The sequence below is a fragment of the Misgurnus anguillicaudatus genome, chromosome 19, assembly GCF_027580225.2.
Source record: "Misgurnus anguillicaudatus chromosome 19, ASM2758022v2, whole genome shotgun sequence".
In the NCBI taxonomy this organism is placed as follows: Eukaryota; Metazoa; Chordata; class Actinopteri; order Cypriniformes; family Cobitidae; genus Misgurnus; species Misgurnus anguillicaudatus.
This window is the reverse complement of record NC_073355.2, coordinates 18,708,404-18,780,492: the sequence shown is the minus strand read 5'-3', so window position 1 is coordinate 18,780,492 and position 72,089 is coordinate 18,708,404. Positions and strand designations below refer to the sequence as shown.

At 35.6% G+C, this 72,089-nt stretch overlaps 1 protein-coding gene and 2 long non-coding RNA genes across 3 annotated transcripts; 2 read left to right on the top strand and 1 right to left on the bottom strand.

Moving 5' to 3' along the window:
- Window positions 1-13,165: 13,165 nt before the first annotated feature.
- On the bottom strand, window positions 13,166-14,746 carry LOC129444251 (uncharacterized). Its single transcript, XR_012358980.1, has 2 exons — window positions 14,578-14,746; window positions 13,166-13,652 (listed from the first exon to the last, which is right to left on the bottom strand). It is a non-coding gene; the product is annotated as an uncharacterized lncRNA (long non-coding RNA).
- A 14,520-nt stretch (window positions 14,747-29,266) lies between these two features.
- Window positions 29,267-30,234, top strand: LOC129432375 (uncharacterized). The gene is made up of 4 exons (XR_012359043.1): window positions 29,267-29,432; window positions 29,711-29,889; window positions 29,990-30,034; window positions 30,125-30,234. It is a non-coding gene; the product is annotated as an uncharacterized lncRNA (long non-coding RNA).
- A 589-nt stretch (window positions 30,235-30,823) lies between these two features.
- On the top strand, window positions 30,824-50,290 carry LOC141349178 (5-hydroxytryptamine receptor 3C-like). Its single transcript, XM_073857898.1, has 6 exons — window positions 30,824-30,858; window positions 33,142-33,314; window positions 33,399-33,559; window positions 35,270-35,519; window positions 50,034-50,174; window positions 50,238-50,290. The coding sequence occupies exons 1-6, from the start codon at window positions 30,824-30,826 to the stop codon at window positions 50,288-50,290; spliced, it is 813 nt and encodes a 270-aa protein (XP_073713999.1).
- Window positions 50,291-72,089: the final 21,799 nt, after the last annotated feature.

Sequence of the window (72,089 nt, the reverse complement as noted above, 5' to 3'; positions counted from 1 at the left end):
GGGTACCAGGATTGTAGAAAACTCTCTTAACAGTTACTCTCACCATTGTTGAGATTTGTATACAAAGTGTTGATGGCTCTCTGAAGCAATAACCACAGCTGACAAATTTCAAGCCATTTTATTCAATACGTGTATGTGTTTTTAGATGAGTATAGAGTGTCACTCTTATACATTTCAGTTCTTTACTCTTATTTCATCATTTCATATCTAAATGCTAGACAGCATAACATAAAAATAAAGCAACCTTAGATGACATCATAGACACTTCCCCTTACTCAAGCAACAAACAAGTTGCAATTGCTACAAGCAAAAACACTGTTGCAATGTTAAAAGAGCAGAGTCAGTTATGTGAAGGTCAAGGGACAAAAGCCCAACTAAAGGGAACACTAATCTCCATAGTGGTGACTTAAAAAGAATCTAAAACAAACACAAACTTTAGATTTAATGTGATTAATGTTGTGGTAAATATCCATTTGACTTACAGTACACGTCACTTCAGAAAGAAGATTTGTCTACTAAATCACATGTGTGGATGCTGGAATAGTTGAACACTTGTATCTTGTTCTGACAGCATTTGTTTAGAAGTTAAACATCATCCATGTTAGAAAATAACTCTGCAAGCAAGTTGTAATTTTAGGTTTCAAACAGAGATGGGGATAGAGAGGCAAAAGTGAAAGATTGCAGCGGGAGTTGTTGCACCCATAATGCAACATGTTATTAAAGGGGTCATATGATGAAAATGTTAGCATTGCCACTTTGTAGGTGTGAGCAAAAACAGGTCATTGAAATTTGGCTTTCATTATGATGTCATAAGGATATCTTATTAGAATAATACCGCCTCCTTAATCTGAACTCTGAAAGAGAGAGAAAAGAAGGACTTGACAGCACAATTGAGTTTGAATTACAACAAACCACCATCATTGTGATCAGTGTTTGCACTTTATCCGCTCATTTGCATTTTAAAAAACACACCCAAAACGACACATTTTTGGACTTGACAGCACAATAGAGTTTCAATTACAATAAACCACCATCATTGTGATCAGTGTTTGCACTTCATCCGCTCATTTGCATTTTAAAAAACACACCCAAAACGACACATTTTTGCTCGAGCCTACGAAGTGGCGGTGCTGACATTTTCATCATATGACCCCTTTAAAAAAACAGATAAACGCCTGTAAAACATAAATACGGAAAATTCCTTCAAATTTACACAGTACTTTGTCCGTTTTTTTACTGATTTTTTTAGAGTGCAGAACAATTCTGTAAAAATACAACTTAAAACCATAAAAACAACACCGTATGCATTAATCATAAAATGGCCCTGATATGTCACTAGACATTAAAGGGGGGGTTTAATGGTATTTCAAGCATTCTGACTTATTAACACAGTTATAGAGTTGTTTCCTCATGCTAAACGTAGGCAAAGTGTCAAAAATGCAGTTGGGCGTGTTTCAGAGTATTTCTGTGCCGAATGCACTTCGCCAGGGTTCGTACAAGTTTCGGCTAATTTTTTTCGATTACGGTTCTAACTGACGTTTCAGGGGTTTTCGATACGTATCACTTCTTTATATGGGCTTCCGCCGGAAAACTTCCCCCGGAAAACCCCGCCCAGCCGTCAGGCACGTAGGAGTTTTCCTTACTCAAACATGTTCTGAGGGCAGAAAGAATGTGATTGGTTCACAAAAACGACCAATCAAAATGCTCGTTACTGGTTTAAGCCCTCAGCGGAGCCTCCAAGGCAGCTTCTGCAGTGAAGCAGTTCGAGCTCACCGTTGATCAGATGAGTAGCGCAGATATGGTAAGGTAGGAATGAGACTGTTTTTGAATTCAGCTCGAAAAGTTTTGAGTATTTAAGTGATGCGTTTTCGCGTGTCCGTGGCACGACTTTCTTTTTCGTGCCAGTTTCACGTATTGGTAACTCAATTGTTTTTCCTATTTTCTTACCATTGTCACTTGGGATTGGGGTTAGAACGACTTTCTGTTACATAAAATGACATCCTCACCCTAACCCAACTCTAACCCCAACTCCAAGCAAGAACAATTTAATTTTCGGACAAATAAATGTATAAACAATGTCATTTTTACCCAAACCCAACTTTATCCTCGCGCGAGAATAGTTTAAAAATGTGACGAAAACCACAAATCTAACCCCAATCCCAATCAACAATGGTTTGAAAAAAGGAAAAACAATTGAATAACCAATACGTGAAACTGGCACGAAAAAGAAAGTCGTGCCACGGACACACGAAAACCCATCAATCAAATGCCCGAAACGTTCCGAGCTGAATTCAAAAACAGTCCCATTCCCACCCCACCACACCTGCGCCACTCATCCGACCAACGGTGAGCTCGAACCGCCCCACCGCAGAAGCCGCCCTGGAGGCCCCGCCGAGGGCCCAAACCAGCAACGAGCATTTTGATTGGTCGTTTTTGTGAACCAATCACATTCTTTCTGCCCTCAGAACATGTTTGAGTAAGGAAAACTCCTATCTACAGCCGTGCGTCAGCGGGAGACGCTAGAGCTTGCTAACAGCTTATCACGCCACTCAGCCTTGTTTAATTTCAAAAGTCAACAATGGCACAACAAGAAGTGTGTTTTTGGATGTAAGGAGAAGACATCCAGCCTTATGGAAACAATGGATATAGTTTATTATCCGGATTAGCAGCGGAGTTTTGCGTGTGTGTTTGATGCGGTGGATTTTCAGAACCGGGTCATGACGAGTTACACGTGGTAAGTAAGACTTCTGTCTTATGTTGGAAATAGGCGCGTGTATATTATATAAATGACACGAACATGTAGTGAATCATAAGTTAAAACAGTGTTGTATAGTGTTGTATGACTCGTACTCGCTCCTCCCGTGTTATAACTCCTTCTGCATTTTTTCGTACGTTATCGGAAAGATTCGGTAAAGCTAATCTTTCTTTTATAAATCTGATTAAACTAAAGACTCTTCAGAGATATAAAGGATGTCATACTACTCCATAGGTACTCCAGATTAATATCAGAAATGCAGAAACAGCGTGTGTTACGTGAGCTTTAAGAAATCATTTTCATTTCAAATACTTATATCACTGACAACAGTGTTCTGGCCAGGATATTGTCATTTAAAAAGTGGAGTTGCAGCCCTCAACTGATGCTGATGTTGTCATTTTGGGTATTGGCCACCAGTTGTGTGATTGCAGTACCTGTTTTAGCCACAAGTTTTGTGATTGCAATACCAGTTTTGGCCACAATCTTACATACTGTTCCTTTAAGTAAAAAATAATCATAAAAATATGGGTAATTTAAGTAATTCTAAACTAGGCAGTGGACCAGCATGCTTTGCATGAGACTGCATTTGGAGAGTAATTTATGTGTTTTTAAGTAAAAAGTAAAAATTGTTAGTGTTTAATGTTCATTTATCTTTGAGATTTAGGAGAGTTTCTGTTTCTTTGAATTTTTGGTAACCATCATTCAGAAGAGTTGTGCTTGTGATGGAAGGTGATGCAATGAAAATCATGTGTTAATTCAGTCAATGAGCAATAACTGTACTAATGCTATTATTAAGGCTAGTCTCTTCTTACTTTCTCGTCATAAAGTGGTATAATAAATATGTAATGAAAACAGGTAACTTCCTTGTCTTAGGTCTATACATGAATATCAGCTGACATCACTCACTTGTCTTCCGCGATTTTGAGTACCTGAAGTGGTCGCAAAGGACTAGAAGCTATGCCTTCAATATGTTGTGAGCATCAAAATTGCTATTTTTACAACACTAAGAAGGTTTGACACAACATGATACTTTGCTCGAAGTATCACCTGTGTCTCTACACGTGAACCCGAGCATTTAGAACATTGTTTGTGTATACAGAGTTTACTAAAAAGAAGGTTTTGAACAACTGACTTTGGTTGTTTTGGTGTCCCCTCGCCGCCATCTTCCCAGTCAATATGTATTAGGGATGCACCGAATCCAGATTTTTTAGGTTCGGCCGAATCCCGAATCCACCGTTTAAGATTCGGCCGAATCCGAAACCGAATACCGAATCCTACTCGCATCCTTATTCCATTAACACAGTAAAGCACATTAATGAAGTAAACAACGTCCACAGCAGTGTATTTTTCATTTTATTTATTTTAACTTTACATTATGCCAGGATGACAAGTTGGAAAACTATTTTGACAATTACCATAAGCATATGCATAATGAAAGCAATGCGTTGCGACACGCTCGTTCTTCCAATAAGCAAGCAGCTCTGCGCTGAAAACTATATTTAACTTTCAGTGAGAAGCTCCGCTCATCAATGTCAGTTTTCACACGACCAATTACAGTGGAGGAGGGGCGGGACATTACCACAGCAACCGACGGGCTCACAGCTGAAGCATCACAGCCACCAAGCGCTCGGCTGAAAAACAGCTGGCATTTAGCGTCCTCAAGGCGTTTTCAGCCGTGTTTAAAAGAGGCTGTTTACACTTGGCATTAACATGTGTTTTCGTCGATCGGATCACAAGTGGACGACGTTATTGCCAGGTGTAAACGGTGTTCAAAACGTTTTGAGCTCGTCCACTTTCGACCACTTTCAACCACATCCAGAGGTGGTCGAAACCACTTTCGATCGGATCGCTTTGGAGTTGCGGAACGCTCATGTGGTTGAATGCGTTCGAACAGCCACACGCGACCGCCTTCTCTCCGCCCATTTATCTAATCTGAGGTATTAAACACAAGTTTTACGTCTTTTTTGACTTCTGGCGTGAACATTCGGTGAACAGCGCTATTTTTAGCCTTTCATTGATAAAACTGAGCGGCTGATCTCCGTGGTTTCGTTTTGAAAGCGTGTGAAAGTTGCGCGATCCTATTTCATCAATTGCGCTGAAAATTCAAAGAAAGCTCTTACATACTCATGTACAAAACACTGTGCAGCATGTTTACTTGCTAAACAAGCAGTGCACTCCGACATAATATTACTTTGCGTCCATATAAACTCATAATTACTCTCGCTCGGGTTTGAATGACAGGCAGAGAGACTCGCCCACCGTCTCACAGACCACCCCCTCATAGTATTCAGCACAGAAGCGGTCGAAAGTGGACAAAAGAGACGGATTTAAATACCAGGTGTAAACGTAATGTGTCTCTCTCGTCCACTTGTGATCCGATCGATGAAAACACATCTTAATACCAAGTGTAAACAGCCTCAAAGTTTTGGTGTGTCCAGCCCCTAAGGCTCACCGAAAGAAAAAGCTCATCTCCACGTCAGCCCCCGATGTGTGTAATCAACGGCCGCGTGACGTCGACCAGCGTAGCGCAAGCCTAGGGTTCGGTTCGGTGGAAAAAAAATCTAGGATTCGGCCGAACCCGAACCCCGTCAAAAAGCCCAGTATTCGGCCGAATCCGAATCCTGGATTCGGTGCATCCCTAATATGTATCGACCTCCGAATGCGACGTAAGGACGGAGGAGAGTAAAGATGGATAGCTCCTAAAGCATAGTTCCATATAAATGCAAGGATAATTCGTTGTTTTGTCGCAAGTAAAAAACAATAATGACCTTCTAATTGAAAAAGAAGCCTCATATGAGATTCATTAATTCGCATTCAGAAATTGGGATTGGGTTCAGATTTGTGGTTTTCCTCAAATTTTTTCAGCTGTTCTCGCGTGAGGATAAAGTTGGGTTTGGCATAAATGCGGATGTCATTTTAAGCATTGGTTTATATGTTTATTTGTCATAATTTTAAACTGTTTTCGCTTGTGGTTGGGTTTAGAGTTGGGTTAGAATGAGGATGTCATTTTCTGTAACAGAAAGTTGTTTAAACCCCAAGCGACAATGGTAAGAAAATAGAAAAAACAATTGTATAACCAATACGTGCCACTGACACGTGAATACACGGAAACATATCACTTAAACGCTCCAAGCATTTCAAGCAGAATTTAAAGGGGACATATTATGAAAATCTGACTTTTCCATGTTTAAGTGCTATAATTGTGTCCCCAGTGCTTCTATCAACCTAGAAAATGTTAAAAAGATCAACCCAATAACTTAGTTTTGGTAAACCATTTTCTGCAAGCATGTGAAAAAATAGGTCATTGTAATTTGGCCCTTATTGTGATGTCAGAATAAGGTAATACCGCCCCCTTTATCTGCACTATCCAACCACAGCACAACCATTTAGTATGGAGAGAAAGAGAGAGATAAAATATTTCACAGCACAATTGAGTTTCAATTGCAACAAACCACCATCATTGTGATCAGTGGTTGCACTTCATCCGCTCATTTGCATTTTAAATGACACACCCAAAACGGCACACTTTTGCTCAGACCTATTTTAGACTTAGTTTACATCTTAAAAAAAATCTCATAATATGTCCCCTTTAAATTCAGTCACATTCCTATCTTACCATATCTACTGGTGAGCTCGAACTGATAGAAGCTGGCGGAAGGCTCGATATCTAGCACCAGTGCTGTGATTGGCTGAAACGCTCAGGGGCGTGGAGTGCCTTCCGGGCAGCGCGAGATAGGACCAACTGCAGAAGCGCAGAACCATACGTCATGACAGTCTGAGACTGACAGCCCCAGCCTGACAGTCTGATGCTGAGTTTACACCAAACTCGTTTTGGGCATCAAAATTACGTCTACCGCGCCTAGTTTGCCGCTTGAACACTTTGAATGCATTCGCGCATGTAGAGCGGAGTAGACGCACGGAAATGCAAGCATTTGACGTGCGTCCCAAGAGACAATGGTAAGAAAACAGGTAAAACAATTGAATTACCAATATGTGAAACTGGCACGAAAAGAAAGTTGTGCCACAGACACGTGAAAGCGCGTAAACACATCACTTAAATGCTCAAAACATTTCGAGCTGAATTCCTATCTTATTCCTATCTTACCATATCTGCGCTACTCACCTGACCAACGGTGAGTTCGAACTGCTTCACTGCAGAAGGTGCCTTGAAGGCTCCGCTGAGGGCTTAAACCAGTAACGAGCATTTTGATTGGTCGTTTTTGTGAACCAATCATTTTCTTTCTGCCCTCAGAACATGTTTGAGTAAGGAAAACTCCTACATGCCAAATGCACACAACAAAATCCCCGGTGTTAAATTAACACCGGCTCGGTGTTTATATGGGTACCACCAGCAGGGTGTTAAAAGTAACACCGAAGCAGTGTTACGCCTGTTTCACACATACTCCGTATGCAGTGCGTTTGCGGTACGTAATTTTTTACGTAGCCATGTTAACAGGTTAGAGCTTTCACACATCATACGTATGCGGTCCGTCCGGTCCGTTGCAGATGCGGTGCGGTGCAGCAGTGCTGCGATCGTTTCGGCAGCGAGTCTATTTTTGCTGTATGGCACGCAAGCTGCACGCGCTGATTTAAAGTGATAGCGCATGTTTTGTGGTCAAAATGAACACGGATTTACACAAAAATGCAGTAATTTCACTCTAAATGGATGTAAATTAAGTTTTTCAGTAGTTTTTTCTGTAATCTTATTTGTTTAATCCCAGTATGAAGTAATTAAGGCAAAACACTTACCACGAGTTAAAAAATGATATGTATAACATGTTAAATATTCTACCGTGTTTATATACATTGCATATACATAAAGTATGCTATTAATTTTACCATTGTTTAATTATACTAACATAGTCTTTTAGTTTTTATTTGTAAAACAACAGTAACCAAATTTATATTGTCTTATAACAATATCCATAACCATGGAATTTTTAGTTAAACTAAGGAAATACAAATCATAATCAACCTGACAAAAACCGTTTTGTCAACCGTTAAAATTATGGTTAATTTTTCTAAAGAGAACTATACAAAATGATCTGTTTGAAAGACGGGGAAGCGCACCTGTCAATCAGCGCTATTATAACAGAGCGAGGCGAGAGACGAACGTGCTCAGTAATATGGAATAATGTGTTGATCTGGAATGATTGTAAGAATACATTTGCTTTAAATATAATGTTTGTCATACAACGTTTTTGGAGATAATAATGATTTTTTTCAATTGTTATTGAGCTTATTTAGACTTGTTGCAGTTATAACAGCGTGTTTTACCTCAGAGTTTGTTTCAGTAATATTGCTGTTTTTCCGGTAATAATAATACAATTTGCATTAATCTTGCTTCCTTGTCTGTTTATTCATGTCATTATGCTGTTATTTTAATTATTTGAGAATATTTCTTGCCATGAGCTTCATTGCCGTTATATAAATACTCTCGTCTATGCAAATATATAAATAGTATAGGAAATGTAGCCTATAATGTAACCATGCTTGTCACCTATATTTTCTCTTCAAAAGTTATAATGCTAATTTATATTTATGATATATGTGGAGATAAATAGACCTTTGATCCTTTCATGTGTCCTGACCATTACACTAGAGATTTTAAACATCCTCTATCAAATAATATCTAAAGTATATTGTTTTGTGAAGAAAAAAAACACAGCATGCTATTATATAGTTTATTGATGAGGCGCTTTTCAACAGAAAGTGTCAATCACATGATTATTTGATACGCAGAGGCAGCGGTTAGCAACGCACTGCAAACGGAGTATGTGTGAAAGCACAACGGATGCTTGACGGATCGCACCGCATACGTACTGCAACACGCACCGCAAACGCACTGCATACGGAGTATGTGTGAAACAGACGTTAGAGTTAATAAAATAATTAAGCAATCATCTGAGTGATTATTTGATTATTGAAGACACCTGGTGATAACGAGCCAAACTACTGACTTCTGTCTACTTTGAAATTGTTTGGTCACCATTATGGTCACCATTAAATACTTGCTGGAGAGTTTATTTTTTGCCTCACGTGCAGATATCATGAATCACCCCATTAATCGCAACAATGGTGACATAATTTATGTTGCAATGCATGATGGGAGTCATGAGTTTAATACTATGGTGGATCCCAGCATGCTTTGCAACATTATGTTTGTCACCATGGTTCCGATTAATGGGGTGATTCATGATATCATGAAATAGTATTTCCAGCAAATATTAAAAAATAAAATTTGAAAAGCTTGATCTGAGGAAAGCTATGTTACTGAAATTCAATAGAGAATTAAAGCTGCAAGCAGCGATGGAAGGGCCCTCGCACGCATGTGCACCGCCACCCTATGGCCTTAGTAAAGCATTGAACCAGGGGGATTTAAATTTTTAGGTGGGTAAATATAGGTGGATATTTAAAGGAGCTTTGATGTGCCACACCTCAAAAATAGTTCTTACGTCACACTTTTATAAATGAGGGGCCTCATTTATAAAAGTGCGACGTAGGAACTGTCCTACATTTAATCTAAGACCATTTCTGAAATGATCGTTAGTGTGATTCAGAGAAAAGGAGCTTACGCACAAAAAAACGTGCGTACGCCTCTTTTCCAGATGTGCCGTTTATAAATCACAAATGATCTTAAAATTGTGCGCAGCTGAATGCTTTTAGAACTCCGCCTTGTAAACGCCCCTAATTTAATTCATTAGCATATAAATATTAAATTTTCAAAGGCCAAATTCTCTGACTGCTACAATGGCAAGAAAACATATTTGTTGTGGTTTGCTTAAGTTTTTAATATTTCTAAATTCTAACATGGAAACTTCATTGACATCACTCAAGTAAAGGCGATTATTAGTGGATCTTTCAATTCACGGGTTTCATTTAAATATAGTTTTACACGTAGGCTAAACATATATTATATATTATATTTGTGTCTTTAAAGTTTTGTTTCAGTTTGCCACACAGTAAAATCCCCAGTGTTGGATTAACACTGCTCGGTGTTTGTGTAATCCACACCAAGATTGGTGTTGGAAAAACACTGGATCAGTGTTGACGTTGATGGGATAGTGAGGTGATTGAGTCATTGGTGGTGAACACCTGCTGGTCATTCCGTGTCAAATCAACTCAATTTTGGAATTGTTCCTGTCTTAAAGGGGCAGTTTCCCGGACAGGGATTAGCTTAATCCAGGACTAGGCCTTAGGTTAATTATGAAATATAACTAGTTTTAACAAACATGCCTTACTAAAAACATTACCTGTGTGCATTTTGAGGCAAAACAAGCGGCACTGATGTATTTTAAGATATGTAAGTGCAAGTTGTTTTTAGTTTGGACAGCTCTTAAAAATGTTTTAGTCTAGGACTAGTCTAATCCCTGTCCGGGAAACCGCCCCATTATGTTTATTTTGTTTACTCTTTTTCTGGAGAAAGTAATACTAAAATGAGGAAGAAAGCCAAATTATTAAATGCAATAGATGAAATCACCATAGTTAAATGAACACTATCATAATCTCTGTTTGAAAACTAAAATTACAACTTGCTTGCCGAGTTACATGGATGATAGGTTGAACTTCTAAAGAACTGCTGTAAATCTGGTTAATAAAGTAAGTCACCTTTGCTCCGATTAGTGTTTCCTTTAGTTGGGTACCTGGGTCTTGAAGTTTGGTGTTAGTTTTCTTCTGCTAATTGTGGCAGTGTGTTTATAAAACACATCTGTTAAAGCAGAGGAAGATCAGAGAAGTGAAGTCTATAACTGTTACTATGTTAATAAGTATGAAAGTATAAGTCTTGGGATTCAATGATATCATAAATAAGTAATCACTAAATATAAGTGTTTAATTTATGTTCTGCCAACCCTGTGAGGCTCCCATGAAATCCAAAAGTGCTGTGAAAGTCCACATACCCTGAAGAGTTAAATATTGTTTACCCAAATCTAATCAATGGTGTAAGTCAGACACACTGAGACATCAACAATCAGCCTATAAAACACAATCATGGTGACAATCAACAACAAAGCTTCATGCCGCAATGCATGCTGGGTACCAGGATTGTAGAAAACTCATTCATAAATCCCATCATGCATTGGAACATGACAAAAATTTAGCAACTTTCTTACCATTAACTGTCACCATTGTTGAGATTTGTATCAGAAATCATGAAGTCTCTCTTAAGCAAAAAACAACAACAAAAAACACTAAAGCATTACGGCAGTCTCATTCAATACAATGTCATTTGCATAGAGCCTTTCTATATGCCTGTTTCTTTATAATTAATTTGTGATCAAATGTTTCATTGATTTGTAGAGTAGAATATAATAAAAATAAACTGAGAATGTCTGGAAGGTTTTCCCCTTACGTGAAGCAATGAACAAGTGGTTTTACTAAAACATTGTTGCTATTGCTAAAAGAGGAGAGTTAGATCAGAGAAGATCAAGGGACAAATGCCTAACTAAAGGAAACATTAATCACAGTAATGGTGACTTCAAATGAACTCATAACAAACACAAAGTTAAGATTTAATGTGATACATTTTGTGATAAATGTCTATTTGACTTGTGAGACATCGCGTCAGAAAGAAGATTGGTCTACTAAATCACGCATGTGGATGCTGGAATAGTTGAGCACTTGTGTTTTGTTCTGGCGGCTGTTTGGAAGTTGGGCTTATCCAATTGGAGAATGGCTCAGCAAGTTATCTTTTTGTTTTCAAACAGAGATGCTGATAGAGAGGCAAGCGTGAAAGCTTTTGGTGGCATACACCCAACAGTATTCATTTATTGCATTTAATAATTTGTCTTTCTTTATCATTTTAGCATTTTCTCCAGAAAACGAGCCATCAAAATAAAAATTTAGAGACAGGATGTCCAAAATGTAATTGAATTGAATGACCAGCAGGTGTTCATCACCAATGTCCCAATCATCACTTCATCATCTCACCAACCCCAACACCGATTCAGAGTTATATTTTTAACACCAGTCTTTTTTAACACCGATCTTGGTGTGGACCACACAAACACCAAATAGTGTTGATTTAACACTGATAGAGTTAATTTAACACTGGGGATTTTCCTGTGCATGCCTCCTGCGCGGCGGTGTTAAAATAAGATATTTTCGACTTTAAAATTCAAAGATCGTATCTTAAACTGTCGGAATATATTCAATATGGATTCATTTGGATTTACAGATGTTTAACATTAAAATCGATGCATGGGAATAATTTGTATACATTTTTGAAATACCCATCACTCTTAAATGTCGCATGTCCCTTGGATACATCGAGGCTTCACAATTTAGTTCCTTTCACGTCGTTTTAATCATTAAATTCGATCGGGTTTACTCTCATTCAATAAAGCACATGTTCTGTAACATTTACATGTGCCTTAAACACTGCGAAACAATTTTGCTATATTTTTAAATATTTTTTGAAAAGATGACGAACTAGAAAATCGTTTTTGAACCTATAGCTTGGGCGCCATCTTTTTGCATTAGAATAGGCCTACATTTTAAAATATCATAGGCCAACATATTTTGTTTTAAAATATATTCTAAAACCTGGTTAAATTATTTTTGAGTAGCCTAGAAGGCCTTCTCCACAGTTTGTTCATTTTCTGTGTGCATCATTGTTGCATGTTTTTACATTTCTATTCTGAATAAACAAACAGCGCAGTTTACATGCTTCGTCCTTGTTGCATTAGCTCATTAAGATACTTCTAAACAGATTTCTGTAATTCAAAAAACTCTGAATTGTAGTTGAGAACGTCACGGCGCACTGTTAAAACATTGTCGGTACACTGTAAAAAAGAATACGCTGAATTTACTAAAAAATATAGTGCATCATTTTTGCGTCCCTCTTTGTAAGCAAGTTTCACATGGATATTTAAGCAATTTTAGCTACAATTTTTTAGTTTGCAATGCTTAAATTTATTGGTTGGTATCACATGGAATTTAAAGCAATTTTAGCTAAAAAATTTAGTCTGTAGAGCTTTAATTTATTGGTTGGTGAGACAAAATATTTTAAGGCATTTTACCACTGTATTTTAAGTTATGTCTACCATTAAAGTCTTGTTTATACCATTACAACTTATCATTTACATCTAATTTATAATACATTAACTATAAGAAGACACAGGACAATAAAAATAAAAGTTTTTTTATTTGTAGAACTTTTTTAAATACAACATCTATTGTTTTGAACATTTTTGATTAAGTTAAAAAAAATCATAGAAACAAGGCTGTAAAAAATAAAACACTGGATTTACTTAAAAATCTGGTGAATTAATTTTGCATCCCTTTTTTAAAGGAAGTTTTACATTAAATTTTAAGCAATTGCATAAATTGCTTAACATTCCATGTGAAACTTCATTTAAAAAGTGGATGCAAACAACATCCACTAAAAAAGGCTGGATTAACTTAAAAATATAGTGCATAATATGTTGCTACAAGGCATAAAAATTCATAAAAAATTAAACAAGACATTTCATAACAATAACATGAATCAGCATGTAATGTCTATTGTTGTATGCCGTATGTTGCTAACAGGGCAAGACATTCATTTGAAAATAAGTAAACAACAAGTAAATGTTGTAACAATAACATTAATTAACATGCTACTAAATTTGTGTTGTACACGTGTGTCTGAGTGTGGTGTATGAATGTGTTTAGAAAATTAATTCAACACTCAGTTTATTTTTTTATGTTAAAATCTTCTGAGACAGTTTTGCACTGTCTAAGTGCAGCAGTATTTTTTAAAGAATTTAAAAGTGTACCCAAGTCTTAAGATCAAGACAATATATTCGGCCAAACAAGGAAATGCACGCTTTGGTGAGACTGGACAATCCTCACAGAACCTGAACACCATTCCAGAACTATTTCAGCCTGAAATGGAGTGTCATCTGGTGCGACCCCTCTGGTGAAAAATTAAAGAGATTAAAGTTACATAAAAATTAAATCTGATTTATAAGATACACATATAACATTGGGGTTGCACTAAAAGCCTGAAATTAATGCTGCTTATTTATTTTATTGCTTTTCTAAACATGCAGTAAATATGTTTTTTGATTAGCTGCATAGTTATTTTGAAGGAAAGCACTGCAACCTCAATGTTGCCACTGTCTCACCATAACAACCATAGTTTAACCATGATACGGTAATCAATCCTGTAAAAAAACAATACTTTCTCTTTCCTATTTCAATTATTATAATAGTGACCATCTATTTCAAACACAAGAAATCTGCATTAAACGTCATTTTATAAAAGAAATATGTACTTATTTCATGTAATGTGCGGAAGCCTTCCCACATCTAGTTTAATTTGCTGTTCTCATAGCGGATAAATAAGGACAAAGATTCCTGTTAGAGAATCAGTCAATGGAGAAGTAATTCCTCAAACTTCTAACCTATTTATTATAATTAAGCAGCCAAGCAATGATAGCCATATACGTTACATTGGTAGTATTATGGAGAGTAATGATGAATTACGTTGTGGTTTGTAAAATAAACAAATAAATGAATAAATCTGTATACATTCACTTCAGTAGTTAAGTTTCAGTTATGTGATTAAAACAGCCATGTAAACATTACACATAACTATTAGTTTAGTTAAGTAAATGAATAGTATATAACATGAACTCAAATAGTTATTAAATGTAGTGCGAAGCACATGGTTGCACGTGAGCATCAACGTGTACAATGCTAACATGGCTAATATACATATCAGATTACTGCGATCGCGTCGCGATCGTCATTTGCATACAAAACACTGGCATAACATCAAACATTCACAATAGCAGGCAGAAGGTGCTAAAGACGTAACAATATGCGTGATTACTCACATATTTCACATGAACGCACAACATGAACGATATCAGAGAGCTCAGCTGTCTGTCACAGCTCTCAGGTCAGTGGCAACTGTTTAATGGTCCGTCGGAAACAAACTATAAAGGCAACGAAGTTCCCTTCCATGAACGGACTTTATGACACGTTACATTTAAATGTAGAATGTAATTTCACTAACCTTAATTCCTGAAGAGGTCTTAACAGTAACACCACCGTTTAAAATGGCTGCTGCGCAGGCTCCCGATCTGCGTCACGTGACTCTTGACTTTGCTCAAAATTGCTTATAGTGTTAACAATTTTTATAAGTAAACCAAAAGCTCAGTATATTTAGTAATGATTATAGCCATAATTCAAGTAATGTGCAAAACTCAAATTAATGAGCAAAATCTTCACATTTATTTTAGCTATATTTGCTAAGGACAGGAATCAATTTTTACTTAAAATTATTAGTAAAATCTGCTTGTATTTTTAAGCTATATTTGCTGAGAATTAAAATCATTTTACAGTGTTAAAAATAATTAGCTCGATTTACTAAAAAATATAGTGCATCATTTTTGCGTCCCTCTTTTTAAGCAAGTTTCACATGTAATTTTAAGCAATTGCTTAATTTTTTTTTTAGCCTAAACTGCTTAAAACTCCATGTAAAGCTTACTTTAAAAATTGCAAATGCTTAAACTGCTTAAAATTCCATGTAAAACTTACTTTAAAAAGTGGGTGCAAAGATTGTGCACTAAATATTATTATTTTTTAGTAAATCCAGCGTATTAGTTTTTTCAGTGTAATGTGTCGGTCGGGCTGGGCTCGGACACAACGTGCAGGGGCTTCGGTTATGGTTTTTTGTGCCCGATCTAAGCTCTAATACAGATGATGTTGATGCTGTAAAAGTTTCGAATATTTATTTATTTTTTATCAAACATATTCAACACTTTTTTTACATTAGCCAGGGGATGAAAGAGTAATAATTAAATTAAAACATGGAAATGCTGACATACATTAATACATTTAGCAGCTTTCTTGTTTATCAGATTATTAATAGATTTTAGGTAGCCTATTGCTTAACTTCTAATAGAAAAATACGGAATAATGGTTTATAATCACCATATTTACATTTATTTATAATAAACGTTGCAAACAAAAGTAACACATTAATCAAATAATATTTCTTATGTAATAAGATATCATAAGAGAAAAAAACTAATTAAATATTTTCCAAAGTCTTAAGAAAAATATATGAATTCTAACAAAAGAGCACAAATCTAACCATTTTTTTTTCTTTTTTGTTCTTTTTTGAATAAGGACAACTCCAAAACAAATGAAAAAATGTTTCTGCATGTTGCCCACAAAAGGTACAAAACAAAAAGTTTCGAATATGCCTACCTGCAGTACTGCAATATTGCCACAAGGAAACGTGCGTACGTCAAGTCGGAACCTGACGTGGAGGTAAGTACTTCCACGTCAAAGACAAGTTTTATAAATCTGAGCATTTGAGTGGATTTGAGCGTACGCACGGTCTTAGATCAAATCTGTGCGTAAAAACGCTTTATAAATGAGGCCCCAGCTTCTGTCAGGATTGTCCAGTCTCACCAAAGCATGCATTTCCTTGTTTGGCCTAATATATTGTCTTGATCTTAGGACTTTAGGTACACCTTTGAATTCTTTCAAAAAAAAAAAAAAAAAAAATACTGCTGCACTTAGTGCACAGCTGTCTCAGAAGATTTTAACATTAAAAAAATAAACTGTTGAGTTAAACTTCTAAACACACCACACTCAGACACACGTGTACAACACAAGTTTAGTAGCATGTTAATTAATGTTATTGTTACAACATTTACTTGTTGTTTATTTATTTTCAAATGAATGTCTAGCCCTCTTAGCAACATAACACGGCATACAACAATAGATATTACATGCTGATTCATGTTATTGTTATGAAATGTCTTGTTTATTTTTTTAAATGAATTTTTATGCCTTATAGCAACATAACATGCGCTAAAAAGGCTGTATTAACTTAAAAATATAGTGCATAATGTTTGCATCCATTTTTTTAAATGAAGTTTCACATGGAATGTTAAGCAATTTATGCAATTCCTTAAATTTTAATGTAAAAATTCCTTCAAAAAGGGATGCAAAAATAATGCATCAGATTTTTAAGTAAATCCAGTGTTTTATTTTTTACAGCCTTGTTTCTATGATTTTTTTTAACTTAATCAAAACTGTTTAAAACAATAGATAGTATTTAAAAAAGTTCTACAAATAAAAAAACTTTTATTATTATTGTCTTGTGTCTTTTCTTATAGTTAATGTATTATAAATTAGATGAAGTGATCAGTACTGTGGTATTTTAAGTTGTAATGGTACAAGACTTTAATGGTAGAAATAACTTAAAGGGGACATATTATGAGATTTTTTTTAAGATGTAAACTAAGTCTAAAATAGGTCTGAGCAAAAGTGTGCCGTTTTGGGTGTGTCATTTAAAATGCTAATGAGCGGATGAAGTGCAACCACTGATCACAATGATGGTAGTTTGTTGCAATTGAAACTCAATTGTGCTGTGAAATATTTTATCTCTCTCTTTCTCTCCATACTAAATGGTTGTGCTGTGGTTGGATAGTGCAGATAAAGGGGGCGGTATTACCTTATTCTGACATCACAATAAGGGCCAAATTACAATGACCTATTTTTTCACATGCTTGCAGAAAATGGTTTACCAAAACTAAGTTATTGGTTTGATCTTTTTAACATTTTCTAGGTTGATAGAAGCACTGGGGACACAATTATAGCACTTAAACATGGAAAAAGTCAGATTTTCATAATATGTCCCCTTTAAAATACAGTGGTAAAATGCCTTAAAATATTGTGTCTGACCAACCAATAAATTTAAGCTCTACAGACTAAATTTTTTTAGCTAAAATTGCTTAAAATTCCATGTGATACCAACCAATATATTTAAGCATTGCAAACTAAAAAAATGTAGCTAAAATTGCTTAAAATTCCATGTGAAACTTGCTTAAAAAGAGGGACGCAAAAATGATGCACTATATTTTTTAGTAAATTCAGCATATTATTTTTTACAGTGTGAGAATGGTTTTCTAACAAAGTTATTGTCCAGTAACTGAATTTGAGTAAGCCATTTTCTGCAAGCATGTGAAAAATTAGGTCGTTCAGATTTCGCCTGTTTTGTGAGGTAGGTAGCAAGGCAAATTACAATTAGACCGCAAAACCAGAAAAAATAATGGATCGACGCATTCCTGCCACAAAAAGGAGAAAGAAGCGAGAGGAGCAGCTCTTTTACAAAGTGTGCCTTCTATCGACAGCTTTTTTAAAAAGGTTGCTAGTTGCTCGTTAGAGAAGGCACCTGTTGCTAATGTTAGCAATGAGGCTGATTGTGAGACCACCAGTCCCGCTTGCGAGCCCGAGCCGCCGGAGAGTCTCTCGCCACCATCTGAAGCAAGCAGTGCTACATGCGACACGGTCCCAGAGGTTAGTGCCAAGAGCTCAACACAACCTGTGGAAATATAAGTGACCCGTCTTTGTGGGGCACAAAAAACGAGCGACTTCTGATAGTGTGTTTGTTGCCCTAAGACCAGGGGCTTCGCTAGACCCCTTTTACTGGGGCAGTTAACTAGTGCAATCCTTTGCAAAGACAATCGCGGCAAAAACGGGTCTATGTGCAATGTAGTTACCCAATTTACGCTTGTAAAAGCGACGAAGCCGTCGCATTGTCGCGTGCACGCACATATCCATGTCCACGCGCGTCTTTGCGTTCATCCACGCACAACCGCATTCAAAAGGTGACGTCACGCGAGTGAGTTTGCTTATGAAAACATGACGAGACTAAAGTACGTTTCTAATAATAATGATAATCTTTTTAATTACTCGATCATTATTGGCTTTTGTAGATGTACATCAGAAATGTTTTGTGCAAAACAGACGAAGGGAAGAAGAAAGGAGAGATGATGAGTTTAAGGGAGGATAGACAAACTACATCCTTACCCTGTCAGGTCTCAAACATTAGAGGAAAAGTCTCAGGAAAACCTCTGTCAAGTCTATAGAATTGCATTGTTGCTGAGAAAATCAACACATGTATGTGTTATACTGTTCTGTATTTTCAAATGAATTTAATATTTAGTTTACTAATATTTAACTCTAGGACACAAACTTGCATAACAGTTAGCAGTAACTATGACTGAAATTATTTAGTATAGCAGTCATAAAATGATAAAATTGGGTAACACTTTATTTTACGACCCGCAAAGTACCGCGTAATTAAACCGAATTTACAGCGTACCTATTTGTAACAACAGAGTACCTCTACAGTACGTACTTGTAGGTATAAAGGAACAATATGTTAAGTTTGGGGTAATAAGGGGGTAAGAATATATGGAAAATTATTCTCTAAGTATTTCATACAGGGTACCTATTGTAATATTACGTGGTATGTATGACTTAGGTCTATGGGTAATATGGTCTATGTGTCTCACCCCATGGCGTCAATATTTGACGACACTTGACCATGCGTCAATATGTTGACGCGGAGGGTAGCCTATACCTTTCGCGTCATTTTTTGACGAACTGGGGACTTCAATACTATTAAGTCCGTTGCATTCTCTTTCCTATTTTCTTACCATTTTCTACCATTTTCGCGTCGGTTTAGGGTTAGATTTACATAATGACATCCCTACCCAAACCTTTTCCCTAACCCCAATGCCAGGCGACAACTGTTTAATTTCGCGTACCTGGTGGTGTTGAGGTCCCCAGTTCGTCAAAAAATTACGCGAAAGGTATACCCTCCGCGTCAACATATTGACGCATGGTCAAGTGTCGTCAAATATTGACGCCATGGGTGTGAGACCGTGTTAAATATGTCTTTTTTTTCATATAGGCTACTTACCTGATGAAGTGTTTTGTATAGCCTACAGTTGATGTCTACAAGCCACGTCGGCAAATATAACACACAATAAAAATAATAGCAACTTGTACCTCTTTGATCTGTATATGTATACAGGAGTTACCAGGTAACTCTTATATTTGCGGGCTGTAAATTAAAGTGGGGCTTATTCCCCGCTTGTACTGTGTATGTACCAGGTAACTCTCATATTTGCGGGCTGTAAACTAAAGTGGTGCTTTGTTCACCTCTTGTTATAAATGTTATAGGGTAAATACCATAAACATACATAATATTGTTATTTTTATTTTAAAACAACTTATTTCAAAACACCTTTAAAACACTATAATTAAGCCAACACTTAATGTTTATTATCACATAACTTTTATTTCAAATAAAAAGTCATGACAATTTTTCGTTGTTTTTGCGGCTTGACTTCCTCTGTTGGTGTTCTTGTCCACTCGGATGTTGAGTTGATTTCGTCTCACAAATGCTGTTCTGCATTACATATAAAAAACATAAATGAAAGCCTTAAGTAAATATTTCTTCACTGTGCCTTGACAGAAACAGAGTTTTCTGAGCCTGTTAATAACTTTAGGCTAACGTATGTGCTAGCTAACCTGCTGCGTTAGCTGGCAACTTTCTTGAAAAAACATTGTTTGAAATGCGATAGTCATGTATTAACAAAACCAGTTACCTTATGCAGCATGCGGATCCTGCTTACATCACTCGCAGCCGTACTCCACAGGTAGAACGTTTTTAAACCTCTTAAAGAAATTTCACCTCAGGATCGCGTTCCAGCAAACCTCCTGCAGACGGCCGCGCGCTTTACACCTGGGCAGTAGCCTACGCATGTAGTCGTCTTTTGCTTTAGCGGGAGCTGATATCTGCTGTTCTTTCATTCTGGTTTGCCATTGCATAAATTATATTTGGCTAAAATACTTGTGTTTACACATGTTGCAAAGTTTTATTCTACCAATGATAATAACACCTATAAAAAATAAACAAATAGCGTGCTGCTTTGTGGTCATTATTGTGTCATTTGAAAAAAGTAAATAAATTGCAAAGCACTTCAGATATGTCCGCAAATGTGAGAGTTTCCTGGTAAATAGGGAATAACTTGCTATTTTAATTGTACTTGCCTTAAAAAAAAAGATAACCACATTAAACCAGCTGGACTTTTGTTATTAAAAGCAAGTAATATAGGCTACTAAAATAAAAGTGATGTGCTGTTATATTTATTTGTCGATGTGGCTCGTAGACATCGACTGTATACAACATTCAGTAGTCAATATGAAAATTCTATAAAATAAAAAAATAAAACATAATTTATCCATAGACTTGACTAAGTCATACATACCACGTAATATTACAATAGGTACCCTGTAGTTATAAAATACTTAAAGTATAAATAATTTATAATTCTCCATATTCTTACCCCCTTAACTTAAAATATTATTCCCTTATACCTACAAGTACGTACTGTAGAGGTACCCTGTTGTTACAAATAGGTTCGCTGTAAATTCGGTTTAATTACGCGGTACTTTGCGGGTCGTAAAATAAAGTGTTACCTAAAATTGCTATCATTGTATAATGTAGAAAATATTTCTCTGCTGTCATTATTTCCAAACATGCTATGCCATTTATGCCTCCAAACATGTTAATAATGTTAGGTATGATGAAGATTACACTTGTATATGTATCTTTCACAGTAACTGTTGCACTGTAGAATAGTGGGTTAAGCAAAAGACATTGTATAAAAGTGTTGCACACTTCTTGCACACAGCAGGCTTTCAAAAAAAGTCGAACTCCGAACAAGTACATTCTAAGGCATAGAATCATACTGTGTATTCCTTTTATATTGTATATTAAAATTTTACTTTTCTGGAGTAAAAGTACGAAAGTACTTTTTACTTAAGTAAAAGTAAAAAAACTAGATTTTTAATGTACTTAAAGATTAAATATAACCAAAAATTTGAAATTATGAAATGTAGTGGAGTAAAAATTAAGATAATATGCTTAGGAATGTATGTTTTCAAAGAAAAACACACTGTTTTAAGCTCTCAATGAAGTCTTTAAGGCATCGCTGCCTGGAAGGCACTCCCTGTGCCCTGAGCGTTTCAGACAATCACAGCACTGGTGTTAGATATAGAGCCTTCTGCCCGCTTCTAGGAGTAGTATGAAGCTGCAGACTCGGAGCCTGCAGCTACAGACCCCCGCCCAGAGACCCGCATTCTTAGACCCCTCGTTTTTCGAGACAGCGCCCCCTGCTGTTTGGAAGATCGCATAACACCCTTATCCAAATGGCGTTGAAAACAATAGGATGCAATATTACGGTCTCGTTTTATTTAAAGTTATCCAAATAAATATTTGAGTTCCCTGCCTAATGCATGTGCCAAAAAACTCTCTGTTTTCTCCGACTAACAAATTACCCAGTTGTCTGCAGTATTTTTTGAGCGTGGGTGTAATTGAAAGAACTATTAAACTATATTCAGAAAAATATTATGTGATATTATATAATGGTCTTATTAACATTATATCACGCTAACATTACAAAACCTGTTTTTTGATATTTTGAATGTGAAGCAAAACTTAAATAAGAATAGACAAAACACCAATAATAAACAATAATAAACAATGCTGTACTTTATTGAACAATTCCTTGACTTCACTACAATAAAAGATGAATGCCATTGTCAAAAATATTGTGTAATAACAAATACCATTTTTTTGCAAATGCAAATTACAAGCATACCTAGAGTGATAAGAAGGGTCACGGAGGAACACCTCCTCAGCTTCCTGCCAGGATAATGCCTGCATTATAGGCCATGAATAATACATCAATTAATTAATATAAAAACATTGCATATATGACAACAATAGAAACAATCCAATTGACAAACATGTTTGGGCCTACTTCAGATAAAGAAAACTACAAATAAACTCCACTTCATTCTTGAAGTTCAGTTGAATTTTAGATTTATAAAGCAGAGCTTTGAGGTATTGAAAAAGAATAGCACACTGCTGCTTACTGTCCATGGCACACATGGCTTTAAGGGGAACCACTTTGATGGTAATCAAAATCACTGCAGCATTTGTGAAATTTTGGAATTTCTGAAAGTGAATTCCCCCTTTGAATTGTATATCCACCTTTAAAAAAGAGAGAAAGAGTCAAACTCAAATTCAAATTTTAAGACCACCCCAGGAACCCAAACAAAAGGTCAAATGACACATTCTAGCTGACATGTTAATACCATGGGCTGGTTAATAAATAGTGTAGGCATAGTAAATTTGATCATTAGTCAATTGTATGAGTTGTAAATAGCTGGCAACAAATTTATATCACAGTTAAATTGATATTGATTCATTTTAATACTTACTTTTTAAGAACTCATTTAAGTGGTCTACATAAATTATATAAAATAAAATAATTACTCCTGCACTAATTAAATAAATTTATAGTTTTAGGAGAAAAGGTAATTAAAAAAATATCAAACGGTAAATCTGATTAAACAATTAATGATGACATTCTTTGATATTAACACACTTTGGGGTGGTTTCCCGAACAGGGATTAGTTTAAGACAGGATTACTAGTCACTACACTCTAAAAAAACAAACGGTGCTATATAGCACCAAAACAATTGCTTTGGATCGTAACGATAGAAGAACCATTTTAGTGCCATATAGCACCGGTGAAGAACCAGTGAAGCACCAGTGAAGCACCAGTGAAGCACCAGTGTAGAACCATATAGGGGCCATATAGCACCACATATGGTTCTACATAGCACTATATGGTTCTACACAGGTGCTTCACTGGTGCTTCACTGGTGCTTCACTGGTTCTTCACCGGTGCTATATGGCACTAAAAATGGTTCTTCTATCGTTACGATCCAAAGCAACTGTTTTGGTGCTATATAGCACCGTTTGTTTTTTAGAGTGTACCCTGCTTAAAAAAACAGCTTCAAACCAGCATGGACCAGCATGGGAATTATGCTGGTCTATGCTGCTTTAGCAGGTGGTCACCAGCATAGCAGCACCAAAACACAACATATGCTGGTCTTGCTGGTATGCTGGTTTTTTCAGCAGGGTAGGCCTTAGTTTAATTAGAAAATATAACTAGTTTGATCAAACATGCCTTATTAAAAACATTAGTCTACTTGTTTACATTTTGAGGCCAAGCAATAGCCACTGATGTATTTTAAGACATGTCAGTGCAAGTTGTTTTCAGTTTGGGCAGCTCTTATATTTATTTTAGTTAATCCCTGTCCGGGAAACCGCCCCTTAATGTATTTAATTGGTCTACTTTAATGTCAACTAATTGTAATCGAATTTTTACAATGGCTTGTCTACAAAAAGTCTAAGGTTAAAAGCTAACGTATCTAGCTATAAATATTTTTGGGGGAAAATAGGCGAAAAACATACATTATCTGCTCAAATTTTGTTACAATCTATCTTTACAAATATTTAATGTACTATTGTATCGATGGGCTAAAGTAGTTTGATTAAAAAAACTATTCGAAAGAGTATGATTCGCTTAATTAAATTGACGATACTCACGTTTCTTGTCAAGCTGTCTCGAAAAACGAGGGCTCTGAGAATGTGGGTCTCTGGGTGGGGTCTGTAGCTGCAGGCTCCGAGTCTGCTTCATAATATTGGCTTCTAGCAGTTTGAGCTCACAGTTGGTCAGGTGAGTAGCGCAGATATGGTAAGATAGGAATGTGACTGTATTTGAATTCAGCTCGAAATGTTTTGAGCGTTTAAGTGACGTGTTTCCACATGTCTGTAGCACGACTTTCTTTTTCATGCCAGTTTCACATATTGGTTACTCAATTGTTTTTCCTACCATTGCTGCTTGGGATTAGGGTTAGAACAATTTCCTGTTACAGAAAATTACATCCTCACCCTAACCCAACTCCAAACCCAACCACAAGAGAAAACAGTTTAAAATCCTGACAAATAAACCAATGCTTAAAGTGACACCCACATTTATGCCAAACCCAACTTTATCCTCGCGCGAAAACAGCTGAAAAAAATCAGAGGAAAACCACAAATCTAACCCCAATCCTAAACGACAATGGTTTAAAAAAGGAAAAACAATTGCGTAAAAAATTGCGAAAGCTTTCTGTGAGGGTTAGGTTTTTCAGTTGGGGCGAAGAAAAACAGTTTGTACAGTACATAAGTCATTATGAGAAGTCCTTGTGCATGCATATGTTTATCTGTCTCTATTATTCGAATGTAATCTACCCAGGTGCTCATAACCACATTTACTAGAAATGCCACTGGCACAGAGAGAGCAATTAAGTGTTCTCACGGAAATACACAGATGAAGAAAACCACAGCCACATGATCATGTTGGCGACTGAATAATCTCTTTATAATAATGTCCTAGCTGAGCACACACAACACCTGTACAGCACAGACTCCCACGTGATATTACATCAAATATGGATTTTATTGATGGTAGATTACACTGTAAAAATAATTTTCTGCCTTAATTTTTTTGTTTAATCAGTCATTTTAACTTACTATTATTTGTCTTGACTAATAAATAACTTTAAATAAGTTGTCATGACTTATCAAATATAGAGGAAATATCAAATTCATTTTATAAGTTGTAAAAACTCATCTCTAATGAAGATAAATAATAGTAAGTTGAACAAAAATTTAGGGCAGCAAAGAATTTTTTTACTTTCAACATATACACTGTAAAAATGATTATGTGCATTAGTAAATTTAACAAAACAAAAGAGTAAATTCTATTTAAAAAAATAAAAATAACACAAAACGAAAGTAATATAAGTAATTCTAAATAAACACATTATTGAGGAAATCCAACTTAATTTTATAATGTAAAATCTACTTAAATTTGTAAGAAGGAAATTAACTTAATAATTTCAGTGTTTCCTTTAGTTGGGTAGTTTGACTCTTTGGTTTTATACTATGGTTTTTGTCCTTGGTGATGGTGTTTGTTAAAACAAGTTATTATTGCACACAACATTTGTTATCATCACAACTTACTTGTGTCTCACAACATCACTGAAAAGTGTTCATTAGCAACGTTGATGGTCAGAAGTGGGGATATAATATAACTTTAACTAACAAAACATACAACATTAAAAATTTTGTTATGGAGCTTCAATCAATGTGCATAACGCTGCCTATTGTAGCAGGAAAAACACCCTCATGGCTGTAGTCAAACATGTAAGGTCCAGACTTTATGACACAGATGCAGACATCAAGAATCAGCTCATGAATCACAACGATGGTGAGTTTTCTCAATGTTGCAGTGCAATGCACTAGCGTATTATAAAAACTAATGAGTCCAGAGAGTGTCACCACTGTTGTGATATATAGGGTCATTCTTGATGTCTGCATATGTGACACACAAAAGCAGACTTTTAATTCTATATAAGTGTTTCTCAGTGGCGGTAAGAACCTAAAAAATAAGTTTGACGTGACACCTCAAATTAACTGAGAAATTGAAGCAAAACTACACGGTTGACAAAATTAATTTATTGACATTACATATGTGGTATTACAGTTTTTTTTATTCACTTTGGTACTATTTTCACAAGTAAGGTGTGCATTTTCAAAACTCTTAGTACAAAAATCCAAACTGATCACACTTGTAACGCAGCTAGTCATTCTTTCAAAACTTGATGTAATGATTTCAGTAAGTTGCACATGTTTTCAGTCCACATAATCATTGTTTCAAATATAAGATTATTGTAATATGTAATGAGAACATTTGGTTTAATCACCGAAACACAACGGTGTGATCTTCTTTCAGTTTAATACTTTTAACAATCAGTTCATCCTACAGCAAACAATGCAAGATACATGTTTCAAATCAGCCTTAAAAGTGCTGAAATTAATATGCTACAGTACTATAAAATACATATTATAAAACGGGCAGTTCTGGTTCTTCATTCTGATTGGTTGAAACGCGTTCTAAGCCGTGATAAAATACACCGGTAACCTCACGGTTCAGACCACATTACATAAGTATCACTGCGCCACTGTTACTGCGTACTGATTTATGAGAATAAACACAAAAGTCTTTAATCATATTTTTAATTTGTCTACAATTGCACAATTAATGGCGATATCCAAATAAATGTCAATAAATACTGTTGAGTCATCTCGTCAATAAAGAGAAAACGTTGTCTGAGGAGTTTATAACTGAAGTTCATACGCCCGCTATTATCCACTGGGTGGCGATCTTTCCCAACTTAAACACTGACGCATTCACTGAAAACACCGTGTAGTACTGTTCATGTCTGATTTCTTACTAAAGTTCTTCACAAAAATGGAATTATCTCCGCTTTAAGCTGAAAATTTGAGAGGTGATAACTGATAAGAGAACAAATTAAGGTAGGATGAAACTTTTTGTTGTTGTTGTTGTTTGAAAGCGGATGGTCTGTTCTTTCATTTTATATTTATGTTTATTTAAAGAAGATAATTTTTCTGTAAGGCATTAAACTAAAACCGGGTGGCAACTTAAAAAAAAACGCTGACGGGGAAAGAGTTCAGCATGCTTACAAGCATATTTGATCATCACTTCAACAGCACAATATAAATGTTAATGTATAAATTAGATGAATGGTGATTTATAAAATAAACACCACCGTCTTTAATCATATTTTCATTGTATCTTTGCTGCGTCTCTGTTGTTTGTGAACTGCGCTCTGTTTCAGTCACACTTGATTCTGAGGAACTACTTTGTTTGGCGGAAGAGTAATATTTATACTAATATAATTACAACTTATTTGTGTTTTATTTTATAAAATCCCACTAACTTTATGCATATGAAGTAACCGTTTTATAAACGCAATAAACCCCTCGAAGCGTTGGGTTACCAGTGCATTTTACAACAGCTAAGGGGGTTTAGGCACTCCGCTTCGCGTCGTGCCTAACAACGCCCCTTAGCTGTCATAAAATGCACTGGCAACCCACTGCCTCTTGGGGTTTATTGCTTTATTACACAGTTTAACATTAGGCACTACACTTACATTACTTACATAATCTATAATTTCCAAAATATCCATCCTATATGTAATCAAGTGAAGGATCAATGAAGACATCTTCTACAATCATTTGAGCAAATTACAGTAGTTTTTATTTTTCAGATTTAATTGTAACATAGCTATACTTTCTATAATGGAACTGAATGAGTACATAACATTTAGTTCACACATTACATTACATTACAGTAATTTGGATCAAGCCTGTCTTGATCATTTGGCCGTAGATTTTCGTCCACCTCTTTGACCTCTCTGGTTGTGCTCATGCCCACCTCTCTGACGGATCACTTGTCCACAACATCTTCTTATTCCTTGCTGTCTGTCCTGCTTCATGTTGAAATAAATTGCCACCCCACTTTTACAGTAAACTGTATCTACTGTAATGACCAACTTTGGTTACCACTATGTAAAATCAATTAGCAAGAAAGAGTATTGTATCATGTGTGGTTACACATAATTTATATGTTCGTACAAACACACATTTTATTTCTGTAGTTCTCAAAATCCATATACCGTATATTGCTGAAATGAAAATATATAGTTTTACCAAATGGTTCAGTGATTAACCATTAAGATCAGTTGGATTTAGTGCTGGTCAAATGTATTTACGCAAATGAGATGAGAAGCATATCAAAAGTATTGTGAGCATTGCATTGTGAAAAACAATTACTTAAAATGAAATGTATTTCTTTGATGACACAAAGATTAAGTGTGGTGAAAAAGTGAATGTATAATTTTGTGAGTTGTATTAAGTCAATTGAAAATGTGATTAAATGTTTGAAAAAACTGACTATTTGATGATCTGCCTTGAGTTTTTCTTCTAACAGTTGTGAAGTTTTACCACATGATTGTGAAAATCGTACCAAAGCGAATACTTTTTGCTATAGTTTTGTTCATAACAAATTTTTTGCAATAAATAACATGTTTTAGCAAACACTCTTACAAAGATAAAACACTACAATGAAAGGTCAAAGGGTCAAACTACCCAACTAAAGGAATCACTGATCGTCATTATGGTGACAAAACATTTTCAATAAAACGTCAGCATATAAATCTGTTAATTAAAAAGAGAGAAAGAGAGAGCATTTAAGGTGGAACTTTATCTATGAGCAGTGCTATATTTTTGAACACTTATTCATATATAAAGATTACATTATTTTATCAGCTTAACAAATTTTTTCTACAAAAATACATGTGATGTTTATGTGTTTTGACTCAGAACTCATAGACCAAATCTTTATAAAATGTTTTTGTATTGATTTTCCGAACCCCTTTTGGACGTCTACCTGACGTCCAAGAGGGGTCATTGTCAGACATCCAGATATTGTACCAGATTTGCACGTTGTACAGACATACAGATAAGGGCCTGGACCAACCGACCCAATAAAGACATGATCCGCACATCGGGCAGACGTCTCATGTTTGCTGGGAAAAGGATTATATTTTTATTGTATGTACACAAATTAATACAAATATCTTAAAATATTTATCATTCTTGGCATATGCTGCCCCGGGTCTTATTTAATAAACCTATAAATTAGCCTGTTTACCAAAACATTTCAAAAGTCTTCATATTGTAGCCTATTGTTAAGTTTTCTTAATATTTATTTATGCTCCAGTGCTTGTTCCACTCATTATTTCATCATCAGCTGAAACTACAAAACATCTACATAAGACAATAAAACCTGAGCATGCATTGCCCCAAATGTGTGTTTATATTTTAAATTTATTAATTTGTTTATTAATTTAAATTTATATTAAGAAAGATAACAGCAAGCAGCAGGTGGAGCGTGTTTGTCACTCACAGTGTATAAATATGAGCAAATGACAATAATACCAAAAAGTGAATCTTCATCCTCCACCAAAAGTATCTCAGACAGGTTTTTATTAAACTACTGGTCATGTACCTTCACTGGGTAACCTTTTCTCTTGCATTAGTCTGTAAGTATATTTTATGAATATATTTATCATTTGTGTTATGTATTGTGTTTTTATAATAATTTTCTCAAATAAAACACATTCAGTTAAAAGCACCACACAAATTTAAGGATACTTTAATAGAAATGTATATTATGTTTAGTTTTAAAACTAGTAGTAAGGTGTACATCTCTGTGTGGCAGACCAAAAGTATGTAAAAAGTAAACTTTTAACAGAAAATAAAAACTGCTTGGTTTTACTGTTGGTGAATATAATTGAGCTGTGAAGTGTTATGTTTGCAGGTTGGATGTCTCCTGGTGGTGAATCATGCGGTACTGATGATTCTGGCTCAGCTTATCGTGGACTTTTTAATTTGCTCAGCTCGAGGGAAGACAATTTGTTAAATAACACGCGACCCTTAACTGCAGTTACAGTCACCAAAGTTTATGTGGACTTGTATGTGACCTCCATCACAGATGTGGTATGAGTCCAGCATGATTTACTCTCTTTATATGGGTCATTACAGTATGAATCTGAGATGTCAAACAGTTGTGGTTCATCACATTTGCTTTTATCCACAGAATGAAAAAGCTCAGAGCATCTCAACACAAGTAAAAATATTCACTGTAAGTGGTCTAAAACTCTTTTGTTAATTTTTTACTTAAAACGTATACAAATTATATATTGTTACATTACAAGTTAAAACACTTTCGCAGTTTTGGAAAACAAGGAGACAATTGTGGGACCCTGCAGATTATTGTAATATTGAAACAATTACAATTCAAAAAGATTTTTTTTGGACTCCAGACATTGCCATCATGGAAAGGTAAGAACTTTTTAAAACTTTATTTTTTGGCCCTTTCCCGCTATAATAGGGATAGTTACAGTGGTCTAGATGTACACTATGAAATTTACAAAGCAAAGCACAGCCAAGTTTGCATAACCTTAAAAAAATCAATATGTAAATGCATTGCTACACTGTATATTCTAACAAGCTCAGTTTACATAAAAAAAACCGAATGAAAGCGATTGCCCTTATTTTTCCAAAGCAAACTTAAAAGGTAAATTAAGGTTAACTTACTAATCAGCTATTAGTAAGTGAAACAAATGTTTCCTGAGTAAATATACTAATATATATCATTCATAATATTATTTTAAGTTAATATAACAAGGCCAGAGTTTCTTTGACTCACAAAAGTGCTAGAGAGATCATATTATGAGATTTTTTTAATGTGTAAAATATGCCTTTGGTGTCCCCAAAAAGCATACTGTACGTTAAGTTTTAGCTCATACCACACAGATAATTTAATAGAACATGTCAAAGTTGCCACTTTGGTGCAAGCAAAAATGTGCAGTTTTTGGTCTATCTTTAATAATGTAAATGAACTAATGAAATGCAAACACTGACCGCAATGATGGTGACTTTAAATAAAACAGCCAACACCTCTAAGTAAGTAAGTAGTAGTAAATGTAGTTTTAGGTTTCAGATGGTGATAGAGAGGATAAAGTAACATATTGCATTACAAGAGCATTCTTTTTTTATTTTGACAACTCTTTTTCTAGAGAAAATCATGAAGAAAGACAGAAAATTAAATGAAATAAATCCCTAGAGTTAAATGAAAACTATCATCATTGCTGTTTGAAAACTAAAACTACAACTTGCTTGCAGAGTTACGTGAATGATAAGTTAACAACCAAAATAAAGCCTTTTAATAAGATTTTGTGGATTAACAAATTTTTCTTTTACATGCTATGTTACTAGTTTACTTCTAACTTTCTTTATTAGTGATGTTACGTTCGTGAACGAATCGTTCTTTTTGAACGAATCTTTTAGGTGAACGGATCGTTCTCGTTCACGCCATCCATTCACTCATATTTCTCGTTCACTGAAATTTCCCTCCCTTCTTGAGGAGCACGGACAAATGAAGCGCAGCTTTCTTTCTGCCTTCAAAGAGTGACAAAAGTACAAGCCAATGGCAATCGAATATGAGCTGTGGCTGAGCATATGATTGGCTAAACGTACTGAATGAATACGCCCTTCACTGACCGAGCCGCTGTTTTGAGTCTGAACGAACGAGAGAGAGATCGCGTTCTTAAAAAAAACTGAATGACTGGTACAAGTTACAACCTAATAAATGAGAGGGATCTTACAAAAAAGCGAGTGCAATGTAAACAATCCTGTGAAAGAATCATGTGGTTTTGTTTTAGTAAGTTATAGTAACCATATTTAGGCGGGCTATTTACCTTAATACAGATGATTATCAAGGTAATTACTGTAGAAAAATTTGGTATTTCTGTTTAATATAGTTTTACTACAACTATCTTGGTCACTCTGGTTACTGTAGTAAAAATAAATGTGTGGCAGCTGGTGTTCTCTTACCCTGAGCCAATCGTCTATATAAGTTTGAGCTGCTGAACGAATCCACCCTTTAACTGAACGTTAGTCAGTCATCTGCGTCTGAACGAAGTCTTGAACGACATGACTGAAACTATATGATTCGTGAATGAGGATCTGATGACTGACTGAACCAGAGGAGGCATGCCAATCACTCACAGCACGGGAGTCTTTATTTACAACAAATCCATATTAGATGTACTATAAATGTACGTAGCTTGATAAAATGATGCTTAGAATTTCACAATTTGAGCTTTAATAAAAACTAATGAGTTTTTGCAAAAAGTCTTTCATTGTCTTATAACACATAATGACACACATCTTCGCCACCTATTGGCGTATTTATGTAAAATTAAGAAATGGTCACTGAACGAATCAGTGAACGAATCTGAACGAATCATTTTGGTGAACGAACTGAAAATGAACGAGTCACCTAAATGAACGAAAATTTCCATCACTATTCTATACAAAAAAAAATGTGTTTTTAAAAAGACAGGAACCAAGAATAAAGAGTCAAACTGTCCAACTAAAGGAAACGCTGATCACAATAAGGGTGACCAAACATTTTCAATAAAACATCAACATCTTAAACTCTAATTAAAAAAAAAAAAAAATCAGACAAATGGTGACAGTTGACAGAAATAAGAACAGCCTGTTTGGTAATAAGAGAGATTTAATGTCTTTTGAGTTGATTTTATCTAAAGCAGTGGCTGGAAGTCAGTTGTAGTTCTTGTGTTTCTCTTTCCTTCAGTGATTCTGCTCATTATCAGGTGTCTTCAATAATCAAAAAATCATCACTTAAAATATCCAATTGACTCTTACACTGCTTCAATGTTACTTTAACACACTGCAGGTGAAATAAATTAATTCAATTAACACAGCGTGATTGACCTGGTCTCGAGTCGGTCTCGGCTTGGACTCGACTACAACACTACGGCTAACATTCCAATGCCGACCGGCAGCATGAGCATTCTCTGCAGCTTTACACCCAATAGACTGAATGGATTTTTTTTTCATTCTTTTTCTCTTCATATTGTTAGGATTTTACTGTAGAGCCATAACCAGCATCTGAAGGAGGTTATTAATAATGAACAATCTTTGAAATCGTAGACCATAGCTTTAAACCATGGACGCTTGGAGTTGAGGGTAGAATTGAGGTTTGGTTTGGATGTCATTTTATGCAACAAAAACCCCAAACCCAAGCGACAATGGTTAAAAAAAGAGAAACCAATAAATAAAACCACACAAAAAGATGCGTCATATAAAAAATCAGTTCATTATTATAAGAGTTTCTCTTGAATATTTGTTTTCACTTTTTATTTTGTTTTGTTCATTTAGCATCAAAACAGAGATTGGATCAAAGGAGTCTCAATATGTGCAGATAAAGAATGACGGCCTTCTAACCACAGTGGATATTTTATCTGTGACCTCAGTCTGTAAGATGGACTTGTACAGGTTTCCATTTGACACACAAATCTGCAATTTAACACTTCAATCTTTAGGCTATACAGGTAAAACAAACAAATGAATTGTTTAACTTTAAATGAATCAAATTCTAATGCATGTTCAATTGTTTGCTTTCATTATTTTCACAGATGAGGAGCTAAGCTTTCGTGACCTCACTGATTCAAAGTATCTTACCTCTGAATCTCAGGAGAACTTTCAGACCCAGGGAGAGTGGGAACTTCTCAATATAAATGCATCAATAGCTGATTGCAGTACCATGTGGTTCTCACAAAATCGCAAAATATTTCAGGTACAATTCAAAAGGCTATATTGTTTGTGGAAGGGCAACACAGTTTGGAGGGGGCCACTTCTGTCCCAAAATGACTGTGCCTCTGCACACAATGTAAAGACCATATAAAATTGTTGTAAGATACAGCACATTTATTATCACAGAAATGACTGAAATAGCAAAAAATAGGGGTGTGCACATAATGAACAGTATAGTATGGTATAGTATAGTATAGTATAGTATACAGTAGTGTAGGGTAGTGCAGTATAGTATAATATTGTATAGTATAGTAAAGTGCAGTATAGTGTAGACTGTTTCAGCAGCAACAACATAAACAAATGCCTTTAATGGCCCAATCTTAACTTCTGGTTGACTTCTGCAAACATAATCAATAACAGAGTCCCTTTAGAGCAGACTATTTCTGATAACAAGCTAAATAAATAACAAGTAAATGACTTTAACTCATTGAGCTAACGTTACGGTGTAAAATTAATGTATACAATGTTAACTACAGATCGGCTATCTTTATCTGTATTTGTTCCAGAGGTCAGTTTAGCCACTAGTAAACAAACAGAGCCTGGAAGTTAACCTCCAGCCAGACACGACAAGGTGCATGCATGCGATTAAAACGTTTATAGTGTGGAACAGTACATAATGGTTCATATGTATTTAGATGGCCATAGGCTACATTTTTACTACACTGTAAAACCCGACAAGTTCAGAGTACTCAAAAATTTTGTTGAAACTGATTACATAATTTTTTTTAAGTAAACCAACATCAAAAATTTTAAGTAAATATAACTTAAAAAATTTCAGTTAACCCAAACTTAAAAGTTTATGCTTCGTTTTATTAAATCTTTAAGTACAATATACATAAAACTACTGTTTATTATAAGGACTGTTTTACCATATATATTTTTTGTATACCGTACTTAAAACCTCTTTTTACCAATACATTTTGTTCACAAGTCACAGAAACAGATCATGTGACTCATGAAAATTTAAGACAAGTGAAGTGAAAGTATATTGAGACTGAACTCAGTGCAGACTTTCACACAGTCATAGTTTATATGATAAACCAACATATATCCAACCTACATCCTAAGCACAGGCACTACACTTCTGAACAATGGTAACCACAAAACTAAAAAATAGCAAACTCTTCTAAATCTCCAACATAAATAAATGTTTAACACTACTGAGTCTCTCTCTTTACTAAAAAACACATAAAATAGCACTTAATTTCAAAAAATGCTCTCGTATTGCAGGCTCATGCAAAGCATGCTGGGAACTGGAACCTCCTCAACCAATCGTGTTGATTTAACTTTAAACTGAAGTAAATTTGCAGTGCCAGACTCTTTCTTAGCTTACCTGGCAATTTGAACTCATCACAACTACCAAAAGTTTGTAATTATTTGCAGTGTTTAGTACAGTGAGGCAGTGGTATTGAAATTACTCCGTTTGGAAGTAATAAATAAATTTTTTGAGTTCTTTGACTCATTTTATTTGAGTTTGTGGAACTTAAAATGGCGAACTTGTTGAAAACACATAAAAATTTTAAGTCCAATACACTTTTTCACAGTTTTGAGTTCAGTTCACTCATTTTAAATGAGCACATTATACTGTTTGGGTTTACAGTGTATCAACTTGCATGATAATAACTAGTTGGGCAGTTTCAGCATTGCAGAATAGACAGACAGATAGACAGGCTGTGACATCATACATTTTTAGGTTTTGCTGTATTGTTCATGCAATATTCTTATATTGCAGATCACCATCAAAAGGAGACCTTTGCTGTATATCATCAACTTAATTTTTCCAGTATTTTGTTTTCTTATTCTGGATGTGGCCTCCTTCTTCATAAATGCATCTGTAGCAGACAAGCTGGGCTTTAAAGTGACTTTGCTGCTGTCCATTTCTGTGTTACTGCTGATTCTTAATGACAAGCTGCCATCTACTGCCAGTGAAATGCCACTGATTGGTAAGTCTACATGAGTGGTAACATAAAAAGCTTTGATTTGAATGTACTAGTGATGCTATGCCACTTTACCACACTTCAAACACGCCTGCATGGCATTTCTTTAAATATTAGAATTTGATGATCTTGAAAGTGACGTATTTGCCAATGTATGGTAACCCATACTTGGAATGTGCATTTAACCCATCCAGTTAATAGTGAACACATGCACTGGAAGTCATGAACACATATACACCCGGAGCAGTGGGCAGCTATCACAAGTTTTCAAACAGCTCCACAAACTGCTCTGCTAAGCTCTGCTAAGTTTTAAAGGGCCCATGGCATTAAGATGTTAGTATTGCCACTTTGAAGGTGTGAGCAAAAATGTGTCATTTTGGGAGTGTCCTTTAAAATGCAAATGAGCCGATGAAATGCAAACACTGATCACAAATATGGTGGTTTGTTGTAATTGAAACTCAATTGTTCTGTCAAGTCCTTCTTTTCTCTCTCTTTCTCTCTGCACTAAATGGCAGTGCTGTGGTTGGATAGTGCAGATAAAGGGGGCAGTATTATTGTAATTCGCCTTGCTACCTACCTCATAAAACAGCAATGCATCGATTAATGTAACGATTCCTTTTTCCAGTCTGATTCGATTTCGATTCGATTCTCGGTTATTTCCCCATTAATTGACTAATAGCAATTTATACATATTGATTTACATATCTGAATGAAAAAAACATGAATTCCTTAACATTGCATTATATGTTTATTGCTCTTACAATTCCAAAATAGACTATACAAGTGCAGAGTAATGCATTCTTAGTCAGAGGTAGCATTCAATAAAACCTTGAAAACACATAGACCTAGCTGACTGAAAAAAGTGCATTGTGTAATTCTACTTGCAGATGAAAATAACAACAACTTAATGTCTAGCATTCAATAAATAAATAAAAAGGGTCACCCAAAATACTTGTTCAATATTCTTTTAAATTCACCCTAAAGTGAAACTTTAAGAAGCTTCTTGATAAAATGACACAAGTATGGTTTTGGTATCCACCTCAGCCTACAGGCTATGCCCATTGATTAAATAAAAACAAATAAGTTAAGCTAATCAAATCCTATGTGTGTAACATAATGTCACTTGCGGAGTCACGGCATGACAGTGAACACAGTTACATGTCACATTAGGGACTATTAAGGGCGCCAAAATTCTGTTTAAAACCAGAATAGTCCTGGCTGGCATATAACTGTGGCACTGACCCATCGACAACAATCAATGAAGACATAACGTAAAGTTACAACCGTTTCACACCGCAGGCGTGAGCAGACAAAGAGCTGGTCGGAAGCCATAATACTCTGAGTGTGTTTCCAGTATGGTGCAGCGCATACCAAACACAACAAAAAGGGTTGGGTCTTTTCTTCCTGAAGGAGCACTTGCAAGTTCACCAACTGATCCTAAAGGAAGTACTACATACACCTGGGGGGTAGAAAAGATATTTCTCCAATCCCCCAGTCAGGGCACCATAACGGCAATGGAATCTGTCCGAAGAAGCAGCAGGTCAACCTGAGGTTTACTGAATATCTCCCAAATGCACTGAACCATGTCAGGGTGAAGTCTCCACTCCCCGTGGGTCATGTCCTGTCATAAGAGCACATAGCTGCACGATTAAGATTGCCCGGGATACATGTGGTGCGTATAGACTAAAGTCTCTGCTGACTTCACAACAGGAGGTGTCAGGTGAGTTGCGACATCCACCATGAGCGTATGCCACCCTGGTGGTTAATGAACGCTATTAGAGTTCTCAATGGGTCAGGTTGGCCCAAAATATAAGCAAATGACCCGGGTCGGACCTCAAGCTCAATCTTCCCTTAGTGAATTTTTTTTTATTAATCATTGCTGCTGTTCACCGTAAAAAAAAGTATGGCTGCTGCATGCAACATGCATCATGGAGAGGGGCGGGGACGGTTTGTTGTTGTGTCGAGCTCACGCTGCGGTTCAAGTTCAAAATAGATGCGGCATCCAACAAGAGCAAAAAGCTAAATTGATGAAAAGCTTGTAGGCTACTGTGTGTGTCGGAATTCCCGGAGCTTTGTAATACAAGTTTACGTTCCTACGGAGACATCGGAGGGCCGCAGGTGAATTCACCATCGCTACTACAGGAGTGGGAAAATCAGAGGTCTGGAAAGTGTTTGCGGTGATACTACCCACTGAGCAAGGCATCTCAAAAAGACGTAATTTCGACGTCCCGTGAGGAGCCAGAATGAACGTTTTTATGACGTCTTTTTATGACGTGTTCTGAACATCCAATATTGATGTCAAGGGGACCTCCACGCAAAGTAAAACTATTAAAAATGTTGCTATTTTAGACATCAGATGTGTATATATAATCTTTATATATGAATATATGTTCAAAAATATTGCTTATAGATAATTCCCAAATATACCAGTTCCACCTTAACTATCTGGGTCTGCAACCTCGCTCTCTCATGCTCTCTCTCTCTCTCTCTCTCTCTCTCTCTCTCTCTCTCTCTCTCTCTCTCTCTCTCTCTCTCTATCGTTCACTTCCGGTGTGACTGAGTGCGAGTGGACGGAGTGGTGTGAGTACGAGTGGCGTCCTGTGTGAGTCAATCTTTTCTATTCTTTCTCTCTTTGGTGTCTTGGTTAAGTGTTTGCGACTTTTTATTACTTTTTTCGCACTTGGCTTTTGGACCGCGTGCTGTCCGCTCGTTTGGGGAAGCATGTCGGTCCCACAAGCACAGGTGTTGGGCACACTTACAGCACGCAGCATGCTATCCAGACGCTGCTCAAGCTTTTCGAATTTAACTTAAAAAGACTCTTTAAAAATTAAAACTAAGCTACACAAACTAAAGGAAAAGAAAAATGCCGCCGAAAATGAAAGTTGATGAAATGGAGGAAATAAAGAAATCATTGAGTTTTATGTCGGAAGAGTTGAGCAAAGTCTCTAAACAACAAACAAAACTCATGGAGCTAATGGACGAAGTGAAACTCCTTAAAACAATAATAAAAGAAAAGGATGAACGGATTATGAATCTGGAAAGGAAAGTTGACGATTTGGAACAATACACCCGTATGGAGGATATAATCATAACCGGATTGGAGACACGACATCGAACGTATGCCAGAGCGGCAGCGAGTGTTGATAAAGGTGAGGACGCACCGGCTCATGAACTACAATCATTAGAACAACAAATAATACAGTTTTTCAACAATCTCAACATGCCGATTAAAAGTAATGACATCGCTGCTTGCCATACGTTTCCTAAAAGGGAAAATGGAAAGGCGAATATTGTAGTTCGCTTCATTAATCGCAAAAGCAAATTGGAATTGCTCAAGGAAGCAAAAAAATTGTCTGGAACCGGAGTTTACATAAATGAACATTTGACTAAAAAGAATGCTGATATAGCACGACAAGCGCGTATTCTCCGACGACAAAATAAAATACAGGCAACTTGGACAAGAAATTGTAAAGTTATGATTCGTCAAATTGGTCCTCCAGAATCTGCAAAAGTCATATGGACTTGGATCCGTACAGGAATTAAATCTCAAAACGGTGTACTATGTGAATCTCTGATAATCAATTGCCGAATGTGATAATGAAAGTTTACTCAACATGACTGAAGTGTTAAAAAACTCTACTCCAACTTCAGATGATGGAAATGACACGGAATACGATCAATCCGGAACATCTAACTGCGATGCGATGAAAGAAACACGCAGTATAAACATGAAGTGTTTTGAGTTTACTGATTATAAGAATTACGACATGGAGAATGAAATTGATCCAGAGAATCATTTTTACACAAACAATTGCCACTGTGAGTATTACACGAATGAACAATTCAAATCTACTATAAAAATGCATAATGCTTTATCAATAATACACTTCAACAGTCGAAGCTTGTATACCAACTTTGGGGAAATTAAGGACTACTTAAAACAATTTCCTAATTTTCATATTATTGCTTTCTCAGAGACTTGGTTAAATGTAAATAGAGAATGTGACACTAAACTTGAGGGGTATGATTTATACAATGTGAATAGAACTAACAAAAAGGAGGTGGGGTAGCTTTATATGTATGTAGTGAGTTTAATAGTAAAATAGTAAAAAATATGACAAAAAAAATAGACAATATTATGGAATGTGTAACAGTGGAAATAATGGTTAAAAAATTGCAAACGATCCGGGTAAGCTGTATATATAGGGCTCCAGGGTCATGTATTGATACGTTTAACAGTAAAATTGTGGAAATGTTTGATATGTCAAAGGTAACCTTTGTTTGTGGTGATTTTAACATTGATTTATTGAATGCGTCTAAATTACAAACACATAGAAACTTTATGGATACTATGTTTAGTTTAGGTTTTTTTCCCACTATTATAAAACCAACAAGAATTACATCCAATAGTTCAACATTAATTGACAATATTTTTACAAATGTAGTTGATAGTAGAATAGAAAGTGGTCTCCTTATAAATTATATAAGTGGTCATTTACCTGTCTTCAGTACACTTCAACACTTTTTTCAGAATCAAAAAGTTAAGAAACAAGGGGAATATAATTTTAAACGACTTAGAACCACAGCTTCCATAAAAGCCTTTAAACATGAACTAAGTGTACAGACCTGGAATGAAGTCTACTCAATTAATGATCCAAATGAATCTTATGAAATTTTTTTGTCTATTTTTACCCATTTACTCAACAAACATTGTCCTATGCGCATACAAAAACAGTCAAAGTATGAAGCTAAACCCTGGATCACTAAAGGACTCCAAAATGCATGTAACAAGAAAAATCTTCTATATAATTTTTTTTTAGAAAAAAGAACAAAGGAAGCTGAACTTAAATATAAACAATATAAAAATAAGTTAGTGAATATATTAAGGAAAACTAAAAAGGACTATTATAATAATTTATTAGAGAAACATAGAAGTAACATTAAAGAGACTTGGAAGGTACTAAATAGTGCAATTAAAGGAAATACTAAGAAAAGTGAATATCCTAGGTACTTCATAAATCAATTGAAAACTATAATCAATCCAATCGATATTGCTAATGAATTTAATAATTATTTTGTAAATGTAGGAGCCAATTTAGCAAACAATATAGTGCAACCAGAATCAAAGGCAGGTGTGGAAGTTGACATAATTAAATCAAATACAAGCTCAATATTTCTAAAATCAGTAGATGAAAATGAAATAATAAATATAATAAATAAATTCAAAAATAAAAAATCAACTGATTTTAACGATATAGATATGGTAATAGTTAAGGAAGTTATAACATTTGTCGTTAAACCATTAACCTATATTTTCAATTTATCTCTCTAAACTGGAGTTTTTCCGGACAATATGAAAATAGCTAAAGTTATCCCTATTTACAAAAATGGTGACAGTCATTTACTTTCAAATTATAGACCAATTTCTCTTCTTTCACAGTTTTCAAAAATATTAGAAAAACTATTTGAAATGAGATTAGATACACTGCAAAATCCGGGGAGTTAAATTAACACTGCTCAGTGTTTATATAGGTCCACTCTCCAGAGTGTTAAGAGTTGAAATCTGCAGTCTGTGACTTTCTCCTCTCTATCACCATCTCTGTTTGAAGCCTAGAATTGCATTTTACATCTTGCTTGTGGAGTTATTTTCTTGACTTGGGTTTGGATGTTGGCTGTTTCATTTGGAGTCGCCATTGTTGTGATCAGTGGTTGTTTTAGTTGGACTTGACTCTTAACTGTTAGCTTATTGTTTTTTTCTAACTGCTATATTGTAGTAGAAAAAGCAATTGTGGAATTGAATATTGATAGTTAATATACATTGTCAAACATAAACATTTAAACGAACAGATTTTTTAAATTCGTTTTTCCTCACTCATCAAAAGCATCTTTTTCTGTTAAAAATGAAATACTACAGTTTAAGGTCCAGAACTCTCATAGCAGCTTGTTATTCTGAAGGATTTTGATAGTGTGCACATTAGCATTAACCACTGCACAATGTAGATGCACAGACATCAAGAATCAGAGTATGAATCTCAACAATGGTGACAAAGAAAATGGTAAAAAAAGGTCATTATTTATTCATGCCCCAGTGCATTCTGGGAGTCCTGGATGAGATTTGTAATTTGTTGATACCCAGCATGCATTGCAGCATGAAGCTTTTCATTCTATTGTCACCATCATTGTGATTCATACTCTGATTCTTGATATTTGTGTGTCTACATAACACAACGACTAATTCTAAGTGCCAGTGTTCAAAAATTGTTCAGAATGAAAAACTGCTATGAGATAGCTGGATCTCGTACTACAGTGTCATTATTTACAGAAATAAATACTTCTAGGAAGAAATCACTAAAGAAATCATTTTTAAATAGAGTGCTATTTGAAGTATATCCTAACAACCATTATAATCATAGAAATGCACTAGTGTCTTTGCCACAACAAACATGTTTTAAACACATGTAATTATAACAGCCAAAAAAGCTGTAAAGCTAAGACTAAGAATCAAGAGTCCAACTAAAACAACCACTGACCACAATAATGGTGACTTTAAATGAAACAGCCAACATCTAATCCTAATGGTGCATTTACACCAACCGCGCTAGAGGCGTGAAGCGCGAGTGATTTCAATGTTAAGTCAATGTGGAGACGCGTTGACGCACGTCAGGAGGTCCCGCGGCGCGGAATAGGCGTTCGGCGCGGAGCGGAAGACCGCCTCATTCGCGCGTGAAGCTCGTGCGAAAGGCGCAAATTGAGCGTTGTGCGCGGTACGCGCGAATGGTGCTTTTGTGCATTTTGCGGTTCACGCGAATTTGCGGCTGACGCCCGAGTTGAAAAATTTGAACTTTAACCAATCAGGAGCCTGCCTGCTGCTGTGGTGGCAGCCCCGCCCAGAGTCACTCATTCAGGCAGTCACTCGGAGCTATATGACACAAGTTCTTATTTCTATAGGATACAGGAATAAAAAGGACCTCGCTTTGAAGAGTGTCAGTAAGGACTTTGGGCAACCTGGTAAGTTGTAATACACACTTTACTTTTGAGTTAGGTTACGTTTATCGACCCGCGCCGTTTATTTTCCCCCTATAGTAAGGTTACCCAATACAAACTGGTAACTCAACATCATGCACAATCAACATCAGTCATGTTGCAAACAGACACTCGCACAGCAGTTGCCCCTCCCACAAGAAGCGGAGTTTGCCTCGGACGCGCGTCAAATGCTTGCTTTTTCCGCGCGTCTACTCCGCTCTACACGCGCGAATGCATTCAAGTGTTCAAGCTGCAAACTAGGCGCGGTAGACGCGATTTTGACGCCCTAAACGCGTTTGGTGTAAACCCTGCATCAGATAAGAAAATAACTCTACAAGTAAGATCTAAAATGCAATTTCAGTTTTCAAACAGAGATGGTGATAGAGAGTATAAAGTCACAGATTGCAGCTTTTAAATCTCTCCGGTGTTACTTTTTAACACTCTGGAGAGTGGACCTACATAAACACTGAGCAGTGTTAATTTAACTCCCAGGATTTTGCAGTGGCTTTAACACTTTTTTGCAGAGATCTAAGGTTTTCACGTTGGGTCATTTACTCTCTGTAGCTGGACCAGATTTCAAGAATGTGGAGGCAGCATCCAAATACATAGGTGTCAGGTCCATCCGCTTGTTTGAACGGTTTTTAAATAAGATAAAACAATGTTTTACAATTGAGGAGGATCACTTATTGAAAGATTTTTTCTCAGGGGATAGCACTCCTGAAGTAGATGATCCCTTTCCATGTTAAATTGTCCAACCCAGTCTTGATGAGGGTTTAAGTCTGTTGCTAAAGCCATGTGAATCTTTCTTTTTGGATTGTTTTTAAGTCAAGGTAAAAAAAATGTACAGAGCCTGTGTTTATGTTTTTAATAAGAAGTTGTTTGCCGAAAGAGTTGATACACCTTGGCGTTTTTTTAAACTGAGTGATGATGTTAAACCTGAATGGAGGTCACTTTATAAGCCACCATTATCAAAGAGAACAGGTGACATCCAATACGAAAATCTCCATGGCGCAATTGCTGTGATTTTTTTATTTCTTTGTTTAACCCAGAAGTCAGTCCTGCTTGTGCTTTTTGTCAGCAGAGGGAGACTGTATTTCATGCATTTGCACTTTGGTCTAGACTTGAATTTTCATTCATGAACTTAAAGGATTTGTTTGCCAGGTTTAATGAAAGGTTTTGTATTGAGACTTTTATTTTGGGTTTTAAATATTGTCGGGCGAATCGTTTTAAGTGTCAATTGTTGAATTTTTTAGGGGGCAAGCAAAAATGGCCATTTACATCTCCAGGAAAAATAAAATAGAACAAGGGGTTCTGGATGATGTCAACGCATGTTTTGTGTCCTTCGTAAAGTCTAGAGTTTTGAAAGATTTTAGATTTTATAAAATCATGGAAGATCTTTCCACTTTTGAATCGATGGTGTATTTATGATGCTTTGTGTGCAGTATGTGAGGGTGAATTGTGTTTTTCTTTATGACTTTGTTGGTGAATTTTGTGGTGATCCAACTTTGTTGAAGTTATTTTTTTTCTTCTTATTTTTTGTTTATTTGGTTGGGGAGAGTAATTAAATATTAATTGTTAATAAAGTTTTTTTTCAAATTCAATTCTCTCTCTCTCTCTCTCTCTCTCTCTCTCTCTCTCTCTCTCTCTCACTCTCTATATCTATCTCTCTCTCTCTCTCTCTCTCTCTCTATCGGTCAAAAATTAAAAGTGAAGTGACGTGAACTTCACTATTCCTCGCTCGCTTCCTCTCGCTGGATAATTGTTACATGTACATTCTCTAAAACAATGTCATCACCGTTACACAAAGTTGTTTTAACAAAGCATTGTTTTGAAGGACCATACTGGCTAAACAAACCAAATTTACTTTATTTTTTGTAATTTCTACCGCTCATTTTTGAGAATTTACATTTTTATTGAACATGTTTTGTCACCATCATGATGATCAGTGTTTCCTTTAGTTGGGTAGTTTGACTCTTTGATTTATGTTGTAGTGTGTGTGCTTGATAATAGTGTTTATTAAAACACATTATTATTGCACTAAGTGTTTGTTAACAGCGCAACTTACTTGTGATTCATAACATTGCTGATGTTTAATTAATTACGTTGATGATCAGAAGTGGTGGTTGATATAACCGAATTAACAACACAGATAAAACATAAGAAATTTCTTTAAAGTTCTCAGTTCTTTAAAAAAATGTCAGATTTGTTTGGAACTGCAATCAACATACTTCAGTGTTGCCCAGGGACGTCGTTAGGCCTATTTTAGGGGGGCTGAAGCTACCCCAAAATGTTCCTAAGCCCCCCTAAGTGATTATAAGAACAACAGTAAAATTTGATTTATCAAAAACCGTATCCTCATTAATATTTAGACTCAACAAATGTTATATATCCAGCTACAAAAAAACATCTGACAAGTCGGACAGAATACGCTAGATGTCGAACGTCAAGTGACCAAACCGGAAAACGGCGATCGCTTCCGGTTGCCTGTATGGGTCGTTCGCGAACGAGCGGCTCTAAGAGCTGATTCTTTGTAGCGAACGAGCAGAGCCGAATCTTCAGACGCATGCAGGGGAGCCGGCTCTTCTAAGGGAGCCGAGCCAGAAGAGCCGAATCTATGAAAAGAGCCGGACTGCCATCACAAAAATGTAGAGCCAGCGCTTGAGCCGAATCAATGGAAAGAGCCGGACTGCCCATCACTAATACACACGCTCGTACGCACGCTATGGCAAAATAAAGATTGGTAAGTGTCGTGATACGGAGGAGTGAAATTGTAAGTTGTTTTTAATTACCTGCTAGCTGCTTACCTTTAGCTACGTTTTCTTGAGGCAAAGGAATGGAAATATTTTGGTTGCTATGTCATGAAAAACTTTAGTCTTGCACAAGCAAAATACAAGAAATTGTTAACTTAGCAATCTAATCACAACTCTTTATTCTTTGCCAACAATATAGGCTTAATAATCTTTAAAATAAAATATCTCTTAAATAAAATATCTCTAAAAGAGGCATATTCAACAGTATCAGTCCCCATAGAATGTTGTTGTCACTGAAAACTAAATGTTATTATAGGGTCCCTGTTAATGCAATACTGTTGTATCCTTCAATTCATTGAGCAGATGAGATGGATATTAGAAAATATTTTAGGAGAGAGAAAGAGAAGCAGCTGCAGGAGATTGGCAGGCCAGTTGATTCTGAGAGAGCCGGACCCGGTGTGATTGAGGTCAGTAATGGTCTATAGGTCTAAGGATAGTTTTTCTTTTCTTTTCTTGAATTTCTTATAACAATAAGCAACTAGGTCTGAGACTATTTTAATCATATAATGTGATAAATTAAATATTAAATACGTAGATGTTACCTAAAAGTAGGCTAAAGATGAGTAAATGCCCACACTCTCCACAGATACACATGTGAAACAAAAATGAAAGCAGTCATACAGTACATATTATACAGTAATCATTACTCCAAATCTTTTATTCCTTCCGCCATCAGGTTATTGTATTTATACAGTAGCCACTTTAAAAAGGATCCATATCAATAGCTTACCTGGTAAAATACTGCCTTTTTGTTGTTGATTTATATTATACATTGTATTCATTTGGCAGAATAAATCATCTTTAATTAAGAAATGCTCAAACCTGTGTGTTGTCAAATATCACTATGACTTTAAAACTCTAGTCTGATTGAACCTATCCACCATAGCATTCTGTGTGTGGACAACTTAATATAGAAATTAGATATAGTATGCTATTACTTTATCATACAGTTACAAAAGCATACAGATAGCATTTAAGTCATTGCTTATAGAATAACTAATCAGGAGCAAAGTCTGGCCTAAATTCCCCCATGCAGCTTTGATGTGTCTAAAAGCTAACATTACAGTAACTTTTATTTAACAGAGTACCCAGCTAGAAATAAAAAGTTCTAAGAACGTTCCCTGAAAGTTCCCGAATGCTCCCAAAAACATTCTGCCAACGTTAAAAGCGGCTAGTTTTTTTTTAAGTTCTAGGAACGTTTCTGTTGTCTGAACGTTAGAGTAATGTTACATTTTACCATTTTTAAACGTTATGACAATGTCATGTTTTAATGTTCAAACAATGTTTAAAACAACAGCTGTTTATTATATTGACTTGTTTGATTGTTATGTAAATGATAGAGAAACATTGCATTTTATTATTTTATAAAACATTATTTCTGAATGTTCAGTAAATATATTGCTGTAGAAAACTCAATTCACTTACTAGGTTTAGATGTTGATGTTTCATTTTAAGTCACCCTTATTGTGATTCGTGTTTGTTTTAGTTGGTCTCTTGACACTTGACTTTTTGCCTACTAGTTTTTTCCTGGTTGTGTTAACTTTGTGGTAATGCACCACGTTTGTTATGAAAAGTTATTAGTGTATTTCTGTGGTTGTTGGTACATAATGGTAAAGATCATCACCTTGTTCATTTACTAATCAAAAGTTTATTTTCTGCCAATATTGTATATTAGATCCAACTCTTTCACAGCAGTTTGTCATTAAGGAGTTTTAGAAACTTTGGACAAAAAATATCCGCTGTATAGTTGGGATGCCCAAACATCAAGAATCAGACTATGAATCTCAACCATGGTGACAATTAAAATTGTTTAAAAAATCCTTATTTATCCATGCTGCAGTGCATGCTGGGAGTCCTGAATGAGCTTTGTAATTTGTTAATACCCAGCATGCATTGCAGCATGAAGTTTATCATTTAATTGTCACCATGATTGAGATTCATAGTCTGATTCTTGATGTTTGTGCATCCCAGTTATACAGCAGATATTTTTGTCCAAAGTTTCTAAAACTCCTTAATGACAAACTGTTGTGAAAGTGCTGGATCTCGTTTACATTTTTGACAGAGAATGAACTTTTGATTGGTAAATGAATTAGGTGATGATCTTTACCATTATACCAACTGCCACAGAATTACACTGTTAACTTTACATGTTCATGGCAAATGTGGTGCATTAACACAAAGTTAACACAACCAGGAAAAAACTAGCAAGCAAAAAGTCTAGTGTCAAGAGACCAACTAAAACAAACACTAATCACAATAAGGGTGACTTAAAATGAAACAAACATCAACATCTAAACCTAGTAAGTGAATTGAGTTTTCTACAGCAATATATTTACTGCATACAGAAATAATGTTTTATAAAATAATAAAATGCAATGTTTCTCTAACATAACAATTAAACAAGTCAATATAATAAACAGCTGTTGTTTTAAACATTGTTTGAACATTAAAACATGACATTGTCATAACGTTTAAAATGGTAAAATGTAACATTACTCTAACGTTCAGACAACAGAAACGTTTCTAGAACTTAAAAAAAACTAGCCGCTTTTAACGTTGGCAGAATGTTTTTGGGAACATTCGGGAACTTTCAGGGAACGTTCTTAGAACTTTTTATTTCTAGCTGGGTAGAAATGGAAGAGGAGGATATGTCTGTCATGTTTTACTTGTTAACATCTTGGTTTCTTGACTGGATGTTGACATAATTGTAGCTCAGTCAGATGTGAGTGCAAAAATTTTGCAAACACAAGTTACAAATACTCTGTGGGCTGAGCCCCCCCTGTCTTCCAATCCTAGTGACGTCCCTGGTGTTGCCTACTGTAAGTTACTACTGGAAAATTGAACCTCATGGCTGCAATCAAAAATGTAAAGCCTAGAATTTTCTGACACAGATGCAGACATGGGCCGATTCTTGATGTCTGAATATGTGACAATAATATCTGGACTTTTAATTTATATAATTCCCAGTGGTGGTATGAACCTAATAATAAGTTGGATGTGACACCTCAAATCAACTGAGAAATTAAGACAATACTACATGGTTCACAAAATGAATTTACAGACTTTACATATGTGGTATTCCTGTTGATAAACTTTTAGTGAAGTTGTAAGATCCACATGTGAGTTTTGATTATAACACATTTTCTTTGCAATGAATAACACACTTTAGCAAACACTCTTACAAAGACAAACCACTACTACGAAAAGTCAAAGAGAGAGAGAGAGACAGCATTTAAGGTGGAACTTTATCTATGAGCAGTGTTATGTTTTTGAACACTCATTCATATATAAAGATTACATTATTTTATCAGTTTAACAAAATTACAAAATTAAAAATACATGTGATTTTTATGTTTTTTTACTCAGAACTCATAGACCACATTTGTATAAAATGTTTTTGTATTGATTTCCCGAACCCCTTTTGGACGTCTATCTGATGTCCAAGAGGGGTCATAGTCAGACGTCCAGATACTGTACAAGATCTGCACGTTGTATAGACATACAGATAAGGGCCTGGACCAACCGACCTAACATAGACATGGTCTGCACGTCGGGGAGACGTCTCACGTTTGGTGGGTAGCTTCTGGTGGAAATTCTACAAATTATGCGCAATACTCCAAATGCAAGGTGCTGATTAAATATTTAAGGCATATTGATACAGCCTATTTATATATTTAAAATTTATTGTTTCAGTTGTTTGTATTGTTAAAAGGCGTGAACATTTAAGGTTGATTTGAATTTCTGTCTGCTGGTCATGATAATATGTGTATGAGAAGTCGGGCTGCGGACCGGGTTCGGGCAAATTATTAATGTTAAGATCGGGTTCTGGCTTTAAAATCTAGGGTCGGGTCGGGTTGTAATTTTCAGGCCCGTTGAGAACTCTAAAAGTTATTGCTGAACTGCTGTCTAAAAAGACAAGGGCCGTCCAGTGCCCCTACTCTGCATGCATGTTACACACTGCACTCCAGCCCCAAAGGATCTTGCGAAAGGCTAAGAGTGCATTGGTCCCCCGATGTCAAAGGAACACAATGGGTACCTGTGGGCTATGCCCACCTGAGAACAACTTGAGTACAGTCAATGTTAGAGTGATCTTAAGTGCATCAACCTGAGCAGAACAACTACCACCGAGGATGCCCCAGGAGCCTCTGACAGAGTTAAAGTGGGGCAGTTTAATTCACTTGAGGAAGCTGGCGTATTTACGCACACTTTTATGTCTTTGGCTATGCCACAGCTGTAAAGGCTTATTGCGCTATTACAGTTAACGATTATTCAATTGATTGATCGTTAATTTAAAAGATCACCGAATATGGGAAATTGCATAAATTGACATTCCTAATTTAGGCTACCATAAAACTAAAGCAGCTGCTCTCCACCTCTTAAATTTTTGTTTAATTTTACAAGCGTGTTATTCTGAACTATCAGAGAAAACTTTTACATCTACATGTACAAAACGCTGTGCAGCATGTTTACTAACAACACAAGCAGCGATACGATTTCGACACAATATTAGTGTAAGTCAATATAAACCTGTTATTACTCCTGCTCACATTTTCTGTGTATTTTCTGTAATATCTTTTTGAAATGGGATTATGAAGCTCTCCCTGAGACCAGATGCTTGAGAGAAATGTAACTTTAATTTAACTAATTTATTCTTTTTTGCTATAATGGTTTGCTGTTGTTGTCACAGGGATTTACTGCATTGGGGTTTTCTCACTTATTGGCATAAGTATTCTGGAGACCATCTTTGTGAGCATTCTGATTGCTATAGGAAAAGAGACCAAATCAGTAACACCAACAGAAAGCGGAGCAGATTTAACCATTCAACATGGTAAGTATCAACCCAGCAATTAAATATGAGAAACATTGTCTTAAATCTGTCTTATTCTTACAGTAAAACTGAAAAGCCACCATACAGATAAAAGTCATCTGCAACATCAACCTTGATTGTAGTAATCACTACATAACCAGAAAAGACACACCACCTACATTGCCAGAATAGACAACAGAACATAATTGATTCCTTACTTAATAATGTTGCAGATTAAGTATTAAAACATTATACACATTGTCAAGACGTTATTGACATTCTGTGCAACTGTTGATATCTTCTGTTCAGCATACTGTATATTTTTGTGTTCTTATGGGAAATTAAAACTTAATTTTATTTCTGTTGTACTTTTCACAACAGAGCAAAGCAGCTTCACATAAGTTAAAATATTTGAATAGAAAAAATATATTTTTAACCATTTTTTAAACAAATTCATTTATGTATACACATTTCTACATGACCCACAGCATTTATCCAGATCCATGGTTTGTACTTTTTTCCACAGATGGCGTAAAATACTTGCATTACTCTCTAGACACAGTTACCGGTAGAACTGAACGGATGACATGTACGCCCAACATGCTGAAGCAGATCCTCATGGAGTTTTGGGTTTTTACTCAACAACAACAAGAAAAAGTCTCACCGTGCTGGACCTTAGCAGCAAGAATTGTAAATGTGATATTTATTGTTCTTTACATAATCACCATTATTGGGTTTCTGACCTTTCTGGGCAAGGTTTGGTTTCAATTTTAATATAATTTTTTACACAGCAAGAATTGGAGAGTTAACATTTCAGTGTAAAACATTTGAGTTGAATTACACACCTAAAGAGTAAATTGAACATATTTAGAGTAAATTGTTGTTCAGAGTTTGATTGCAACCACTTACCTTAAAGGGGACATATTATGAAAATCTGACTTTTTCCATGTTTAAGTGCTATAATTGTGTCCCCAGTGCTTCTATCAACCTAGAAAATGTTAAAAAGATCAACCCAATAACTTAGTTTTGGTAAACCATTTTCTGCAAGCATGTGAAAAAATAGGTCATTGTAATTTGGCCCTTATTGTGATGTCAGAATAAGGTAATACCGCCCCCTTTATCTGCACTATCCAACCACAGCACAACCATTTAGTATGGAGAGAAAGAGAGAGATAAAATATTTTTTACAGCACAATTGAGTTTCAATTGCAACAAACCACCATCATTGTGATCAGTGGTTGCACTTCATCCGCTCATTTGCATTTTAAATGACACACCCAAAACGGCACACTTTTGCTCAGACCTATTTTAGACTTAGTTTACATCTTTAAAAAAATCTCATAATATGTCCCCTTTAAAAAAAATAGTAAATTTAATGAATACTTTTTTCAGTGTATGTTGAGCTAAAACTTCACATATGCACTCTGGGGACACCAAAGATTTATTTTACACCTTAAAAATCTCATAATGTGACCCCTTTAACACTTTTGTGAGTGTTAAAAATGTTACTGTCTTGAAATACATTTGACTCTGATAGGTGTGGAATTTTATTAACTCTGAAAAAGTGTAGAAATCAACTCTGTGAGAGTTCATTTAACACATGACTTTTTGCTGTGTACAGGGGCCTTCAACTTTTCAGGACATGTTTGTTTAATTTCACCCACAGAGTAAAATTTAAAAATGAATAATCTGTGTGTTTTTTAGTCAAAATAAAGTGTTTAATGTTCATTTATCTTTGATATTTAGAAGAGCTTCTGTTTCTTCTTTGAGTTTTGTGGTTACCATCATTCAGAAGAGTGGTGCGTGTGTATAGACTGTATGTGTGAAAATTATGGCCCTGTCCCAAATGGCGCACTTCATGTGGACTTTTGGTCGCAAGGCCTTAAATTGCGCGTGCTCGCTTAGTCTACGAGTCCATAGGGTGTCCCATCTGTCATTTTTTACGCTTTGTAGTGTGCTCATCAGCGCCCCCTTGATGCAGGCTTCGTGCACTTTACCAACCCAGAAGTCCTTGCGAAGGAGCAATCAGACAACGGAAGGGAGGAGTTCACACTGACGGGAAACTTCTCAATCTATTTCCGGTGTGACACTCGAGTCTGTCCCAAAATACGACTTCGGTGCACCCACGTGGACTCGCATCAAGGGTCCCTAAAGTCTGGACTACGTGATGTCGTCAAAGTGTGGACTCTGTGATATAGTAAATACCTAACAAAAAGAGACAATTTTGTAATTTCCATTAAATAAGATTTAATCAAAGAAGTAAATATAAATATATAATATAATATAATATATAATACATAATATATTATATATTATATATATATATATTTATATAAATGTATAATATTGTTACCAACATTGTAAAATGTGTGTAAAAATACTTTTTTGCAATAACTTAAAAAGTTAAAAATATAGTATTTCCGACCAGAGTCCTGCAACGGGTCGGGTACCCGCGGGTACCCGTGGGTACCCGCATAAAAGTGTCTCCAACGGGTGGATTGTGACATTCCTAAAATTCACGGGCGGGGCCGCGGGCGGATAATTAACTCCGCGCGGGCGGGTAGTAGTGCAAATGAAAATATGTGCAAAATTTGTATGTCTAAGGATGTGCACACCAAACTTTGAAACACGGCTGTTTTTTCAGCCAAGCGCTTTTTAGCTGTGATACTTAAGCTGTGAGCCGGTTGGTTGTTGTGATACTTGTCCCGCCCTTCCTCCACTGTGATTGGACGGCCGTGTGACAACTGACAACTGACATTGACGAGCGGAGCATTTCACCCAAACTTTAATCTCTTTCAACTCTCGACGCTCAGCGCCGAGCGCGGAAAAAACGCTGACCGCCGGCTTAATTACCATTACACGTGGAACATATGACATTTGACCCATCATGTCACCACCACTACAACAGTGCGCGACCAGTTTGTTGATTCTTCTCGTAGCCTAGTTGGAGCGAGCGTTGCAGGACTCTGGCATAAAGTTTTGCTGTTGATAGCCGGAAGCTGAACGTCTTCTCTTAGAAAGCATTTCGAGACGAGACTTAGGAGCACAGCAGGGGTTGTGTAGGTAGGTTGTTCTTTTTCTTGTTTTTTTATTAATATGTCTATTTCTGTATAGTTATCAGATTCCATTTGTGCCGATAGGCTACTTAAATGGCACAAAACAGAGCGCACTTTAGCCTGTTTCATTAGCCTATTCATGACGCTGTTGTGATGTTGAGAGAGGTAACTTACGAGATAAAAAATAAAGCACTTTAATTGGAATGATTTTAGCGTGTGTGATTTATGCGGGTACGGGTCGGGTAACGGGCCAAATATTAACGGGTCCGGGCGGGTGCGGATTTAATTTTGATATTATCACGGGTGATGGGTCGGATCTGGTGCTGAACTTTGCGGGTACGGACGGACACGGGTCTCCAAAAATGGACCCGTGCAGGACTCTGTTTCCGACTGTATTTTCAGTGTATGATTGTCTTATTAGAAATGCACTTATAACTATTATTACGGTAATATCAAGACAATTAAATAGTACTGTAATATTACTGTATTCTGACAATATCTGGAAAATGAGAGAAATTGCTCTTCAGAGTGTTTTGTGTTTTCAGATCATCTGTATAATTGTGGTGTGGTCATTGTCATGTGTTTATCAGTTGTATTTATCTTTGAATGTTTTGAATGCTTGTATTTAATCCCTTCCAGCCATCTATATAATTAAAAACTAATTTGCAAAGTCATTTAATAAATCATTCTTTCTAAAAACCTCCAAATGAATTTGTTTTACTGCAGCAATATTTCATATATTTAAAATTCACTTAAATGAAGTAATACTATTTGTGTCACGATCCTGTATTGTGTTTCACGTGTCTATTGACTTGAACTTTTATTTTGAAGTCTCTGTTATTCTTTTGTTGCAGATTTCATTGATATCTTCCAGTTGTCCTGTCCCCTTATTTGTTGCTATGGACATTAATTGTTTCCACACCCACCTTTAATCAGCTGCATAGGTTACTCATTAGTTTTTTTGAATTGCTAATGTGGCTTTTACACGCGAATGAAGCAAGTGAAAGGGCCCTATTTTAACGTTCTAAGCGCATTGTCTAAAGTGCACGGTCTAATTTAACGACATGAAAAATGGTTTGTGCGCCAAGCCCAAGGCCTAAAATGGTTGTTCCTATTCTCGTAATGAGTAATGGGTGTGTTTTGACGTAACGTGCAATAAACCAATGAGAGTCTTAGCTCTCATGCCCTTTAAAAGCCATTTGCGCTGGCGCCATGCCGATTCCCTATTTAGATTGCGTATTTGTAAACTGAAAAACTAAGCGGAGGAAGAAGACCCCCAGTTTAAGATTGATTTTAAAAAACACGTTGTTTTCATTTGTATTGAATTTTTTTTGGTATTAAAACCTTTAAAAGTAATTTTCTTTCAGTCATGGAAGTAAAATTAGCAGGGCTTTTAAATGCTGTAAATGGATGTATAGCCTACACACTGTAAAAAATAAAAAGTTGACTTAACTTAAATTTTCAAGGCAACTTGCTGCACAGCTTTTTTGAGTTTACTCAACTCTTGGATGATGTAGTTCACCTAACTCAATTTACTGAGTAATGTCAACTTACACAAAAAAGTTGAACCAACTTAAACTGATTAGGTAATAAGCAAATGTCTATGTTTACTCAACTAGTGACTAACTTGGGTAAAGAGTAATTTAGTATATCCAAATTTAACTAATCTACATGTTTTGGACTGAACACAGAAAGGTCTCATAAACAAAGTCTTTTTCTGACTTAAACCAGAGACCTTTTTGCTGTGAGGCAACAATGATGTGCGATAACTCATTGTGCTGCCCTCTGAACACACACTTCTCAATCATGGTAACAATGAACAAACATAATTCTTTAAAAATTACTCTAAATACAACATATAACTAACATTAACAACATAACAACATAAATAAATCCAGCAAACATTAAAACAGTCATCTTTTTTAGTGAATATAAACCAAAGAAGTGAACATGTCGCAATGCATGCTGGGAACCATTCCGACCATTGTTTTTTTTAATTGCTTGTTCAGATTACTCAGTTTGGCAAGTTGGGTGAACGAATTGGACAAAAACTTATACATCTAAGTCCAGTCAACAAAATAATATTTGTTAGCTGAATGATTATGCTCTTTTCATTCAGTGAAAACAAAATAATCAATTGACGCCCTTCAACAAAGAAATCTTTGTTCAAGTTACTTAATGTTCTTTGTTGAATGAACATTTTAAAGTTGGATTTTTTACAGTGCATCAGGGTTCCCCAAATCTTACCCTGAAGGGCCTAGCACTGCAGAGTTTAGCTCAAACTTAACCATCTGTGATTTTCTAGTGATCATGAAGATATTGATCAGCTTGCTCAGGTGTGTTTGATCAGGGTTGGAGCTAAACTCTGCAGTGCTCTGGCCCTCCAGGGTAAGATTTGAATAGCCCTGCTCCAGAGTACTGCTTACTACAGTTGCTTAGTTTAACTATTTCATTCACCTAAAAGTTCAAACAGCACAGCATTATCAAGTGATATCAACAATTCTGTCCAAATTAGTTCTACTTACTTGCTTTTTTCAAGTAAATTCGGTTATTACATTTTACAGTGAAGTGATATTATATCAAATATGGATTTAATTTGCAAGCAGATGTACCTACACTGTAAAAAATCCAATTAATAAAATGTTGGAAGGGCAAAAATATATAAGTTAAAACAATTTTCTTGTTAGGGCTTAGTTGAGTAGACATATTATTTTAAGTCTAGATAAATCTGTGTTTAAAACATTAAGTGAATGGTTATTTCCAAATTCAGTCAACATTCAGAATGGCTGTGTTGACTGAACTAATTAAGACAAATCTGGTCAATATGTGGACTTATGACAGCTATGTTTCCTGACAACAAAATGCTCATAATATTACTGTTATTTGGTAACAAAATGTAATTTTAAGAGTTGTTCAGGCGTGAATGTATGTGCTTTAAATTTAAATATGCGGTCGGTTAATATAGATAGCGTCTATTTAAAAATGTGCTCGGACACTTTCGGACGGAGAAGAGCTCCAGAAAATCACAGACACTTAAGCGCTCACACCCCGCCCAGCGCAGCCTCGCCTCGGCAAGCCCATCAGAAATCGACTGCTGGCTCTGATATCTCTGTGGCGTTTAAACATGCGATTTAATTCATTTTAATTTCTTATACTTAATAATAAAAGGTTTACCGGTATGTTTTAAATCATATTTTAGGTTTGCACTTAAATGATATCGCTGTTGAATGATATTTCATATCTTTCACATTTGTTATAACTGGTCTGCGTACTGCCTGCGAATTTGAACTTCAGAGCTGAAGGTGCGAGTGGAGAAATAGTCCCAATATCATAACAATCTTAAAACTTCTAAATATACCCGTGTGTGTACCCGTGTGCGTGCGTGTGTGCGCGCGCGCGTCCTCGCGCGTGTGCATGTATGTATGTATGTATGGGCGTGCGTCTGTGTATTTTGAATTTAAAATGTTTTAACTCGGAAGGATCTGGATCACAGGTCATTTCATCTGAGATCAATCCGCACGCAACAGCTGGAATCACTTACTGATTCACACAAGGAAGGACACAAGTCAGCCGTTTCCTCAAGTTCACGTCAGGTAAGTGTTTGTAATTAAATGTTAATTTTAGAATATATTAATTGGCAAAGACGCAAATACTCGACGTTTTTGTAATTATATTTTCGTAAAGATATATTAGAAGTGTGTTATGTTATGTGACCGAAGTAAAGTGGAGCTATTTTAGTTAAGATAAAAAGCCTGGATATAGGGTTGGTTTACCGGACAGAGTTTAGAACTTGGTCTTTATTATTATTGGGACATTATTACAAACAAACCTTATATAATACAATACTGGCGTGCATTTTGAGACAAAACAATAGCACTCATATGTTAAGAGATGTCAGTAAGTTATTTTAGTCAGTGAAAAGCCCTGTCCGAGAAAACCGCCCAATAGTGTTTAATTATGTGTGATGTCTGAGGGAAGTTTGGCCTAATATTAACGTTATTTAGGGAATAAAGTCTTTCACCGTCAAACTTTATTATATTAAACATGTTATTTATGTATGTGTGTGTGTTTATATTCCTCTGTTTATCAAACCAGAGCGCAGATAATGTGAGAGGCAGACCCGAGACATAGCGAGACAGTCTCCGCTTGGACTGGCTGAGGAAAGTCTCCTAAATGGCCCTGGAGATGTTCTGACTGACTTTGGAGGCTTTTTGGACTGTTTTGCCCTCTATTTAAAGAAGACTTAATTCTGTATGTTCAGTCTGTATGATAAGTGAATAAAAAGCTTTTGTTTTTATGTGACTGAAGTTAATTCTTTTGTGTACAACACCAGCATAAATTATTTAATAAAAAATGTTATAAAAAAAAAATCCCAAATAATAAATATTAATTGAAGTAACACATAAAACATTGAGTGAATACTTAAATTTTAATTGACACAGTCTTTGCTGTAAGTTTTTAAAGATTCAACTGATTAAAACATTTTAGTTGAATGAACTATAAAGCTAATTGAGCCAACATACTTTTTTATATTTGAGTCAAATTTGGGCCAACTAAAAAACATCAATCCAGGTAACACTTTGGAGACAGAAATTGAGTGAACGTAAAATTTCTGTGGAACTAGTTACTAAAAAATAATTCATTGAGCCAACAATTTATTTTTTACAGTGTACCCTCCAGTATTTGTGTTGTAGGACTCTCAACCCTATGATCATTTTTGGGCATTCTCTGCATGCAATTTCTGTTCTTGAGGTAAATCATGTGCTTTAAAAGGATTATATTTCCATTGTTGTTTTTATAATATATATTATAATATTGTATTGTTAAGTTAATATTTATTTAGGATCCAGTGCTTGTTCCACTCATTATTTCAACATCAGCTGAAACTACAAAACATTTACATAAGACAATAAAACCTGAGCACGCATTGCCCCAAATGTGTGTTTATATTTTGAATAATTTAAATAAAACTTTATAGTGACAGAACAACAGTGAGATGACAGCAAGCAGCAGGTGGAGCGTGTTTGTCACTCACAGTGTATACATTTGACCAACTGACAATAATACCAAAGTGAATCTTCATCCTCCATCAAAAGTATCTCAAAAAGGTTTTTATTAAGTTTTTATTTTATTCTGCATGTTCTCCCTGCAGTGTGGGTTTACTCTGGGTACTTGGTTTCCTCCCACAGGCCAAAAACATGCAAGTAAGGCAAATTGGAAATATCAAATTGTCCCTCCCTGAACCTGTGTATAGATCAACTTGTCTGAATAAAAACTTGTGTGTGAATTAACTGGTTCTTGCCACGAATATAGCCGTAGATGCTGGAATATAAGAATTAAGAAATAAAGGAAGAAGTCAAGCATGATTTACTCTTGGATCATTACAGAATTTGAGATGTCAAGCAGTTGTGGTTCATCACTAAACATTTGCTTTTTTCCACAGAATGAGAAAGCTCAGATTATCTCAACAACACTTAAAATGAGAACTGTAAGTGTTGTAAAACTCTTTGGTTACATTTCACTCATAGGTCATAAATTATATAATTTTTTGTGTCAATCAAAACACTTTTGCAGCATTGAAAGGCAGGGATAAAATGGCACCCTGAAGATTTTTGTGACATTAAAAAGATTTATGTTGCACTCCAGACTTTGTCATCATAGAAAGGTAAGAATGTTTTAAAATTTCATCATTTTTGGTCTTTTTTTTCACTTTATAATAGCTATAGTGGTCTAAAGAAACACTTTGACAAAGCAAAGCACAGCAAAGTCTGCAATATTAAAGACACAAACAACAAATGAAAAACACTGAAAGACACAACAAAATTGACAGTTTTTAACTTCTTTAACAATATTAAAATATATAAAACATAAGGATATTTATATTAACATGCACAGCCATGCCAGGCTCACCCTTTTTGTCAACATAACAGCCCTTATGAAAATTAAATGGTTTAATTATAGTAAAGGTGTAGTAACCATGGATAATTTTTGTAAGGGATTTTCTGAAGCTGCACAGCAAAATCCCCGGTGTTAAATAAACACTGTGGGTGTATATATAATCCACTCCCAGATGGGTGTGTATAAAGACTGGTGTTAAAATTTAACACTGAAGCAGTGTTAAAGTTAATGAGATAATGAAGTGATGATTAAGACATTAATGGTGAACACCTGCTGGTCATTCTGGGTCAAATTAACTAAATTTTCCTGGATTTTTTTTTTGAGAAAGTAATACTAAAATTATGAAGAAAGACAAAATGCAATAGATGAATACAGCGAAATCCCCAGTATTAAATGAACATTGTTGGGTGTATGACTCCAAAAGCTGCAATCTTTTACATTTGCCTCTCTATCATCATCTCTGTTAAAAAACTAAAATTATAACTTGCAGCGTTATTTTCTAAACCGGGATGATAAGTTTAACTTCTAAACAGCTGCCAGAACAAAATACAAGCATCCACACACATGATTTAGTAAACAAATCTTCTTTCTGACTTGATGTAATTACAGAATGTATCACATTAAATCTTAAGCTTGTGTTTGTTATGGGTTCATTTGAAGTCACCATTATTGTGATTAACATTTCCTTTAGTTAGGCATTCTTCCTTTAACCTTCACTAAACTCATTTCCTCTTTTAGCAATTGTAACATTGTTTTATTAAGACTGCCTGTTCATTGCTTGATGTAGAGGGAAAACTTTTCATAGCATCGGAAATTGGTTATTTATTTTATTCTTTACCAATCATTAAAACATTTGATCATAAATAAATGATAAAGACAACAATGCAAATACAAAAATGCTCTATGAAAGACACTGTTCTGTAAAACTGCTGTAATGCTTTAGTTTTTTTTTTTTTTTTGCTTAAGAGAGACATCATAACTTCTGATGCAAATCTCAACAAGGGTAACAGTAAATGGTAAGAAATTTGCACAAGTTTGTCATGCCACAATGCATGATGGGAGTTATGAATGGGTTTTATACAATCCTGGTACCCAGCATGCATTGCGGCATGAAGCTTTGTTGTTGATTGTCACCATGATTGTGTTTTATAGGCTGATTGTTGATGTCTCCGTGTGTCTGACTGACACCACAAATTAGATTTCGGTGAAAAATATTAACTCTTAAGGCTATATGGATTTCATGGGGTGGACCAAATATAAAATTATACACTTATATACGGTGATTATTTTTTTGTATGAGATCATTGAATCACAACACTTATGTTTTCATAATAATTAACATAGTAACAGTTATAGACTTCATTTCTCTCATCTTCCTCTGCTCTAACAGAAGTGTTTAATAAACAAACTGCCACAATGAGCAGAAAAAATAACAATAAACTTCAAGACCAAAGTACCCAACTAAAGGAAACACTAATCGGAGCAATGGTGACTAACTTTATTAACCAGATTTACAGCAGTTGTATCGAAGTTATCCATGTAACTCTGCAAGCAAGTTGTAATTTTAGTTTTTAAACAGAGATGATGATAGTGTTTATTTAACTGTGGGGATTTCATCTATTACATTTAAATATTTTGTCTTTCTGCATTATTTTAGTATTACTTTATCCAGAAAAAGAGTCATCAAAATAAAAAAATTAAAGACAGGGAAATTAAGGTTGATTTGACACAGAATGACCAGCAGGTGTTCACCATTAATGTCTTAATCATCACTTCATTATCTCATTAACTTTAACACTGCTTCAGTGTTAAATTTTAACACCAGTCTTTATACACACCCATCTGGGAGTGGATTATATATACACCCACAGTGTTCATTTAACACCGGGGATTGTGCTGTGTGCTTTGAGATATCTGAAACTATTTTTGGTTCCCTGAAGAACCGTTCAGTCAAAGGTTCTTAAAAATAACCATTTCTTATCTTTCAGTCTAAAGAACGCTTTTCTATAAAAACCCTGTTGTGAAACAGGACGATTCTGTATGAACGATTGAACTGTACACAGGAAAATCTCCAGTGTTAAATTAACTCTACCAGTGTTAAATCAACACTATTTGGTGTTTATATAATCCACACCAAGATCGGTGTTAAAAAAGACTGGTGTTAAAAATATAACTCTGAATCAGTGTTAAAGTTAATGAGATAATGAAGTGATGATTAAGAAATTAATGGTGAACACCTGCTGGTCATTCAAATCAATTACATTTTGGACATTTTCCTGTCTCTAAATTTTCATTTTGATGACTCGTTTTCTGGAGAAAATACTAAAATAATAAAGAAAGACAAATTCTTAAATGCAATAGATGAATACTGTTGGGTGTATTCCTCCAAAAGCTGCAGTCCTTCACGTTTGCCTCTCTATCAGCATCTCTGTTTGAAAAATAAAGTGATAACTTGCAGAGTTATTTTCTAAATGGATAAGTTTAACTTCTAAACAGCTGTCAGAACAAAATACAAGTGCTCAACTATTCCAGTATCCACACGCGTGATTTAGTAGACAAATCTTCTTTCTGACGTGATGTCTCACAAGTCAAATAGACATTTATCACAAAATGTATCACATTAAATCTTAAGTTTGTGTTTGTTATGAAGTCACCATTGCTGTGATTAGTGTTTCCTTTAGTTAGGCATTTGCTGAGGTGTAAAGTACTTGAGTAATTTTACTTGATTACTGTACTTAAAGGGATACTTCACCGATTTAGCATTCAGCTTTGTATCTGTGGAGGCCCGGCAGTATTACTGAATGACCCTGTTTCCCTCCATCATTTCCCCCTGAGAGGAGAGATATCTGCATTTTGGTTCTGCAAAAAAGTCCTCCGATGATGCAAAAATCGTCATATTACATCATCGGAGGACTTTTTTGCAGAACCAAAATGCAGATATCTCTCCTCTCAGGGGGAAATGAGGGAGGGAAACATGGTCATTCAGTAATACTGCCGGGTTTCTACAGATACAAAGCTGAATGCTAAATCGGTGAAGTATCCCTTTAAGTATTGTTTTTGGGGATTTTTACTTTATTTGAGTACTATAAAAAAATCAGTACTTTTACTTAATTACATTTTTTAAAAAAAGAAAGTATTTTTTACTCTTTACAATTTTTTTTAAATCAAAAAGTACTTCTATTTTAGAGATCTATTTTTGCTTACTCTGTCAAACCAATTGAACTGGGCTGATGGCCAGTTTAATTGAAATGTTATTTATTCTGGAGCCTTTGGACCACACTGAGGAATTGGCCAACAGTTCATCTAATGATGAAGATTTTTTGCTTCTTTGAAACTGACAACACATGAAGTGTGACACGTTTATTGATGTTTGCAGCCTCTCTATCAAGACTAATACCTTGTTCACACTGATATGCAAATTTTGGTGCATATCTAATTTGACAAACTCACTGTCCACATTGTGTATCACAACTGTTTAGATCCGATCTGTGCATCCTGTAGCCGTTTTCCGGATTATCTGCACTGCTTCTATGGCAATGACGTTGCGCTGACACGACAATCTGCCTTGACGTCTGACGTGTTTTATGTGACGTGACAGCATGACGTAACCGAAAAGCTACACAAATGTGATCAGGGAGGTCAGACTGAAAAGGACTTCAAACCACCTCTGGATGTAGCCTGAAACGGATTAGAAAAACAGATTTCATGTGGTTTTTAGCCGTTCACCCTTCTATTTCTGATTGGATTCCTATCGAATATGCACCAAAATCGGATTTGGACTTACAGTGTCAACAAGGTCTAATACACCTTATCCTGCATCGGCTTCCTGTGAGAGGCTTGATAGAGCTTGAAATTTAAGTTAAGTTTGAGGTTTTACAATTTTGAGTACACTCTAAAAACAAACGGTGCTATATAGCACCAAAAGTGGTTCTTTGCTCGTAATCATAGTTACCACCATTTTTAGTGCCATATAGCACCGGTGAAGCACCTGTTTAGAACCATATAGTGCTATGTAGAACCAAATGTGGTGCTATAGTGGTGCTATATGGCACCTATATGGTTCTACACAGGTGCTTCACCGGTGCTTCACCGGTGCTATATGGCACTAAAAACGGTTCTTCTATGGTTACGATTTAAATCAACAGTTTTGGTGCTATATAGCACCGTTTGTTTTTTTAGAGTGTAGCATGTTGCATACTAAAATTCATTGTCATTGTCACGGATCTCCTGTGATTTTTCTGTGTCTGTACCACAGACTTTCTTTTCCGTGTCAGTTTCACGTATTGGTTACTCAATTGTTTTTCCTATTTTCTTACCATTTTCACGTGGGTTTGGGGTTAGAACGACTTTCTGTAACATGAAATGACATCCAAACCCAACTCCTAACCCTAATGTCAGGCGACAATTGTTTAAAAGTATGGAAAAAATAGTATAAACCAATAGTTAAAGTGACATCCTAAACCAAAACCCAAATCTAACCCCAAACCCATGCGAAAATGGTTTAAAAATAGGAAAAACAATTGATTAATCAATACATGAAACTGACGCGTAAAAGAAAGTCCGTGGTACAGACACAAAAAATGCGGAGATCTGTGACAATGACACGGATAAATGAGCAAAAAATTCTGTGACTATACCAATGAACATTGTGAGATCATGTTGGAAATTATGTAGTAGTCTTATAGTTTGATAACGAAATACAATTAAATACAAACAGTTGTAAAGGATAAAACCTTGTATGTGGTTCATTCACTTCATGTTTTTAGAGAAAGCTTAAAGGGGACATATTATGAGATTTTTTTTAAGATGTAAACTAAGTCTAAAATAGGTCTGAGCAAAAGTGTGCCGTTTTGGGTGTGTCATTTAAAATGCAAATGAGCGGATGAAGTGCAACCACTGATCACAATGATGGTGGTTTGTTGCAATTGAAACTCTATTGTGCTGTCAAATATTTTATCTCTCTCTTTCTCTCCATACTAAATGGTTGTGCTGTGGTTGGATAGTGAAGATAAAGTGGGCGGTATTACCTTATTCTGACATCACAATAAGGGCCAAATTTCAATGACCTATTTTTTCACATGCTTACAGAAAATGGTTTACCAAAACTTAGTTATTGGGTTGATCTTTTTCACATTTTCTAAATTATTAGAAGCACTGGGGACTGAATTATAGCACTTAAACATGGAAAAAGTCAGATTTTCATAATATGTCCCCTTTAAACATGAATCTCTCGTTTTCCTTCTTCCGGTTACTTTTAATTTTTTAATACTCAAGTAAAATTTTTATGTGGTACTTTTTTACTTTTACTCAAGTATAATTCTGGCCAGATACTTTTTCTTTTAATTGAGTAATATTTACACTCAGTACTTGTACTTTCACTTGAGTAAAAGTTTTGAGTACTTTTTACACCTCTGGGCATTTGTTCCTTGACCTTCACTAGATCAGAACTCTCCTCTTTTAACAATAGCAACAATGTTTTAGTAAAACCACTTGTTCATTGCTTCATGTAGAGGGAAAACCTTCCAGACCTTCTCAGTTTATTTTTATTATATTCTACTCTACAAATAATTGAAACATTTGATCACAAATTAATTATGAAGAAACATGCATAAAGAAAAGCTCTATGCAAATGACATTATATTGAATGAGCCTGCCGTAATGCTTTAGTGTGTTTTTTTTGTAGTTGTTTTTTGTTAAGAGAGACTTCATGATTTCTGATACAAATCTCAACAATGGTGACAATTAATGATAAGAAAGTTGCTAAATTTTTGTCATGCTGCAATGCATGATGGGATTTATGAATGAGTTTTCTCTTGGTACCCAGCATGCATTGCGGCATGAAGCTTTGTTGTTGATTGTCACCATGATTGTGTTTTATAGGCTGATTGTTGATGTCTCAGTGTGTCTGACTTACACCACAGATTAGATTTGGGTAAACAATATTTAACTCTTCAGGGTATGTGGACTTTACAGCACTGTTGGATTTCATGGGAGCCTCACAGGGTTGGCAGAACATAAATTAAACACTGATGTTTAGTGATTACATTTTTATGATATCATTGAATCCCAAGACTTTTGCTTTCATACTAATTAACATAGTAACAGTCATAGACTTAATTTCTCTCATCTTTCTCTGCTTTAACAGATGTGTTTTATAAACACACTGCCACAATCAGCAGAAGAAAACTAACACTAAACTTCAAGACCCAAGTACCCAACTAAAGGAAACACTAATCGGAGCAATTGTGACTTACTTTATTAACCAGATTTACAGCAGTTCTTCAGAAGTTAAACCTAACATCCATGTAACTCTGCAAGCAAGTTGTAATTTTAGTTTAGGTTCTTCAGATTAAAAAAATGTATAAAAGAACATAAGAACCTTTAACTAAATGGTTCTTTGTGGAACCAAAAACGGTTCTTCTATCTCTGTGAACACACAATGTCTTGTGAATTTTGGTTATCTTTTTTAATTTAAAGGGGACATATTATGAAAATCTGACTTTTTCCATGTTTAAGTGCTATAATTGTGTCCCCAGTGCTTCTATCAACCTAGAAAATGTTAAAAAGATCAACCCAATAACTTAGTTTTGGTAAACCATTTTCTGCAAGCATGTGAAAAAATAGGTCATTGTAATTTGGCCCTTATTGTGATGTCAGAATAAGGTAATACCGCCCCCTTTATCTGCACTATCCAACCACAGCACAACCATTTAGTATGGAGAGAAAGAGAGAGATAAAATATTTCACAGCACAATTGAGTTTCAATTGCAACAAACCACCACCATTGTGATCAGTGGTTGCACTTCATCCGCTCATTTGCATTTTAAATGACACATCCAAAACGGCACACTTTTTCTCAGACCTATTTTAGACTTAGTTTACATCTTTAAAAAAAATCTCATAATATGTCCCCTTTAATTGTGTTGTGCTGCTCTAGGCTAATGTAAGTAAGTATAAATAAATCAGTAGGAGAAGAGGTACAAATCCAGCTTTATAAAAAATATACTCCATTTAAGTTTCTCTTAAATATTTGTTGTCTCCAGTCATTTGTATTTTTTTTTTTTTGTTTTGTTAATTTAGCATCAAGACAGAATTTGGATCAAAGGAGTCTCCATATGTGCAGATAAATTATACTGCCCATGTATTTTCAAAGGACAATTTTGTAAGATGGACATGCACAGTACATGTTTCCATTTGACACACAAAACTGCACTCTTACAATTAGATCTTCAAAGTATTCAGGTAAAATAAAAAACAAACACATTAATAACTTTAAATGAATCAAATTCTATAAGTTGTTTTTTATTTTCCCACAGATAAGGAGCTATTATTTGCTGATGTCAATAATCAACAGTCTCTTACCTCTGAATCTCAGCAGAACCGGACTATGGGAGACTGGAAACTTCTCAATATAAATGTGTTCACAACTGAACCCATATTGTTCTCACAACATTGCATAACATATCAGAGGGCTATTTCATAAAACTAGATTACAGAATAAGCCAGGCTTATTTTGTTAAGTCTGGCTTATTGCCGGTGGATTTCGTTTCATAAAACAAACTTGAACTAGCTCAACCCCGATTACTATGGAAACTTATAGGGGACATATTATGAGATTTTTTTTAAGATGTAAACTAAGTCTAAAATAGGTCTGAGCAAAAGTGTGCCGTTTTGGGTGTGTCATTTAAAATGCAAATGAGCGGATGAAGTGCAACCACTGATCACAATGATGGTGGTTTGTTGCAATTGAAACTCTATTGTGCTGTCAAATATTTAATCTCTCTCTTTCTCTCCATACTAAAGTGTTGTGCTGTGATTGGATAGTGCAGATAAAGGGGGCGGTATTACCTTATTCTGACATCACAAACCAAAGTCAAGTATGGGTGTGGTTGGGTTGAAGAAGTGATGAAGTTAATTAGATAATGAAGAGATGAACGAGGTGGTGATTGACCATTGATGATAGGCACCTGCTGTTAATAAACAGAATCACTAAAGAAAGATGAACAAGAGAATAAAGACAAAATACCAGCAGAACCACAACTACAAAAAATAAATAAACATTTCTTGGTGGAGCTAATGTAGACTGCAAAATCCCCAGAGTTAAATTAACACTAACACTGCTTAATGTTTATATAGATCCACACTACAGAGTGTTAAAAAATAACACTTGAAGCATTTTACATCTTACATCTTACTTGTGGAGTTGTTTATTAACTTGGGTCTAGATGTTTCATTTAAAGTCACCATTGTTGTGATCATTTTAGTTGGACTCTTGACTCTTTATTTTTTCTGCCTGCTATTACTTTGTGTGTTTTATTTGTTATGGTAAAGAAGAGACCATGTTGCAATTCTGTTATGGTGGTTGATACATAAAGTTGAACATCTAGAAAATGTATTTATTCATTTGGTGTTTGCTCATTTAGCAGATGTATTGGTCTCTCTCAGTAAAGTGATGCTACAGTATGATATCTGGCACTCTCAAAGCGGTTTGTCATTCTGAAGATTTTGAAACAATGTGTACTTAGATTAACCATGCTGTAACTTAAACACACGAACATCAAGTCTCACAGTATGAATCTCAACAATGTTGACAAAGAAAAATGCCAAAATGTTCATGATTTTTTTTTCATGCCGCAGTGCATTCTGGGAGTTCTGGATAAGATTGCAGCAGAATGCATTGCAGCATGAAGCTTTTCATTTTATGGTCACCATTATTGAGATCCATACTCTGATTCTTTATATTTGGGTGTCTAAATTGGACAACAGTTAAAGGGGACATATTATGAGATTTTTTTTAAGATGAAAACTAAGTCTAAAATAGGTCTGAGCAAAAGTGTGCCGTTTTGGGTGTGTCATTTAAAATGCAAATGAGCGGATGAAGTGCAAGCACTGATCACAATGATGGTGGTTTGTTGCAGTTGAGGCTCTGTTGTGCTGTGAAATGTTTTGTCTCTCTCTTTCTCTCCGTGCTGGGTGGTTGTGCTGTGGTTGGATGGTGCAGATAAAGGGGGCGGTATTACCTTATTCTGACATCACAATAAGGGCCAAATTACAATGACCTATTTTTCACATGCTTGCAGAAAATGGTTTACCAAAACTAAGTTATTGGGTTGATCTTTTTAACATTTTCTAGGTTGATAGAAGCACTGGGGACACAATTGTGGCACTTAAACATGGAAAAAGTCTGATTTTCATAATATGTCCCCTTTAATTTTGAACTGTACAGTATTTCAACTTCCTTTAAAATGATAAAGTGATATGAGAGTGCCAGATGTCATACTTCAGTATCACATTACTGACAGAAAAAGACATTTTTGGTAAGCAAACTAAAATAGCATATCAGTTTTTTTACATGACAATCAACACTATATCCTAACCAGCACCACCGCCATAGAATCACACTGGACACTTTTGTCTCTTTCGTCGCCATAACAAACAGGTTTTAAACATACCAAGTTACAGCAACCAGAAAACAACAAGTCAAAAACAGAGATGGTCCTCACTGCGGAACACAACATCCAGGGGGCGGGGTTGGATCTAGATCCAACTCCTCCCACTTTATATACTTTGTTCCGCCAAATGAACCAGTATATTTGCGTTGTTGCAGCCCGCAATTAGTTGCAACCTGTGGTCGCCAATGTTTGTTCTTATCAATTTAAGTGTATGTTTGATTAATAATATAGTTGAGAAAGATTCATAATTTAGAAAGTATCACAGTTAGGTGTAAGGAGAGGTACGGACACGTTCCCGACAGTTTGATATCACCGAAGAGATTTCTTTGTGCATTATCCCACTTATAACAGCTATTCCTATACGAGTAAATATAAAAACACATTTATTTGATATCTTTTATTAGCAAATAAAAAAAGTAAACCATCTACGAGGGAAACCTGTTTCCTAATGGCTGTAAGCAAAGACGCGTTAAAACAAGTTCAAAGTCCATACAAGATAAATATTCAACTTATTAATTTCTAAATAACATGCCACAGCCTATATATTTTAATAATTATGCATATTTATACTGTATCCATTAATAGGTCTTAAACTATATGAGTAAGATTACTCATATAGTAGGCTTACCCAAAATGTTTTACTCCAAAACATTATAGCAAAAAACTTACATTTCACCCTAAAGGCACTATTGTAGTCATAAATAAAGTTAGTTTTTATGTCAAAATAATAACTTAATTTAGTTACGACTTAATGCGGAAATGGTAACGCAGCAACACGTGTATTACGTGTCTTGTGGTAAAACTGCCGACCAATGGGATCTCTGGATCGGGATCCAGCTCCGCCCCTGGATCTAAATCCAACCCCGCCCCCCGGATGTCGCGTTCCGCAGTGAGGCGCTACTGGAAAAACAGAGTAAAGAGTCCAACAAAAACTACCACTGATCACAATAATAGTAAGATGAAAATGCCTCAGTGTTACTTTTTTAACACCCTGTAATGTGGATCTAAACACTGAGCAGCATTCATTTAACACTGGGGATTTTGCAGTCAACATTAACTCCACCAAGAAATGTTTATTTATTTTTTGGAGTTGTTATGGTTCTGCTGGGGCCCGTACCATGAAAATGGTTAAACAAACTCAGGGTTACAGGATTAGTTTCAGGTTGACAAAACCAAGCCAATCTGCAGGCCTTGTTGGTAAAAGCTATTTTCATGGTACCCAAAACCCAGGATTTGCATAAACTAATCCTAAACAAAGCTGGCTAACCAACTAAACCAGCTTCATGGTATAGGCCCCTGGTCTTTTGTCTTTATTCTCTTCTTGTTCATCTTTCTTTAGTGATTCTGTTTATTAACAGCAGGTGCTTATCATTAATGGTCAATCATCACTTCGTTCATCTCTTTATTATCTAATTAACTTCATCACTTCTTCAACCCAACCACACCCATACTTGACTTTGGTTTAGTCCACATTGGCTTTAGTTTCTACAGAAGGTTCATGTGGGCTAAGTCAGATGGGGCCAGCATGAAACCCGGGTGCAAGACCAGCTTGGGCCCCATATTGCAAGCCCATATGGGGCCTACATTTGCCCCACCAAGCACTGCTGGCTGGGAAGGCTTGTACTGTAGACAGTATAATGTGCTTATACCTCAGGCTTTTCTTCAACTGATCCTCACCCTGTAACCATTCATAAAACTCTGTTTATCTATCAACACACTGTTAAACACTGAGCTTAAGGAGCTTAGTACAACAGTCACACGTCCCATTACCAAAATTATCAATTTATCAATTTCACAAAATATGTTTCCAAGTATCTGGAAATCAGCTGTTGTTGTTCCCATTTTCAAAGGTGGAGACCCTCATTCCATGTTAAACTATAGACCCATCAGTATACTGCCTACTGTATCTAAGATTGCAGAGAAACTAATAGCAAAACAAATTATTAACCATCTAAATACCACACCCCATGCTCTCAACCCTATGCAATTTGGCTTTAGAGCCAATTATTCCACCGAAACTGCTACTTGCTTCTTTACTGAAAATATCAGGTCATTGTAAGATCGAGGTGGGGTGGTTGGAGCAGTGTTCCTGGATCTCAAGAAGGCTTTCGACACTGTTAATCATAAAGTTTTGCTGACAAAATTGTGCCGTTTTAATTTTTCTTCAGATACTATTAAATGGATTGAGTCTTACCTCACTGATCGTTCCCAACAAGTCAGAGTCAAATCATTTATATCGGAGGCTCTCAGTCTATCTAGCGGTGTTCCTCAAGGATCAATTTTAGGACCTTTGTTGTTCTCACTCTATATAAATGACCTACCATCTGTCTGTCCAGATGTTTTTGTGCAGATGTATGCTGATGACACTGTAGTGTATGTTCATGGTAGCAGTATCTCTCAGGTAGCTGAGAAAATCACCAATTCTATGGTTAATATTACAGATTGGTTGAAACAGTCTTGCCTGCAATTGAATACATCAAAAACAGTAGCAATGTTTTTCACCAAGTCTAAGAATAATTTTAGTGTTGAGCCTGATGTTTTTGTGTCAGGGGAAAAGTTACAGATTGTGTCAGAGTACAAATATTTGTGGGTTTTAATTGATTAAAAGCTGTCTTTTAAATCACATGTATAAAAGGTTTTTCATATGATAAAATTCAACCTCAGTAATTTTAGATATATTCGCCATCAAATGTCCACACAGGCAGCAAAAATGTACATGCACTCCATGATTCTTTCTCACATCTTTTACTGTTTCCCCATTTGGTCACTAGCTAGTGTTACAGTTCTGAAACCACTGCAATCACTTTACAAACGAACTATAAAAATTCTGGATAAGAAACCAAATATTTTTCATTATTGTCCAATACTAGAAAAATATAGACTACTCAGTTGGGAAAACATGGTAAAATTTTCAAATCTGTGTCTGGCTTGTAAAATTATTCATGGTTTATCTTCCCCTCCCCTCCATCAGTTTATCAACATCCAAACAGCTGATTATAGTAGAACCAGAGGTGCAGTGAGGGGGGATTGTATCATTCCCCTTAGGAAAAGTGTTTTTGGTCAAACAGCTTTTTCTTTTCGAGCTGCTACTGAATGGAACCTTACTCCTATACACATCAGAAACATGAACACGTACACAACATTTAAGATCCAGTTAAAGAACTGGTTACTTAATAACCAGAGCTGTCAACATTAGCTTACTTCACTTTATGACCTTTTCTTGTTGCCCCCTGACGGTTTCTTGCTTGTGTGTGTGTATATGTTCATGTATTTGGCTAATGTTTGTTTGATTGTTGATTGTGTTTTTAATGAACATTCTTAGTTTAACAGTATTTTTAGTAAATATACTGAAGTTGTTTTATTGTTTTATTGTTATTTAAATATGTACTTTTATCTTTTTTTTTTTGTTTTTAGGGTGACTATTACCATCTGTCTAGGGACTACAGGTGAAAAATAGCCATTTGGCTAACCCTGGCATATTGGCTTAAATGTCTATTAATATGCACTGTCCCTGTAATAAATAAATAAAT

Excerpts from the sequence above, each read along its gene's own strand:
- LOC141349178 (XM_073857898.1), top strand. The coding sequence starts at position 30,824 with ATGGTGACTTTAAATAAAACAGCCAACACCTCTAA. Across the intron at positions 30,859-33,141 it reads AAAACAGCCAACACCTCTAA|CATCAAAACAGAGATTGGAT; the intron begins GTAAGTAAGTAG and ends TTGTTCATTTAG. Across the intron at positions 35,520-50,033 it reads CAGTGAAATGCCACTGATTG|GGATTTACTGCATTGGGGTT; the intron begins GTAAGTCTACAT and ends TTGTTGTCACAG.